Consider the following 71,774-nt stretch of genomic DNA (forward strand, 5'->3'; position numbering starts at 1 on the left):
GAGAGCGTTGCCCTGTAACCATGGCAACCGTAACGCTGCCGCCTGGATCAACAGAACGTAGCTGTCAAACAAACCCAAACAGTCCTGACCCGCGACAAAATGAAACAGGAAAGTACCGCAGTGTAATCCATTTATTTCAACAAAGTAACTGTATTCTGAATACCACCTTTTTAAACGGTAACTGTAACGGAATACAGTTACTCATATTTTCTATTTTAAATACGTAACGGCGGTACATGTATTCCGTTACTCCCCAACACTGTGTAAATGAGACATTGAGTCTCAATGAGCCAACCTGTATAAATAAAGCTTCAATTACAAAGTCCTTTGTTTCAAAGTTCCTTCAGCTGCCAGTGGGACGTGCTGTGGCACTATCGGTTTCTGAGCCTTTATATTGTTAGTTAGAAACTACAAATATAATGGCTCACTGTATTTCAGAATCAGCAAACTTTATTAATCCAGGAGGGAAACTGAGTTGTCATAGCAGCAAATATACAGGAAACAACAAGCACTCAAAGTGAGTGTAGAAACAGAGTTATGATAGATAAATATTCAGATAAATAGAGAAATACAGAAATATAGGTATAAATATACATACCAGTATAAAAGGATAAGTATGTGTGCAAATATATTGTGGTGTACAAAGTGACAGGCTGCACTGAGGTGTGATTATTTCTGTTCCACATGTGTGGATCTGACCCAAGTGGACGAATTGAAGAGTCTGAAGGCAGCAGAAGGAACGATCTCCTGTAACGTTCCCTCAGACAGCGGGGTTGAAGGAACCTGTTGTTGAAACTGCTGTGCAGATTGTCCAGTGTATCATGGAGGGGTGAGAGTCATTGTCCATGATTGACAGCAGTGTGTCACAGATCACCTCCTCCAGGCGGTCCATTTACCATCTGAGCCTTTGTAGAAAGTTAAGCTGGCTCAGACCCTTTTTGTAGGCAGCGTCCATGTTGGCAGACCACTCCAACTTGTGATCCAGATGAACTCCCAGATACTTAAAGGATTCAATTCAATTTTATTTATATAGCGCCAAATCACAACAAAAGTTACCTCAAGGCGCTTCATAGATACAGAGAGAAACCCAACAATCATATGACCCCCTATGAACAAGCACTTTGGCGACAGTGGGAAGGAAAAACTCCCTTTTAACAGGAAGAAACCTCCGGCAGAACCAGGCTCAGGGAGGGGCGGGGCCATCTGCTGTGATTGGTTGGGGTGAGAGAAGGAAGACAGGATAAAGACATGCTGTGGAAGAGAGACAGAGGTTAATAACAGATATGATTCAATGCAGAGAGGTCTGTTAACACATAGTGAGTGAGAAAGGTGACTGGAAAGGAAAAACTCAATGCATCATGGGAATCCACCAGCAGCCTACGTCTATTGCAGCATAACTAAGGGAGGATTCAGGGTCACCTGGTCCAGCCCTAACTATATGCTTTAGCAAAAAGGAAAGTTTGAAGCCTAATCTTGAAAGTAGAGATAGTGTCTGTCTCCTGAATCCAAACTGGAAGCTGGTTCCACAGAAGAGGGGCCTGAAAACTGAAGACTCTCCCTCCCATTCTACTTTTAAATACTCTAGGAACAACAAGTAGGCCTGCAGAGCAAGAGCGAAGTGCTCTAATAGGGTGATATGGTACTACAAGGTCATTAAGATAAGATGGGCAATGTTCCCTCTAAGCTGCGCGCGTGCGCAATTGTGCACTGCTGGCACAGTCTCTGCGCACAGAAAATCTGCGTTGCGCACAAAAAAATCTAACCTGAATTGACATTAAAATTAATACTTTAACAATTCTGTTTTGCAGTGTTAGTCAGTGAGTGACTGGCTGTGTCACGACCTGCGGGATCGGCAAGGCGCTGATCAGCATCTCTTCACTCCTAGCCCCCCTTCTCTTCTCTTTTTCCTCTCTCTCTCCCTCTCCCCTGTTTTGCCGGGGCGGAACTCATGGCGGGTTCACGCCCTCGGTCCACGCCTTCCCGGATCGTGCACACCTGGGCCTCATCAGACCAGCTGGTATATTAGAAGGAGGAGATCAGCTGTTCAACACTGGATTGTTGTGAAGGCTCTTGTCAGTAGAAACCTAGCTCAAGTTTCCCATGCCTCTGTCTCAGAGACTTAACGTGTTCCTTTGTTCCTAGATTCCCCGGACCCGTCCCCGTGTTTCCCCGTGTGGAGTGTGGAAGGAGTGACAGGTCGCTAGCGGAGTGGAGAGAGGCTGTTCTGAGCGCGTGTGTGATTTCCCCGTTTTCCCTGGAGCCCTGGACCCCTGCCCTTCACGTCTTGTATATAGCACTAACCTCGCACTGTCTGTACATACACTTGGTGAAGATCTGTAATAAACTATCTCTGTTTGAACGCTACCCAGGAGTCCTGCGAGTGGATCCTCTAAGCAACTCGTGACAGTAACAATCCAGCCATACTATGGATCCAGCGGACTCAGCTCGGCAACCCACCCCCCCTCCAGAAGCCGTGTTGGAGTGACACGAGCAGATGCTACAACACATTAACCATCAGTTGCACGCACTCACTCAGGCTCTCACTCAGCACATACCTCTGCCAGGTCCCGCTATGCCCCCCCCCATCTGCTCCCGCACAGCCGTCAGCCCCGGAACTCTCCACGCCACCAGCCCCCGCTTCCGCAGAGCCCCCGGAACGAGCTCTACCGTCACCGGAGCCGTTCGCTGGTGAGTTCCACAAGTGTGCTGGTTTCCTAACACAGATTACGTTGCAGTTTAGGCAGCTGCGGTGAACATATGAAAGTGATGGAGCCAAGATAGCCTTTTTTGTTCAGTTAATCCGCGGTCAAGCCTTAAACTGGGCTCAAGTAGCGATCGGGAAGTGGACCGCGGCGACGAGCATGAGCAACCCATGCAGATCGGACGCTCCCAAATTTCCCCGGAGGAGAGAGCACGCAGATGGAGGTCTGGTGAGTGCTTTTACTGCAGCCGCAAGGGCCATCTCGCCAAGGTCTGTCCTGCACGGCCAAAAGACCTCGCCCGCCGGTAGAAAGGAGGATACGGGTGGGCAAGGTCTCCTTTTCACATTCTCCTCCACGCTTCATGCTAGCCGCTAAAGTGACTGTCCACTCTGCCTCTCACTCCCTTCAGGCGCTGATTGACTCTGGGGCGGAGTAGAGCTTCATGGATGCTTCCCTGGCTCTTAAACTTAAGATTTACACACAAGCATTGCCCCACTCGTTGCAGGTCACCGCTTTAAATGGTCAGCGTCTCCCCGACATATCCCGCGTTACGGAACCCGTGTCCCTAACTCTGTCTGGGAATCACACTGAACTGTTGCAGTTTTATGTCTTTAAAGCTCCTCTCACGCCCCTAGTGCTAGGATTTCCGTGGTTACGCCAGCATAACCCCGTACTCGACTGGAAGGCGGAGAGGCTCTGGGGAGGGGGGAGGAGTGTCACATGACTTGTTTAAAAGCAGCTACTCCCGTAAAAGCATCTAACCCACTACCACACGTGCCCCCTGACCTTTCAGCCATCCTGTCAGAGTATCATGATCTCAAGCAAGTATTTTGTAAGGACCGAGCCCATTCTCTTCCTCGTCACCGCCCGTACGACTGCAGTATTGATTTGCTCCCAGGTGCACCTCTTCCCACTAGTCGCTTATACAGTCTCTCTCAACCTGAACGTGAATGCATGGAGAAGTATATTAATGAATCTTTGGCTGATGGACTGATTCGCCCCTCTTCATCCCCCGTGGCTGCCGGGTTCTTTTTCGTCACTAAGAAGGATAAAAGCCTTCGGCCATGTATTGATTTCCGGGGCCTCAATAACATTACCATTAAGAATAAATACCCTCTGCCACTCTTATCCTCCGCCTTTGAACTCCTGCAGGGGGCGACCATTTTCACTAAGCTCGATTTGCGGAATGCCTACCACTTAGTCAGGATGAGAGAGGGAGACGAGTGGAAAACGGCCTTCAACACACACTTGGGCCATTTTGAATACTTGGTCATGCCGTTTGGACTGACTAATGCTCCAGCTGTGTTTCAGGGTCTAGTCAAAGGTGTTCTCCGAGATTTCATCAATCGTTTTGTGTTTGTGTACCTTGACGACATCCTCATCTTCTCCCACTCTCTCTCTGATCATGTACGCCACGTCAGACAAGTCCTGCAACGTCTCCTGGAGAATCGCCTGTTTGTTAAAGGGGAGAAGTGCGAGTTTCATGTGAGTACTGTGTCATTTTTGGGCTACATCATCGAACAGGGCAATTTAAGAACCGATCCAGATAAGGTACAAGCAGTCTTGGACTGGCCCACTCCACCTAACCGTAAGCAGCTTCAACGGTTCCTTGGTTTTGCAAACTTTTATCGGAGGTTTATTCGTGACTACAGCAAGATTGCTTTGCCCTTACCCATTTAACTTCCCCTAAGGTACCTTTCTGCTGGGATGATCAGGCTCAGGAGGCTTTCTCCCGGCTAAAGAAACGCTTCGCGTCGGCGCCCATCCTCCGGCAACCGGATCTCAAGCGGCAGTTTATCGTGGAAGTGGACGCCTCAGATGTAGGGGTTGGAGCCGTTCTCTCCCAGCAACTAGAGGGTAAGCTCCACCCTTGTGCTTACTTCTCCCGTCGTCTCTCTCCTGCAGAGCAGAACTACGACATCGGGGACAGGGAGCTGTTGGCAATCAAACTCGCCCTGGAGGAGTGGCGCCACTGGCTAGAGGGCGCAACAGAACCCTTTGTGGTATGGACTGACCACAAGAACCTCGAATACATCCGGTCGGCTAAACGACTAAACGCCCGACAAGCCAGGTGGGCTCTGTTCTTTACCAGATTCTGCTTCACCATCACCTACAGGCCCGGCTCTCGGAACATGAAACCCGATGCCCTTTCCCGCCTATTCACTACCTCAGAGGACCCCACCCATGAGGCTCCCATTCTCCCTCCCACATGCGTTATCGGAGCCCTGTCGTGGGAGATCGAGTCCGCCATACGGGAGGCCCAGCGGGCAGAACCGGATCCGGGGACTGGATGTCACGACACGAGTGCTACAATGGGCCCACAGCGGAAAACTCACCTGTCATCCGGGCATTCATCGCACCGTCACCTTCATCAAGTGGTTCGCCTGGTGGCCTACACTGGCCAAGGACGTCCAAGAATTCATCGCCGCCTGTCCAACCTGTGCCCAGAATAAACCTGTCAACCAGCCCGCTGCCGGCCTACTTCATCCCTTACCTACGCCAAGCCACCCCTGGTCCCACATTGCGGTTGACTTTGTCACTGGTCTTCCGCCGTCATCAGGTAACACAGTCATCTTCACCATTGTCGACCGTTTTTCTAAAGCTGCCCACTTTGTTGCTCTCCCCAAGCTCCCCACTGCCCTGGAGACCCCCAGGCTTCTGTCAACTCATGTGTATCGCCTCCACGGGATCCCCGCTGAAGTGGTCTCGGACCGAGGCCCACAGTTCACGTTACGTGTTTGGAGGGAGTTCTGCACCTCCTTAGGGGCTCAGGTCAGTCTCTCGCAGGTTTTCATCCACAGACCAACGGTCAAGCGGAACGGGCCAACCAAGAACTCAAAGCAGCTCTCCGTTGCTTGACGTCCACTAATCAGACCACCTGGAGTGAGCAACTGACGTGGGTGGAGAACGCTCACAATAGCCTTACCTTGTCGGCCACAGGCGCCTCTCCGTTCGAGGCCTCCCTGGGGTACCAACCTCCCCTGTTCCCTGCAATCGAAGGTGAGCACTTTGTGCCCTCTGTTCAGCAGCACCTGCGGCGGTGTCGGCGCGCATGGCGGGCCACTAGAGCTGCCCTTCTTCGCACGGCGGACCGGAACAAACGGCAGGCAGATCGCCACAGGACCCCGGCCCCGGCCTACTCACCTGGACAGAAGGTTTGGCTCTCGACCCGGTATGTACCTCTCAGAACAGAATCGCAAAAGCTCTCCCCCACCTTCATTGGACCGTTCGAAGTGGACTCCGTTATTAACCCCGTTTCTGTGCGTCTCAAGCTTCCCAGGCCCATGCGTATCCACAATGTGTTTCATGTTTCCCAACTCAAACCCCACTGTTCCAGTCCTCTGTGCCCTCCTTCCGGACCCCCTCCACCCCCCCGGGTCATCGCTGGCCGTCCGGCCTTCTCCGTGACTCGGATTATGGACGTCAGAATCTTGTGAACTGGGAGGGCTATGGCATCGAGGAGCGTTCCTGGGTCCCGCGGGTGGCTCTGCTGGACCGGGCCATGGTTCGGCAGTTCCATGAGGCTCACCCTGAGAAGCCTGGGGGTCGCCGGGAGGCTCCTGTTGGGGGGGGGGGGGGGGGGGGGGTACTGTCACAACCTGCAGGATCTGCAAGGCGCTGATCAGCATCTTTCCACTCCTAGCCCCCCTTCTCTTCTCTTTTTCCTCTCTCTCTCCCTCTCCCCTGTTTTTCCGGGGCGGAACTCACAGCGGGTTCACACCCTCGGTCCATGCCTTCCCGGATCATGCACACCTGGGCCTCATCAGACCAGCTGGTATATTAGAAGGAGGAGATCAGCTGTTCAACACTGGATTGTTGTGAAGGCTCTTGTCAGTAGACACCTAGCTCAAGTTTCCCATGCCTCTGTCTCAGAGACTTAACGTGTTCCTTTGTTCCTAGATTCCCCGGACCCGTCCCCGTGTTTCCCCGTGTGGAGTGTGGAAGGAGTGACAGGTCGCTAGCGGAGTGGAGAGAGGCTGTTCTGAGCGTGTGTGTGATTTCCCCGTTTTCCCTGGAGCCCTGGACCCCTGCCCCTCACATCTTGTATATAGCACTAACCTCACACTGTCTGTACATACACTTGGTGAAGATCTGTAATAAACTATCTCTGTTTGAACGCTACCCAGGAGTCCTGCGAGTGGATCCTCTAAGCAACTCGTGACAGGCTGCTCCCGTATGGGATTAGAACGATGCCACCTTATCCCATAGTCCACCCAATAATGCGATTCACATTCGTATATACGCAGCTAATCAATGTGGTTGACAGGCAATGACCAATCAAAAAATGATATGGCAACGTGGCATTTACTGGTTTAGGAAGGGGGAAGTTTTAGGAGTGACTGCGGTGTTTTGAGATGTGAGAGATTTGTGTAGTTAGTGTGTAGTGTAGTCAATAGTTTTGTTGTGTGTGTCAGAACAATGAGGCGACTGCTGAATGTTTCAGGAGTGATACATGTCCTGTTGTCAGGCCTGCAGGTATCAGGCTGTTGTTCTCCTTTATCTCATAGTGGACAGAAATTATTTTTTGCAGTGGCACAAATAATTTGTGTGGCATCAGATTTGATGCAGAACAGCTGATTGTTCTGTAAATAGTTTGAAATTTTTCTTTAAAAAAAAAACAAATGCCTTGGCTGCATTTTTAGGTAAACAGCTGCAAAAAACTTTGTTTGCATAACTTGGTTACTTTTTTGAAGAAGTAACTATATAATTCAATTGCTCAACATTGGTCATCATTATCAGTATATTACATTATATACTGTATTTTGCAGACAGAGAGTTACATTTATTTATTTTATTTTTATTTATTTTACTTCCAATAGTGTTAACATACTACACAGGTCATGAACAAGATTTTTTTAAATTTTCATTCTAAATACATGCACTGAAATACACAAATAAAATTGCCATAACTTGACCTCATGTTGCCTGCTTCTTTTCTTGTGTGTCTGTGGATGTAAAACAGTAACACACTTTCTGCTCTGTGTGTCTTTAATTGTAAATAAATGCAATATGTTTTCATTTTAAAATGCAGTGCAAAAAACTTCTGCTCTAAATCTTTTTTTTTAGAAAAAAAATCTTTTTTTTGGGCCTGTTGTGGAAGTTTTCCATTTAAATAAAGCCTGCAGACGAGCGGTGAGCGGTAGCTAACATTCTTTAATCAAAACACACAAAGAACAGACAAGCAAGCTTGATGAAGTCCCTGCATGACCGCGGGACAGACGGTCAGCAGTCTCCCTGAGCCTAGCATGGCTCTCAGTTAAATACCTTCTCCAGGAACAAAAGGCAGTACACAGCTGTTTCACACCTTAAGGTTCACACTCCCTTGCTACCTCCCAGAGTCCTCGAAGAGACAAAAGACTCTTCCTGTGGAGTTGCCTGCTTCCCCCAACTTCCTTACTAGACCCCCACCATTTGTCTTACTGTATGAGTGTGAGACATGTTAAAATCCAGTGGCACCAAGGTATCATAAAATAAAATAATGTGATTAATACATAAGTAAAAGAAATTCCTATACATGCCCCTTCCTGACTTCTTATGTTTTAACATGTTTGTTACACTTACATGTTTCCAATTTCAAATGTTAACACAGATGTTCAGAGTAAATACAGATTGTAGTTTTTTAAATGATGATTTCATTTAGTTTGGGGAAACAGCTCTCCAACTTTACCTCATGTAGAAAAAGTCATTTCCTTTTAAACCTAATAAGTGGTTTTGTCATCTAGCAAGAACTGCAATCAAGCATTTGCAATAACTGGTGATGAGTGTGTTACAGCGCTGTGGAGGAAATTTGGTCCACTCTTCTTTGAAGAATTGTTTTCATTCGGCCACTTTGGAGGGTTTTCCAGCATAGGCTGAGTTTTTAAGGTCATGCTAAACCATCTCAATCTGATTGCAGTCTGCACTTTGACCAGGTCCATGTTGTTTTTTGAGCCATTCAGAGATGATCTTGCTGCTGTGTTTTGCATTATTGTCCTGGTGCACTTGAGCTTCAGGGCACATTAAATGAGACAAGTGAGGCCTTCAGGTTTTCCACATTTTCTGTATTAAGGCCCTCATCGTGGCTCGATTCCCAAAGCGCTTGAAATGCCTTTGTAACCCTTTCCAGACTGATAGAGTTCAATGTTTCTTAGCTGTTTCTTTAGATGTCCACGATGTTGCTTTCTGAGATCTTTTAGTCAACTTCACATTTTTTATTTTTATTTTTTGCCTGTCCCATTTGGTTCTTTAGAACTCAGAATTGTTGTCTGAAGACCAACAAGGAGACCCAATGGATTTACTTTCCCAAATGGATCATCACGGCCTTGCCGTATTGGTCCATTTGATCGACCTTTGTTGTTATTATTTATTTTATTTTATTTTCAGTTGTTACAGACGGGACAGACATGACTGAGGGATAGGAAAGGGAGAAAGAACGATGAAGGAAAAGAAAAACAGAAGGGAAGAGGGACAGTGAGAAAGGGCACTTAAAAAGAGAAAGAAAAAAAATCTCCTGGATCACCTGTTGAGAGAAAAAGAAGAGAGCAACATACTAAACACAACTCCATCACCAGTAGCGGTTTTTGATACGGGCATCATGGGCATCGGCAAAAAAAAAAAAAAAAAAAAAATTGCTTGTACTCATGCTGCCCCGACATCAGCCAGCTCATATTGGGAATGGTACAGGCACCAATCGGTTTTCTATAAAATAAAATATAAAATAAAGAATAAAACAAACTAACAAACACGAAAACACCAGACATTATAATAAGTCTTATCATTTGCACCTGGTGAATTTCGACAACAGTTTTATGTTAACGCACAATCCTTAATATGTTTTATGTGTGTGTGTGTGTGTGTGTGTGGGGGGGGGGGGGGGGGGGGGGGGGGGGGCAGAGAGAGTGTTCGCCCGGGGCACCAAACAGGCTAGGACCGCCACTGACCGTCACGTTAATCTAGCTAAGTGTAAACAGCAGTAAATACTGAATATTGAATGTTGTTGTGTAGCAAGCAGGACCAACAGCGCACAATGTGCTTGGAAATAGCACTGTTAAGAGATATATTCTAAAACACTTCTTCAGCAGAGAATCAGAGAGGAGAAACACATAGATTTTCTTGCTAGCAAGGGCAGCCTCCAGAGCTCACACACCAAGAGTGAAGCTCCAAGATTCACAAATGAGAGACTGCCCCGGTCTTTATTCTTATTCTTTAGTCTTTATTCCTTCAGTGGGTGCTTGTTCCTTACATTGGAATGTGGAGGTGTACGTGTGTGTGTGTGTGTGCGCGCGTGTGCGTGTGTGTGTGTGTGTGCGCGCGCGCGCGCGTGTGTCTTCCCTTAACCTGCTGGTCTGGAAAATCCAACACTTCATCTATATGTAAAGAAGGCACTTAGACTAAAACTGACATAGCTACGTTAATCTTACCGTAAAACAATAACACAAGGTACAACCTTTCCCATGCTCCTAGGATGTGGGGGTGAACGCCAGAACACCCTGGAATGTTACAGACCTCCTAGGATGAGACATTCTTTCAATATGCCACCAGTTATATACTTCTAACACAAATGATTACATGCAGTATTCTACCATATGCAAACTTATATCATTAAAAGACTATACTGACTACTAAGTACAATTTTCCATTGACATGGTCTTAAACCTTTGATCAGCTGTAAAACAGCCGTTTTCAGTTTAAGCGTTGTTTTCAATAAATTGCATGCTCAACAAAATGTTTTGTCTCACTCTCATTTCTTCTTGTTGCATGTTAAAGCTCTACGTGGAACCATTTTTTGCCATTTTTCAAGTGGTTTAAACTTTTATCGGGACTGTAGTGATGGAAAAAAATCAAATGTGGTTTGTTTGTTTTTTCAATTACAAACACAAATTAATCTAAAACATCTTAACGCGGTCATGGTGATGACCCAGCTGGAATTAAGTTGTACTTGCACAGGTTTAAGATTAAATATATAAAAGGATTTTCTTTAGTACCAAAAAAGAGAGAAACAGAGCAGTTACTGACTCTGCTCTGAATATTTCTCCAGCTTTTCGTATTAATAGTTCCTCAGAACTTGCAAAAGGTTCTTGCAGTTTTTTATCAATAAGATAAACCGGCTTCGACCGGCTTGATACTGTTGGCCAAAGCATCTTGATCTCGCGATTGGAGCATTAGATTGGTTCAGGTCATACCTGCTTGACAGGACTTTCTCTGTGAGCTTCTGAGATTTTATGTTTCCCTTTAGCTCCCCTTACTTGTGGTGCTCCTCAGGGATCTATGCTGGGGCCAATTTTATTCTCTATTTATATGCTGCCTCTAGGTCTAATTTTTAGGAAATATAACATTTTTTTCCATTCATACACCGATTACACTCAGATCTACTGTCAAGTGAAGCGAGGCTGTCCTGCTCCACTAGAACCCTTACTTCAATGTCTCCGTGAAGTTAACGCCTGGATGTCTTGATGCATTCTCAATCATCCAGGTAAGTAAATCTCCAAAAGTTGATTCTGTTCATCTGGACATTTTAAGTGGGAGAAACGTTTCCCCAACTCTCTGTCAATGGTACTCATGGCCATTGATCAGGGGTCTTTGATCAGTGGTTGTTGATCAATGGTCATGAGAATAATTATGATGAAGGTGACCTCCCAGCCCATTGTTCCTTCAGTGGGCTGGTTTCAGTCATTATGCAAATGTCCTGTTTATAAGATTTGGGGAAACCTGCAGACAGCTGAGACTGAAGAAGTCACCTGGATGATGAGGAAACGTTTCTGAAAACGTCCAGATGAACAGAATAAACTTTTGGAGACTAACATCTGGATTTCCTCTAACTTCCTCAACTTTAATGAGAACAAAACTGAAATGTTTGGACCAAGTGGCAGCACTTATCATTTTAACCTGCACAGTCTTGAACCTTTTATGAAGTCGAACGTTAAATATTTGGGGGTTATAGTTGACAAAAATTAAAAAACAGATTAGCTCAGTTGTACAGCGGGTTTTTTTTTTTTTCAAACTGAGGCTTATATCTAAGGCGAGTTCATTTTTGTCTTTTAAAGTCTTTGAACGGGCAATCCAAGCTTTTATCACATCCCAGCTGAACTATTATAACTCCTTATATGTTGGAGTTAGTCGGACCTGCCTCGCAAGACTCCAATTGGTCGAAAATGCTGCAGCTCGTCTTCTGACACGAACTAAAAGACGTGAACATATTTCCCTGATGCTCGCCGTTCACTTCAGAATTGATTTTAAAATACTATTGTCAACTTACAAAGCACTAAATGGACACGCTCCAGGGTATTTGTCTGACCTCTTGCAGCCTTATGCGCCCTCTAGATCTCTTAGATCAAATGATTTGTTGCTTTTAGCCGCACCAAGGTCGAGGCTGGTTCACAGAGGCCATCAAGGGTTCGTAGCCCCTAAATGTACCCCTACACATCAGACAGGCTCCTACTGTCAGTCTTTTCAAATTTCATCTAAAAACACATTTGTATTCACTGGCTTTTCATACAGTACAAATTATTTGATACTATTTTGTATTTCTGTACAGGACTTTGGTCAGCGTTGCTGTTGTATTTAAATGTGTAAATAAGAACGATAATGATACAAAAGCAATCAATTATGATCAAATTAACAGCTGCTGTCTGTCGTGTTTTGTTTTATTCTTAAGCTGCTGTGTATAATGTTTCTGCAACATCAGTTTGTCAGGAGTGTGTGAAGCTACACAGGGTGGCAGACCTGCACCCTGTGCATTTAAGGCCTTCATAATGACACATATTGTGTTCCATATAAGAATGAAATATGAATAAAAATTCTTATTTGCCAGGTTCTAACACTGATTCTGAAGCAAACTGAGAAAACAGAGCAGCATGAACATGCATACAGTCATACATGAGGGGCATGCATTGCAAACAGTTTTATACAGTGGAAAAAAAAAACACGTTTTGAAGGATGTGACCAGGGACGTGTTGTTTCACAGAGACGCAACAGAAACACAGAAGACAAAAATAGTTTATTTAAGACAAAGAAGAAGTTGGTGTTTGTAAAAAATAAAAAGGAAACACACAGCAGTCTCTGCATGCAGACGTTGGTCCCTGTGTTTGTAAGCAGAGAATAGTTGGTTGTGCCATGAACTGTGTGGTAGAGCTGGAAAATAAAACAGCTGTAGCTGTTATCTTCTTTAGAGTTCAATAATTTTACAGTTTCCGTTCATAACTGTCTTCATTACAAATCAATAAACATTACCAGCTGGAGCGTGTTCAGCAGTGCATGTGACTCGTCAGAGCAGCAGAGCCCTAAAACAACAACACATCATATAAAAATCTGCACGTAGAGCCTTAAACCACAAACTCTGAATAAGAATAACTTTTTATTTTTCATGCTTTGCATTCACATAATTAGTTTTAAGGTTGAACTGGTGCAACATCCACAGAGTGCAACAAGAAAATGAACCCAAATCACTTTATATTAACATGTTTTCTAACATGCTTTGGTTGAACAGTAGAAAAAATCCATGCTCTTGTGAAGTGCAATAAAAATAATATAAATATAGTTAACAGGACGCTTCAGTTAGGTCTAGTTTAAAACATTTTCTAAATGCTTTTTAATTTTACAAATATCTCGAGGAGTTATTTTATTTTTCTCAAATGGAAATGTTGATAAAAATATCAGTCAATTAGTATTTTGGTGTAACTTTGTTAAAACACACAAAAGCAGTCATGTGTGGCCGTCCCTGTCAGACAGCCGTGTGCAGCGGGGTTCCTGCGGTGTGTGTCGGGGAGTGGTCCGAGGAGGACGACAGGGAGTGGGATGAAGCCTCTCTTTGCAGCTCCTCCACCCTCCTCTGGAGCTCTGCTCTCAGGATCAGCAGATCCTTCAGAGTCTGGTGCACTGGTACCTGAAACACAATCACAGCGTGAGGAGCTACAGTCTTTCTCCAGCAGTCCTCAGTAGACTCAGCTCGGCACAGCTGAGACTCTTACTGTGAGCTCTGTCTGAGTGTCTGCTGTTTGTGAGTGAACTCCAACACCATCAGGAGATAAGCAGCCAGAACTGAATAGAAAAGAAGATGTTTTCTTCTCTGTATTATAAAAAATAAGCTCCTTCGTCTGGGATTATTTGATCAAAATTTTATCTTCCCTTCTCTCATCAGGTCCCGTGTCCCGGCATGACCAGGTGACTGAGAGCAGCTGTGTGGCTCAGCTTCCCCTGAACCCACTGCTCCACCCTCCCCTGCAGCTGAGCCACAAAAATAACATCCACAACTGCACCAAAGAGTAAAACAGTGAAATATAGAACTTAGACATTAGTTCTCTATCATATCGAGACTCCACTCTCCAGAGATTCTTACTCAGAGAACCAAGGTCACAATGTAACCATACGGTCTCTGTTGCTCGGTTCCTGTTAGTACATGAATCAATAATTGATCAGCCCGCGACCCTGACAAGGAGAAGCAGAAGCGGGTGGATGGATGACTAAATCCATCATGAGAGCTTTCTTGTAGATCTTGTTTCTGTTACCTGTTGTTTTCTGGTAACATTTATCTGTGGTGAACATCTCAGCCCTAACCAGACTCCTTCACCAGCTACCACCTGCGTACCTGTGGCCTCATGCGTGGGTTCCAGCGGGCATAGTAACTGGTCCAAAGCTCCAGGTGTCTGGGCGAAACCATCGGGTAGAGAACGTGGTTTTCATAGTCCACGTAGAAGGGGTTGGTGAAGTCCTCGGGCTGGCTGTCAGGTAACAGCATCAACCAGTCAAAACCTTTCAGTAATCTTGTCCACTCACGCTTAACATAACCAGCGAGGTCATTAACGTACCTGTTGATGTACGACCAGAGAGACACAGTCTTGGCTGGAACCTCCTGCACAAAACAAAGTTAGACTTTCAGCTGAAACAGCTTCTATGACCCTGTTGCATCAGGACACGAACATACCTGGTTGGCCCGCTCCTGTTCACTGCTGTAGAGGAATGTACCAAACAGACAGCTGTACAGATGGTCCAGCACGGTGATCAGGAAGAGCTCATTGAACTCAAAGGCTGCTGGGAACTGCGTTCAGAACGAGTCAGAGAAATGATGTAAATACGTACACACAAAGACATACATGCCAACTCCTGGAATCAAGAAACGAACACGATGTGCTGTTGAAGCTGGAGTCCAGGACCGACCTGTCGAGTCATCTGCCAGACGCAGTCGATAAACTGGACGAACAGAGGCGAGCGCTCTGAGTTAGCATGGTTCTCATCACCGTGGCCCACGCGCTTTAACACAGGGGAAAAGTAGTTATAAGCATTTGTTCAGCCTGCCTGACGTCGTTTCAAATCTTCATATTTCTTACATCTGATATGTTTAATATGAAACTAGACTCCTGCATCATTTCTGAGCTTTTACACAGAAATATACAACCAGTCAAAAGTATGGATGTTGTTCCTTTATTTTCATGAGTGTTTACACTGTAGATTCTCACTGAAGGCATCAGAACTATGAATGAACACATGTGGAATTCTGTAATAACAGAAAAGTGTGAAATAACTCAGAACATGTTTGATATTTCAGATTCTTCCAAACAGCCTTTGCTTTGATTCCTGCTTTGCTCCCTCTTGGCGTTCTCGCCATGAGCTTCATGAGGTCGTCTCCTGAAACGGTTTCCAACAGTCTTGAAGGAGTTCCCAGAGATGCTGAGCACTTGTTGGTCCTTTGCCTTCACTCTGAGCTCCATCTCATCCCAAACCATCCACACTGGGTTTAGGTCAGGTGACTGTGGAGGCCTTCATTTCTGCATCGCACAAAGACTCGGCAGGTGGAACCAAAGATCTCAGATTTGGACCCATCAGACCAAAGCACAGATGTCCTCTGGTCTAATGTCCACTCCTTGTGTTTCTCAGCAGCTGTTTGACCATAAAAGCCTGATTCACACAGTCTCCTCTGAACATGTAGAGATGTGTCTGCTACTGGAGCTCTGTGTGGCATCTATCTGGGCTCTGATCTGAGCTGCTGTTAACTTGTGATTTCTGAGGCTGGTGACTCGGATGAATGTATCCTCAGCAGCAGAGGGGACTCCTGCTCTTCCTTTCCTGGGGCGTCCTCATGTGAGACAGTTTCATCGTGGTCTTGATGGTTTTTGTGACAGCACTTGGGGACACATTCAAAGTTTTAGCAGTTTTACAGCCTGACTGACCTTCAGTTCTTAAAGTAATGATGGGCTGTTGTTTCTCTCAGCTGATTGGTTCTCACCATAATATGAATTCTGACAGTTGTCAAATATGGCTGTCAGCTGTGCACCAACCTGACTGCTGCACAACACACCTGATGGTCCCAACCTCATTAAGAAGGCAAGAAATTCCACAAATGAGCCCTGACAGGCTCACCTGTGAGGGGAAACACGTCAGGTGACGACAGCATGAAGCTCACTGAGAGAAGGCCGAGGGTTTGCAGCGCTGCCAACAAAGCAAAGGATGGAATCTAAAATATAAAACATATCAATTTTTCCTTTGCTCTGCATTTGCCGTTCAGTTTCCTGCCCTATTTTCAAATTATTAATTAGTATTATTAATTAATTTTGCAAACTATCTGACAGACTTCTAACTGTGGAGCTGGCGAGGTAAAGAATGCCTGATGTTGAGTCGTATCATTTGCTTTCTCATATACAACTAAAAGCTTCCTTAATAACAAGGCATGCATATTTAATATGGTGCAGATTTTTATGACAGATCTTCTCGTAAGTATTTCTCCTCCTGGACTCGGAATCTCTGCATGTGAAGCAAATGCATTACAGCACCTCTAACTTGTTTACATATGCAGCGACACTTGAGCGTGTACATGAAAAGCAAAGGCTCGTGAATGTACTTCATTCCAGGTAACTATGTAAATGACTGCATGTTGATGCCAGATTGTTATGTTGTTATGTAAAAAATAGGGATATAAAGCAAAGCAACAAATATTATATGTAGCAGACTCTTACAGCAGCAAACTTGTGTCCAAAACTAATCCACTCCTTCTCCACTAAAACCTGCAAACACAAGCATATATATGTTTAGTACGTTACTACATGCAAAGATGAGGTTTGGAGTGTGTACTTGGTGTGTGTAACCTGGAAGCCTCTCAGTGTGCGATAGTAACTGTCCAGCATCAGCATGGCCAGAGAGGTAAGCTGGGCTGTCCTGTCCCAGCCGTCGCTGCAGTGAACCACCACCGACGTCTTCCCAGACTCCAGCTTATCAGCTACCTTTGCTGCTCCTGCTAATAACAGCTAAACACAGCAGGGCCGTGTGGTTAAGATCTATTCTTTGCATAAGGAAACAGCTTGTTCCTTCTTTTATGTGGCTGGCGTGCGTTTGTGTAGTTTACCCGTATGTACTCCAGCCAGTGCGTCTGGTCGATAAAGGAGTGCCAGTGGGCTTCGTCTATGGTAGGATAAACGACATCCTTCATCTTCCTGAGAGACTCCCTCATCACATGAATGTTTGGAATTTCCAGGAAGTTTAGCTCTACATTGGGGTAGAAACTCTCGCTTTCATACCCTCCATCCTTTCCCTGCATGTGATGGAGGCAGCGGAGGAGTCCAAAAGAAAAAGAGAGATTTCCGTGTTAATAAGTGATGTAAGGGTGAGCAGTGATGAAGAAGCATGTCTCTATAGCAGCGTGGTTAAAACGCTCTGTGTTGCACCTTGTTGGTGATGGCCACGCTGCTCTGTCGGGCATCAAAGATGGTGAGCTTGTGGGACTGAGCGTTGGCGTCCATGATGATTTGGAGAAAGCGTTCGTCTTCTTTACAGCGACGGTCTGACGGCCCAACTAGCGGCTGGCTACAGCGTACGATGGTGGCCTGAGACTCCGGGTGGATCCAGGACAAGACCTGCAAGCAGGAAGAGCAAGACCAGTTCAAGCGAGCCAAACACACTGAGCACAGCATGAGGAAACAGCTCGGACACAATCTAAACTAACATTCATTTTGTGTGTTCCCATAAATACTAAAGTTACAAAGCAAGATGTATGGCTAACTGACAAGTCATCAGCCAATGAACCTGCAAACATCGCGGGAAGCTTGCAGCAGCCTATTGCAGCGTAACATTAGGGAGGTTTAGGGTCAGCTAATCCAGCCCTAACTATATCTTTAATCTTAAAAGTAGAGACGCTGTCTGTCCCTCGAATCCAAACTGGGAGCTGCTCCCGTTCTACTCTGAGATAAAGAGCAAAGCCTCAGATCTGTGCTCAGACTGACCGGTATACGGTGCTTGGCTCTGAACACAGCCACTCGTTTGATGTCTTCATCTGTGATGTTGGTGGGGATGACCAGGATGGAAGGATACGTGTCACATAGCTCGTAGGTGCTGTTTATCTTACTGATGGTCCAGCTCTCATTAGGAAGCCCCTGACAAAAGACATGCAAGCAGAGGAAAGAAACAAAGTCTGGATAATGTAGAAAACAAATCTGATACACACGTAACTTGTTCACACATAAAATGTTCAGGATGCTGGAAAAGTGCTATTAAAAAAGAAACAGAGAAACATTTTGCAACAAATGAGGTTAACTGGCAACATGTCAGTCGTAGAGTAACGGCGCCCGTGGAGTTACCTGACGTCTGTATTCTGCTGCTGGGTCATACACCTTCCAGCCGTCCACAGGAAACTGCTCTTTGTACAGGAAGGCAAACAAGGGCTGCCCGAGGAAGTCACAGTTACAGAATTAGTCATGCAGATGTGACAAACAGTAGTTTTTACTATAACCGCCCTCACTCACGACCAGTTTGCCTTATGGGACTAACCAAAAGCCTTCTACAGCTAACTGTCAAACTCCTCACTATCCTCCAACCTTTGCTCCTCTTTATCATTTTGTATGTTGGTGCTTGCGTCTGCTATCTGTCACTGGATGTTGTGAGGCAGATCTGAGTGACACGTCAGTTAAAAGCAGTAAATACAGGACAAGAGAATTAAACTGACCAGACTGTGGGACAGAGGAAAGGCATGTTTGGTCAGCACCTCCACCACGTCCGGCTGGCTCTCCTCCATCTTATAGGCAAACCTGGGACTCCTCATGTCCTGAAGCATGAAGCAGGAAACTGCTCAATCAGCAGACTCGCCAAAATAAGACATTTGCACATTTTCTGGGTTTTTCTTTTATTGCTGTTAACTAAAAATGCCTATAAGATGTTAGATGACGTGTTTTAACACATATAATCATGCATTTGTGTGACTGCTTGTGTATTAAAGCGGTACCTTGCAGACCAGCTCCAGTCCCTTGTTGTTCTCTCCTTGGTTGGGAACACTGATAGATTCGATCCTGCTGATGACTCCCAGGTTCACATCCAGAATGAAGGGAGAGTCCTGAATGGACACACTAACATGAACACACTGGTACAGATGGAGCGCGCTACAGCACTTCTAATAATCTAGCAGACCTTTTCCACACTGATGAAGTACAGCTTGTAGTCTGTGATGGTCAAAGTCCCAGTAACCAGACCGCTGAATGGACAAATGTACATCACATCCTTGACTGTAGGAAAAGAAAAGCGCTGATTACACAGGTGTATTTGTATGACTGGACAATACACATAGAGACTAGGAAGAATGAAGGTACCTGTAGTTTGGATGGTCTCTCCAGGGAGCAGAGGAACCTGGTTCTGGAACATTTTGACCTGTGCTCCGTATCTCAGACCTGGGAGGGTCTGCAAAGATCACAGATCACTCAGTGGGACCACTACACACCTGTTTTATGCTAGCTAGTACTTGCAGACACATCGTTATCAAGCCTGTAATGGAGAGGTATTTTGCTACTGTTGCAAAATAAACTCATCAGTGTTAGAACAATAATCCTTTTCTGCCGGATGTTTTTCCTTCCCACTGTCGCCAAAGTGCTGCTCATAGGGGGTCATATGATTGTTCAACAATACTGGTTTTAATGTTTTGTCTGATTCTTAATCAGGACCTGGCTACCACACACATTCTACATTTCCAAGAATACAAATCAGTAACATCTTTTATAAGACCCTCCCTGACTGTTGTACATGTCATTTTGCCAGGATAGCACAGCAGCACTAAGGGAAAGAAGAGTGAACGGAAAGGATGAAGCAGGCAGACCAACAGAGCGAGGAGCAAGAAAACTGAAGAAAAGTAAGAGACAGACTTGCCAAAGCACTGGAAGGATGCTCAGAGTCAATGTCTCCATGGTAACAAAGCCCTTCATCCTGTGAATCCTGCTGCAGGGAAAAGCCAGCATGAAGACAGTGAGACAAAGAGACAGAGAGAGATTATATAGTAAAAGGACACGCTTATAGACTGAAAGATGTTATGTGTTTGAAGATGTGACGACACAAGTGCATCACTCCCTTTGAGAGGGCAGTACAAAACAAAGTCTAGCTCGTGTGAAACAGATGAGCACAGAATTATTGGGCCGTCTATGAAAAATGTTTAAAGTAGGTTTGTCAAGTTTCCCAAGTGTTGTTAAACAGCAGGGAGTTTTTAACAGGGTTCCCAAACATCTGAGGTTTATATGATGGATGTGTACACTATGTCCCCTTTCACACAGAAACAAATTAATTTCACAAAACCTACCAGAGTCAAAAATATTAGCTCCCCTGATGCTAATGTGGACTCTACGTGAGCACTCAAAGCATCCCTCGTTCACCAATCACGTTTTACCTCTGACAGATGCAATAAAGAGCAAGTTGGGGTTTAATAACATCGATCATGTTAAGCCGGCCGCCTTTAATCATTTTGCTGTTTCAGCTGTAAAAGTGTCATAAAATCATCTGAGAGTTTTTGTCCCCTTTGTCAGGACGACTATTTCTTTCAACATCTGGTAGTTGTGTTGCTCTCCTGTAAACTATAAGAGTGTTATCAGGGATAATAAGAGAAAAACACAAATATTTTAAGGATGAACTGTTAAACACTGAAAAACAACAAGTATGTGACCTTTGACCCTGTGGAGTGTATTTGGGCATCTCTTTTTTTTCTAAATAATTCCAGGCATTTTGCGCCCTGGTAGAGCTCCAAGAAGCACTTCCTGTCAAGCTTGAACCCCAGGCCTAACGACCCCACTCTGCTCCGCCTGTGTGGTGGATGCACTTGGATGCACTTCCACCAGAACTTCCTGACCACAAACCACTTTTAAATCACACCTCAAAACTCATCTATTCAGAATTGCATACACCTGCTCTGTCTTAGTCCATTTTTACTTGCTCAGCTTTTATACTGTCATGCTTGGTTTTTCTTATTTACCTTATGTCTAAATGTTATTTTGCCATGTTTTTTATATTGTTGCGATTGTTCTTGTGCTATTGTAAGGTGACCTTGAGCCTCTTAAAGGCACCTATAGATAAAATGTATTATTATTGTTATTATAACAATCCAGACCTAGGTTTGCTCAGAAGCTTCACAGATCCATTCAGGATTCCTTCCACCCACTGGCATGATTCCCAGTTCCAGAAACACTGAATTATTCCCACAGCTTGATGCTCCCACCACTGTGATGGCCTTCACATGCAAACACTGTTTGGTAACTTTAATGTCCCCAATGGGAAATTGATTTGCAGCCACTCCACTCATCAAACAACATCGAGTTACAAAAAAAACCCCACTTTAATTAGATTTTCTTATTGAGGCGCTACAGTTTGTCTGGTTGGTTTCTTTCTCTGTTGCAGTGGAGTCAGTTTCATACTTAATTAAGAATGAAAAAAGAAAGATGAAGAAAAGCAGAGAGGGATAAAACAGGAAGTAGAGTGAGCAGAGAGCAGCAGCAGCTCTGGTCTGTCTGCAGCAGGAGGCTGATTTGGTTACACACTGTCACACAGTAACAAACTGCTCAAATTTGCATCACATGCAATATTTATTCAGAGCCGTTACAGGTATTCGTCTAATTTGAACATTTGCTGTATCACAAGAATCACAGTCAAGAGGCAGCTGTTGCTTTATCCCAGGCTACAAAACTCCTGTGTGTGTGCAGTACACTTGTGTTGTAAATGTGTTGAAAGGACAACAACTCTTACCCTGCGATTCAGCCTCTTGGACACCTGGAGGTTAAACACACCACATGGACATGAAATGGAAAGCACTAATGTGACACTCTGGTTCAACCCAAAGGTTATCTTTAATGTGTGGCACATCAGTCTGTGTTTATAACAGAAGGATGCAAATAGACAAGCGCGCAGAAGCAACCTCCAGACAATGAGCTTCAAAATTCAAGCAAAGACAACAAGTGACAAACAGCCGATACAAGTTCAGACAAGCTGCAGGAAAGCTGCGCTTCTAACTTTGTTCTAATGAAGTGAGCCTTAAATCGGAGGGTTTGATCTGACACAGTGGAGGTGAATTCACTACACACATTTCATTAGATGTGCACAGAGTGGTGTCTTTTTACATTCAGGAGCTATTTGTCATTTCACAGACAGTGTACATACCACAGTGGTGACAGTGAAGTCTGTGCTACTCTGGTTACATTTCTCAAGACTGTGATAAGTTCCTGGAAATGCAACTTTTCAAAGAAATAACACAACTAACACTGTTCAGCTCACAGTTCTCAGCAGCTATAAGCAGAGTTTGGTTCCGATCTGGATTTCGGGAAGGAAAACTCCAGTTCTCTGAATATTGGTCAGCCTTATTGCTCAGGTGCAACGTAATAGCTGTAGAAGATGTAGTGAGGTGTTATCATATTTTATCGTCAGCGTTTGCAAAGATCTAATGTTATACAACCAGGGGCCACAGTTTGGTCTCTCTCTGCAGGTCTAGTGTGATGTGTTAGACTTGCAAACAATACAGCTAAACCCTGCTAAATAACAGATCTATATGAGCAGCATCGTCTAGTTAATAAAGCACATTGCATATAATGTGCAATACATAGAACATTACACCTCTGCCTGATCTGAGGTCTAACAGACAAAACTCAATATGAATGAGCCAAAATGCGCCTCGCTACAGAGCGGTGGTTGCAGAGAGCAGGCCGCTGACAGACAGAAGCAGTCGATAACTTGCTCAGTAGTGTCCCTAAACAATGACAGCAGACTTTATCATTCATATGGACTTAACAGACAAAACTAGGCGCCCACACTCAAAGCAGCTCACATGGAGACGTCTCCGAGACTTACCATGAAGTCTGGTCTTCTCCCAGCCTATTAGTTACAGAATACACATGGATGAGAATCACTGCCAGCAGTGTGTGTGTCTGTGTGTGCTGTGTGTTATCTACCTTGATGTCCCTGCTCCCAATGTCTGGTTGGACTGATCCTGAGATCTGACTGGAGATTGTGGCTGCTATTAGCTGTTTACACCATTCTACGTGAGAACCTGTTGGACTGAACACAGAGTGAAACAGTGAACTGACGTATATTCGGCTATATTCACGTTTAACATCATCACTGTAAGATGCATGTGTTAAACAGATAAACATCCTCTGTCAGTGAGGACAATGTTCAGCTGACCACATGTTACAGATGAGAACGTTCCCCCAGCTCAAAGAGCAGAACCCCTGTGTAGTAACAATGTTATTAATGCATAACTAATATTATTTCAACTGCAAACGATGATTGCTAAGAAAACCAACACTGCCACTAAAAGCTGCCAGAAATGTTGCTGGACTGAGTCGGCCATCAGACTGACACCAGCCTGCAACTACACAGGGTGAAGTTGCCAATTATATGCAATCTGTCTCTGATATAAACTGCATTGTGACTTCAGTCAGTCTGAGTCAGACTTTTGTAGTATTCACAGAGTCTTTTCATTTATTTAATAAAATGTTGATTTTTGGATGCAAAATTTGATGATACTTTGCTGTATGGATTTTTCTCCCACTCCTGAGCCAGACAGTACAACGTCCTGTCCCTGAGCTTTGACAGCGGTTGTCTGAGTGATGGAGACATACGGTCGGTCTCCATGACAGTCCTGAATATCAAGCCGAGAACAATATATCAGCTCATATGAAGCTTGTCGGTGACAGAAGATAAGCCAGTGCCTCTGACAGACTCAGTCTGGATTGGAGCAGCTTTGTGGTGTGAATGTCTTGGAATGTTGAGGGGGAGGAGTTACGACTGTGTGACGCTTCCTCCAGTTTTAGTACTATAATGGGGGGATGATAAGCAGGCATCAGCATAAAGACTACATAAAGAACATGGTTCCTACCCAGCACAACACAACCCCACGTTTCAGTGTCGGCATTGTTTTAACAGGAGCAACATTGTAACATTTCTGTCACCACGTCATCTCTTCCTCAGGTGGCTGCGCTGCACGTCGCTTCCTCTGAGCGGCAGATACGGATGCGTAACTCGGCGTCTGCAGGCTGGGTGGCCATATTCCGCCTCATTCCTGTGCATTTCCTATATGCTGTGTTAATCACGTGACCGTATTATTTTGTCAGCTACTGTGTTGTATGTTGTGGTTCCAAATAACACTGAGATGAAATGCTAACACACTACATCCGTGATGAGTGTTTTGTCACGTTGGAAAGTTTGACCCAAGCACTGGTCTGTGGATCGATGCCGAGATGAAGGTGTGATCTACTACTAATATTTCATGTTGCTGGTGTTCAGTGGGAAAGCGAGACGAGCATAAGTAACAAGCTGGGCATCGACGTCACGTTTTCTCGTTAGCGAGCCTGCTTACCTGTCCAGGGTATCACCGGCTGCCGCGCCGCAAGTCGGCGAGCCCCACGGCTTTCTGTTCGCCCCTGCACCGTCCCCAGCGCCGGCACCTCCGGCCTGTTTCTCCATCTGTCACACGACTGCTTCGTTTCTGGGTCACCGGGGGGCGCAGATGATGGTTTCCTCTGATACAGACAAGGGATGCGGATGAAACTAAAGCTCGGTGTAATTCCAGTGTCCGCTCCCAGCGGCTGTAATGGATCTTTAAGGACTCCGAACGGTGTAAAGAAACTAATCAGAGGCTCGACAGCGGATCTCACATGCAGTGGTTTCCTCTGCTTTGGTTGTTTGCACTTCCTCTTAGTCGCATCTATACCCGCAGCATTGTTGTTCGCAAACAGTGACGTCGCCACGGCTTCTACCAGTGCTAAGGATGCTGTTGCACGGTCTGACCGACAGGCGTCGCCATTTAGACAAAACTGCCACATCAGCGCAAGAAGAAGAAGAAGAAGTCAACACGGAACGAAGAAAAATGCCACGAGAGGATGTGGGTGTCAAACATGTTCATCAAATAATAACACAATACAAAAAACACACGAATAAATAAATAACCACATATTCTATCTTAAATTAACCTGTCTGAATTCACCACATTTAGGACTGCTGGTAGAAACGGGGGTAACTGCTTAAAGGATGTTTCATATAATCTTTAAATGCAGAAAAGTTGGAGCAACCGCAAAAAATCTACATCATTAATTAAAATATTACAACAAAATTCTGTCACAGGTATTCTTCAAGACCAATAATAAACATAGGATGCACTGATATAGCATGTATACAGCATATATATATAAAGAAAATATCTTCGAGTTAAATTTTTTTTTTTTTTTTTTTTTTTTTTTTTACAAAAACTCCAAGCTTTCCTAACATCAACCTGAAAAATTCATCACCCTGATAATTATCAGTAAATGTCTTAAATTAACTTTCTTTATGGGTAATAAATTAAATGACAATTAATTGGTTTTCACTTTTTCTCCACACTTGAAAAATCTATGAAATGATATTTTTTCCTTTTTTTACAGGAAGAGGAAAACATGCTTTTGTAACTGGTAAACTCGCGATTTTTTTTTCTTTTTTTTTTTTTCTTTTTTTTTAAAAAACACCTGTGCAGAGGAACAGGAACATAAGCAATCATAAATCAAAATCAATCATCAGCCTGGGCTGTCCTGGTGCCACGTGCACTTATGGACACCTCTATGTTCAAACATGGTGGTTGTTGCGTTTTACACAGAAGTCTGCTCAACAGAACACTGCTCCGGTTCACATCTGGCAGGCTGTTCACATCACTTCCCTCCAGGTGTCATTGCTGTTGTCCACATGAGTGTTGAAGTCTTCCATTAGGATGAAAGAGTCCCCAGGTGGAGCACTTTCCAGCACCCCACTCAGTGACTCCAAGAAGGCCGGGTACTCTGAACTGTTGTTCGGCACATAGGCGCAGACGACAGTTAGGACCTGTTTCCCGACCCGGAGGCGCAGGGAACAAACAGTTTTGTCCACCAGGAAAAACTCCAATGTACAGGCAGCAAGTCGAGGGGATACTAAACTATCCAGCTGAGCCCGCCACCTCTTACCAAGAGCAAGTCCAGCCCCTCTCCAGGAGACTGGTTCTGGAGCCCAAGGTATACGTTGAGGTAGACCGACTATATATAACCAGTACCTCTCAACCTCACGCACTAACTCAGGCTCCTTTCTCACCAGAGAGGTGACACTCCAATGTTTTACAGAGTATCTGTAGACAATGTAGAGTCTTTATAGACTCCTACAAAGACTTTTTTTTTTTTTTTTTTTTTTTTTTTTTTTTAAATCCATCAGCCATCATCAAGCTGCTAAATACATTATATTTGGAGTGGCTGTAGAGCAGTAGATAGAGCTAGTAGGTGACCTGCTCTATCTACTGCTCTACAGCCACTCCAAATATAATGTATTTAGCAGCTTGATGATGGCTGATGGATTTGAAAAAAAAAAAAAAAAAAATCAGAGTGAAGGTTGGTGGTTCAATCTCTGGCAGATTTAATATGCATGCCAAAATCTCCTTGAGCGAGACACTAAGCCCAAGTTGCTCTCTGATGCATCCATCAAAGTGTGAACATTAGATGAAGTTGTGTTTGAGTGCTCAGGTTAGAGAAGCGCTATAAAACAGACCACTGACCTTCCCTCAGTACGCAGTTAGTCAGAGAGCCTGCTGTGTTGTTGTTCTGACTGACGGTCGTGCAGGGGGCAGTGTTTCCTCCAGTAGGCTACATTCTTTTTGAAATATTCAAGTTACATTAACATTGTGTGACGCTTTGCTGAATTGTTATTTCTTTTTGACACCAATTTGTACAGTCAAGCACATAATTATTCATAGCCCTGGTAAATTTTGACTTAAAGTTATTTTAATTCAACCAGCAAAATGTTGTTTTGTTTTTTGACTGGAAATGACACAGGTGTCTCCCAAAAGATAAGACTATGTACAAGAGGCATCATTGTGGAAAAAAATCTCAGCTTTTACTTACATTTGAACAAAAAGTATCAAGTCCAGAATTATTCATACCCTTCTCAATAATCAATAGAAAAGCCTTTATTGGGTATTACTGCAATCAAGCGCTTCCTATAAGTACAGAGCAGTGTTTTGCACGTCTCCACAGCTATTTTTGCTCATGCACCTTTAGCAACGAGCTCCACATCTTTCAGATTGGAGGGTCTTTTTACCATCACCCTGATCTTTCGCTCCCTCCACAGATTCTCAGTTGGATTGAAGTCAGGACTCTGGCTGGGTCACTGCAAAACATTAATGTTGTCTGCTAACCGTTTCTCAAGGCTGTCTGCCTTGAGTAATTGCCACTAGCAGAGCCCAGATTCACCAGAATGGCCTCGGTGGTGATCCTTGGATTCTTTTCACCTCTCTCACTGTCCTCCTGGCCAGCACAGGTGTCACTTTGGGCTTCCGACCTCGTCCTCTGAGATTTTCCAGTGTGGAACATTTTGTACTTTTTAATAATACTTTGCACTAGTGATGTGGCGTTCTGTATCGAGGCTTCGAAGCGTGTGTCGAGTAATGGAGGGGGCGTTTCCGCGAAGCGCGTATCGAGGCTTGCTTCATTTATGGGAGGAGCTGAAAATGATGACGTCCGAAGCCTCGCTGCCCGGCTGTACCACGTGACTGGTTCAGGAAGCGGTTTGAACTTTGCCGCAAATAATCATTTTCCATACTGCCAGTATAAATATACACAGTATACTGCCATCACTACAATATAGATGTTTTACACACTCCTTTTGTTGTTGACATTTACAGGCTGTGTGCAAAATGCCACACTCTTCAAATTCATGCCAACTAATATTTTTACGTCCAGTAGGTGTCCTGCTAGAGCAAATGAAGCTTCAAGAAGCTTCGCGTTGGGGTGAACCAATTGGATGAAAAGCTTCAGTGCTTCATGAGGCTTCATCTGCCCATCACTACTTTGCACTGTAGCCGCTGGTCCTTTAAAACATTGAGATATAATGCTTTGTAGCCCTTTCCTGACTTGTGAGCAGCCACAATGTGCAGCCGCAGGTCCTCACTGAGCTCCTTCTCTTAACCATGACTGTCCACAAACCCACTGCAGAGAGCTGATGTTTTTCACCTGGTGAGTCAAAACAGCTGTTCCCAGGTAATCAGGGTAATTAGGATGCTTTAGAACAGCTTGGACTATTTGGACTGGTCCACAACTTTGGGTTTTCCCAGAGAAGGACAGTTTAATAATTCTGGACGTGACACTTTTTGCTCAAATGTCAATAAAAGCGGAGAAATGTTTTTTTTTTCCCACAATAATGCCTTTTGTACATCATCTTATTATCTTTTGGGAGACACCTGTGTCATTTCCAGTCAAAGAAGAACTTGCTGGTTAAATAATAGTAACTTTAAGTCAAAATTTGAATAATTATGGGCTTGACTGTGCATCCAAACTTAGCACAGCAAGCTGGAAGAACTTCACAGCATGTCTTTGGTTCAAACTGTAGAAAAAGCCCGTCTGTGATTGTCCAGCTCAGCTGAAACAAACAACCCTACATTTCTTTATTTCTACTCGTAATGCTTTTCTATGCTAGACTGTCACTCACTGTAAACACTGCAGAACAGCCTGAAGGATCTGGATGGCTACAAATCTTTTTCTGTTATAGATAATATTTAGTATTTGTTGATGTAAACTGAACACACTGCAGTCACTGAATGAACACACAGAACTCAGCCAGAACACTTTAAATTAATTTAATCAGAATTATTTACAGAAAATGAGCCTTTCAACAAACCAATTAAAAGAAACACGTGAAATGTTTTCAGATTTCACCTTTTGTTTAGTACACATTTTGTGTGTATTCATTACAAAGCTGGCTATAATATGACACAAGCCCCTCAAACTACAATCCCCTACATAAATGAAAGCGTCTAACTGAAATGAACAATGGCAGAGGACGTCTCACAGACCAGAGTCAAGGATCCACACGGAGCTGGTGGCCTGACGCCGCCGCTCCTCCTCCTCCTCCTCCTCCTCCTCCTGGGTTCGCACGTACAAAGCAAAAAATGCCCTCAGAGATAAAACCAAACACTTTGAACCGATGGAGCAGAAATCCAAAATTTATACCAACAATTTCTGAACCAATATTACTTTCCTTTTTATAAAACTGTAAGGTTTTACACTACATAAAATATTTGTATTTTACAACAATAGAACTTTAGACAGTAAAATAGGTTTTGATTGAGGTAATTACATTACATCATGGTGCTTATACAAAGTAAAAAAAAAAATAGATTCTCATTTGTTTTTCCCAAAATACAACCAAGAGCCCAACACACACACTTCTGTCTCTTTCTGCCTCCGTGGTCACCAAATACTTCGGGTCACGTTGCACCTCTCTTTGCACACAGCAATCAGCTTGCACTGCCTCGCTTTTCCAGAAAAGGTTCAACTTTGGAATTTGTCACACATGCAGGTAGTTTATTCTCTTTTATCCTGACAGTTGCTGTATGATCTCCCTTCTTACGTTAGAGCTACTTTTAGAAAAACAGTAAAACCACAAGACAAGTTCTCCAAGCTTATTACAGGAAACTGATGTGAGAACTCGCCGTGTCCTACAGCTGTTACACAATGTGCATTTACAGGCTGGACACTCTAAAGGTTTATCACCGATTCGCTCCAGGTGCTTTCAGTAACTCTGATTTTTTTGCCATATTTTGGACACGCTGGGGAAACAGAGGGGCTAAATAAAGCTGATGCAGGAAAGTGCTTTGCACTGACAAGCTAAAGGTTGGCTATGAAGTCAAAGCACAAAAGCAGCAGGGTTAGCTGAACACAAAGAGAGTCAGTGAGGTTTGCAGACTTTAGAATAAAACTGTGTGAGTCTTTGTTGGACTGATGATCAGCCTGTTTTGTAGTAAACTGGCATAAACATGTTGTTGTATAAAGCTCAGGTAGAATAAAACAGCATCAGCCCATTTACCTTTTACATGGCTGAAAGATTCCTTAAAATCAAACAAGGAAAACATTTTACACGCTGCAACATGAGCTGGTTAAGCATGAGGGGAAGTTAACTTGGTCAGTTGAGGAAGGGTTGGGGTTAACTAGCAGAGACCCTGTTTGCCTCTAAAAGCATCTCAAATAAGATACAGCGCAGCTAAAGTCTCTCTGTAGAGGTGAAGGTGATCCAAGGCAGAATCTGGACATGAATCGACGCGCGTTAAAAATTACGATCGTAATAGAAATCTGCAGAATGGGCTCAAACTCCAGTTTTGAAGACATCAGACAATCGACTTTAGAGCGTAAAGAAACAAAAAGGAGAACATGACCTGTGCAGGGTTTGTGGGTCTGTGTGACGTGGAAGAAAACAGAGTCAGTTTTTCCATGAATCCATAATTTCATCGATGATGGATGAGCACTGTAGTGAGAATCCTGATAACAGTAACATTTATATGTTTGTGATTGTTAAATGTAACTGTTTGTAGGAAAGAACTTATAGGACTATGTTGCTAAAGGTATCGTCGCGAGGCGTCATCTACTTCTGTTTCCTGCATCACTCTCTAAGACTTCCACCAGTTTCCCCTCCCACAATGCAACACTGCCAGGCTGAGATCTGCATCCAGTGCTGAGTGAAGTGACTGGTTTCAAACCCCACAGCTGGCACTGCCAAAGTAACACAACGTGATTGACGTGTTACGTTTTCCTGGCAACAAGAATGACAGCGCTCCAGAATCGACGCGTCACCGCGGTTGGATGATTGGAATAAAGTGGAGGAGTCACTGCGATTGTAACAAACTACCATTCATCACAGTTTGTGTTAACTGTGATAAAGACGTCATATCAAATAGTTAGAATCAGTTGGTGCGAATAAGAAAAACATTGCCAACATTCCCACACGTCCGAGTTGGACGCTGACAGCACCTGAACATGCTGCTTGGACAGTTTTCATACGTATCCCAGGTAGAAATTTTAAACCCGCCTGAAACAACGAAAAACGATCATGATGAGCAAAGTAACCTTTTTTTAATCATTCGATGTAATTGGAATGAGTTGATCTTTGTTGGAGAAAAGAAACCAAAACAAAAAATTACAAAACGGTGAAACAGGCGTCCAAAGGCACAGGTGATCACTCACCCTGCTCTCGAGTTGGTGACCAGCATGTTAGCACGCTGAGACCACGATGGGCCAGGACTGTACTCTGTGTGTTTAGTGAAAACATTTAAATACAGGAAGTGATCGGGATCAGAGGCCAGCACCACGTGACTTTCCTTTACTCTCTCGAGCACCTGAAATATATCCTGTATCATGCTAATTAATTCCAACCAAAGTCATTGGCTAGAACTACATTTGCTTTCAGTGATGTAGCATATAGCAGTGGCAAACATACGTGGCTCCAGATTTCCTCCTTAGCTATTAAAAAACCCCAAATGCCCCAAAACGAGACGCAATATTTACATGTAGCTGGAAACTAAACCGTCGTCCACTTGAGAACTCTACGTCTGCTGCGCTTCGGATCACCGTACGCCTTCAGGATAGAGAACTCAGCAGCAGGAAGTGTAAAAAGTGTTGTTGTTTGTTGGTACAGGACACAAACAGCTGTGACGCAGGCAGGAGCCAGCTGACAGACAGCAGCTTTCTCTCTGTCAAATGCACATCAGTTTATTTCTGACGCTAAACCCGAATCGAACAAACAGGAAGTCTCCTGATTTTGCTCAACCGACCTTGACTCGTGACAGCTTAGTCTTTGGCTACGCCTGCAACCTGCAACCTGTCTTTACCTTGATTCATTTATTTTGCCCTGCATGCTGACCTCTGTAAACTGGGTGTGGCTGGAGCTCATTAAACTCTCCTAAGAAGACCTGAGGTAAAATTTCTTGTGTAATCACAACAGGATAAAACTGAACTTCAGCTCTGCTCATCTGCCTGAATGAACACAACGGTGTGTGTCGTGTGTGTGTGTGTGTGTGTGTGTGTGTGTGTGTGTGTGTGTGTGTGTGTGTGTGTGTGTTCGAGCCCTTGGACTGAAAGCTGCTCAGTGTGTTTAAGGCTTCACTGTCTGAAAAGTGTGTTTAGAAAAGTCTCGAGACAAGGCTGTACTGTGACATATTGCATAAATCACCATCACGCGGTATTAGAGTTAGACAACACTAGCGCCATCAAATCTAAAACCTATTCGCAATTTTCTGTTGTTCAACAGTTAGGGCTGCACAAAACTAATTAATTCCCTGCATGTGCAAGACACAAATCAAACTGAAGAAGGTGTAAGTGCAAGTTAGCAAGTATTTCTGATATCTGTGCATGCGCGAGTGCGTCACCAGCCCTCAGAGAGGAGTCTGTAGGTGTGTGTATTGCTGTGATGGGGTGGAGGTGGAGGAGGAGGTGGTGTTGGGGGTGGGGCTGTTAGCCAGATGAGAGGAAGTGGACGAGTCGGACAGCTGCAGCTGCTCCAGCTTCTTCAAGTATTCGTCTCTGAGGGCCAGCAGCTCCTTGTAGCGCTGCTCCACTGGACTCTGCTGCTGGAACACACACACAGACACACACATGCACGCACACGCACAAACGCACGCACATGCATGCAAAGTCACAGGTTGTACACGGGAAACTCCATATTGCAGCATTTGCTTTGAATATTGATTCTCAGAACAGGAGAGTTTCTATAAAGTCAGTTACAGAGTTACTATAATGAACCACATTTATAAAAGAATCATTCGTCAGGTCTTTCTGTCTGTAAATGTAAACGATGCCTTCTGATGATGCTGTAAACAGAAGTGGTCCTAGCACTGAACCCTGTGGAACTCCATAATTAACCTCAGTGTGTGAAGGAGACTGCGCTGAGGTCTAACACAGAGAGGAGTCCACCGTCAGAGGCCATAAGACAATCATTTGTAACTAAAGCTGTTTCTGTGCTGCGATCTCAGAGTTCTGAGGTTGAGATATCCAGATACCCATTATCTGGTAAGTGAATCCAGATAACAGATATACAGTATTTGGAGTCCTGTGCAGCCAGCCACATGTTTATCCAGGCAAGCTTACAGCATATTATAGGAAACACAAGAGCAGTCCTACCTGCTGTCGTATGCGTGGGTTCCAGCGGATGTAGTACGCTACCCAGAGCTCTAGGTGGCGCATGCTGGCAACAGGGTAGAGAACCCTGCCAGATTCTGGGGTGTAGAAGGGGTTTAAATACATATCCACCTTGCTGTTGACCAGAGACCACAGAGACACCGTCTTGGACCTCACCTCCTGCACCACAGAAGAGTTTCAGTGTCAAACACTTGCAGCTGAAGCACACGACATAAGTATGTGGACAGTGACACAGTTTTGATCATTTTGTCTGTGTAATTTTAACTTTCTTAGGGATTTTGTTTTGTAACACTGTATTTATTTTGTTGCATTGATTTCCATGCTTTGTAATACACTAACTTCCCAACTTTGAGTATAAATAAAGTATTTCTTATCACATTAACTGCAGGAACTGCAGACATTTTTATACGTAGTTCCTTGATTTCAACTTAACCTTCCAGACAGACAGCAAAACCTCGAGGAGTTGCCAAATCCATGACCTGGACATGGACTACTACTAAATGAACTGCACTGTATATCCTGGAAGACCATGGATGACAGTGAAAGACTGCAGGACCTCTCTATTTCACAACATCTAGCCAGGTCAAGAACACTTCTGAGCTGACACGTGTATCACTGACAGTGTCTACAGTTAAGAGGCACCTTTATAAATATAAACACAGTACAATGTAACAAGAAGACCGGATTAGGCCAGAAAACAACTAAAAGAGTCAGTTGTGGGAAAACATCTTTGAATGAAATGAAACCAAAATAAAGTTGCAGTAGGACGAATGAAAGAGGAAAACAGGAAAAGGAAAGTTCTTGATTTTAAATGCAAACATGGTGATGGCTGGGAAGGTACGGCTGCCAGGAGAACCAAGTCACTGCTGTTAACGGCTGACATGGATGCTGACAGAAGCAACGATGGATTCAGCCAAATACTGAAAACCTGATTGGTGATGCTTCACCATGGAAACGGATAATGAGCCAAAGCATTCTTCAAAGGACACCCGAGAGTTTCACAAGGCAAAGAAATTCTGTATTTTACAACAGCCAAGTCAGTCACCTGACCCGAACACAACGAAACATGTGATTCAGCTGCTGAAGACAAAACTGACGGCAGCATCCAGTCAGCCTTAAAGTCTGAGAGGCAGTAAAAACTCTCATTGGGCCAAACTCTGTATTACGAGGACACAATTTTCGCATTTTTGCATGTATGTACATGTTATATGTGCAGGTGTTCTTACATGCTGGTCTCGTACGCTCTCGCAGTTGTACAGGAAGGTCCCGAAGCGACAGCTGTAGAGGTGATCCAGGATCGTCAGCAGGAGATGCTCGTTAAACTCGAAGGCCGTAGGGAACTAAGAGGTGAGAGTGACAATTCAAAGACTGAGTCAGTAATCTGAGACTGTGTCATCCTAACGTTAGTGAACATACAAACATTTAGCAGTGTTCCTGTCTTTTTGTTGGGATGTTTCCTTCTCTCTTTTGTCAAATGCATGAAGTCAAACAGCATTTTGAGTATTTTTGAGCCTAACCAGAGCAGCTCAGAGTGGGGGAGTGTGTGCCTGAACCAGCAGGCGGCTGGTTGGTCTGTGCAGCTGGACTGAGAAGAGTTCACAGTGTGCTGAAATAAAGTGAAATCCAGAGCGTAGCAGCCAAACAGCCGAGGAGGTGAACGTGGGGTTTCACAGTGCTGTTTACCACCTTTGTTGGTTTGATCTATACAGACAGTCCCACTGAGACGTGAGAGGCAGACAAACATTCAACTTACAACAGGAACGAGCTCTCAGTGACGATCGATGATGATTTTAGCTCAACGAAGCCAAAATTCATTTTGAATCTTCTTCTTCTGTAACGAGCTGTTATGTTGTTTGTTGCACTCTTTGTTTATTCTCATTCATATTTGAACTATACAACAATCTGTAATGAAATTCATCCGAAATATTTGTTTTGTCCAAACGTCTTCAGGAAATGCTGCCTCTGCTGCTGATGCAGACGAGCCTCCTGGGGCTCCGGTTTCAAACTAAGCATGAACAGAGTTAACTGACACGCTCTGTTCTCAAGTTATCGGCCCTTCACGAGGTGTCGGGTTCAGGGGTCTGCTCTATATTATTGGAAATATGGTGCCGCTAGCTTCATCGGGTGACAGCTCCAGCTCCAGTATGCAGACTGGGAGTTGGAAATGAGTGGCGTGCCCACGTGAGGAAGGGAATGCATGCCGGCCTAAATGGACGCATTAAAGTATTTGTGGGTCTTGTTCATTAGTGACAAAAGTAGATGAGTGATAGAAGTAGGGAGTGGTAGCTTAACAAAGTGTCTGCTGGGTCTGCAGTAATGGTGACACTCGATACCAGTCTGCAGTGGTGGAAAGAGAAGAGGTCCATTTAGTGAATTTACTCTCCCGTTCTTGTCAGTGGCCACAGACGATGGGTAGGGGCTGAGATGAGAAGGAGAATGATGAATGAGGCAGATAAGAGTGCCTGAAATGCCCGTCGGAGGGCATCTGGGATCTCTCTCAGCGATATGTTTAGGAGCTCAGTCGGGCTCTGGGTAGAGCCAGGATTCTAAATAAAAAGGCAGAAGATTAGACCGACTCCTGGCTCCTCCTAACTGAGCTATTTTTGGCATGTCCAACTGGGAGGAGGCCCCAAGTTAAACCCCGGTCACACTTGATTATTGACTAGCTTGGAAGACCTGTTATGCCAAAAGAAGAGCTGGAAGAGGAAGCTGTGGCATCTCTGTTCAAGCCCTTCTGCTTTTCCATGAGTACCTACCTACTTTAGTCTATGTTGATTCAGGAGCCTGCTCCTGTGCACGTGTTGACAAACTCAGTGTTGCTACGACTGTCACAGGAAACCAGCCACGGAGGGTGTCAGGTCGAGGGGTTATCTACAAACTGCTAGCTGCTGTTTAACTACAAAGTGCAACATTGTTACGTTCCTACATTCACGCAGTGAGACGACTGAAGCGCTGCACGTACCTGTTTAGTCATCTGCCACACACAGTCGATGAACTGAACAAAGATGGGTGATCGGTCCTGATCGGCATGGTTTTTGTCACCATGTCCTATCCTCTGAACACACACACACACAGATCAGAAACGTTTCCTCCTGATCAGTCGTCTTAACTCATGCGATTGAATATATTTCAGAAACTAGATGGTGAAAAACTTACTGAGGCAAATTTGTGGCCGAAGCTGATCCATTCCTTTTCAATCAAAACCTAAAAAAGACACAGATGAAAAAAATCACAACTTTTAAATATCAAACAGACATCGTGATGAAATTAAAGCCCGCTGTGCTCCTCATATCCTCTGTGAATGTCTAAGCTCATGTTCACGAGGGTGAAACGACTGACCTGGAATCCTCTGAGAGTGCGATAGTGGCTGTCCAGCATCAGCATAGCCAGAGAGGTGAGCTGTGCAGTTCGGTCCCAGCCGTCACTACAGTGAACTACTACTGAGTTCCCACTGGACACTTTGTCTGCAACTTGGATGGCTCCTGACAACACCAGCTGAGTACAAGGATTGGCACAATGCAATAAAAATACATTATTATAACAAGGTAATGTAAATGGACTGTTTCTTATGAAGCGCTTTTCTACTCTTCTGAGCGCAGTTATCAAATGCATGTAGAAACCTCTCACCTTGACATGTTCCAACCAGTGTGTAGACTCTAGGCTGGACAGCCAGTGGGATTCCTCCACGTTGGGGTAGACGATATCTTTGAGTTTCTTCTGGGATTCCCTCATGACGTGGATATTCTGGATGTCCAAGAAGATGAGCTCTGCGTTTTGGTACTCATCACCCTCGTAGCCTCCTCCGGTGGCCTGAGGAGGAGGCACAAACAGTGGGCATGCATCTCTACACAGATGTGTATAATAGTATCAGTGGAATTAACTGGGTAAGAGACTTTTGTTAATGTTTGGGACTAATGATGACAGAGCTCTTTAACTCTTTTAGGGATCATCCTCCAACATAATAAATATTTATTATCCCAATAACCTGTCGCTGGTTATATTAGACTCATTAGCATTGTGTCGCAGCAGGTTCAGGTAGACAAAGGTTAAGAGAGAGTGTGATGGAAGTATCCACAAAAATGGCGTTTTATAGGACGTTTGGTTGTTTTTTAAATGTTTTATTGTTGTTTCATTTTGGCTGAGTGTTTTTTTTTGCCCCACTATATCACAGATCACCCAGCATCATACATACAGGGGCTCATCCCTCTTCTAATACCTGAGCAGGTGGGACTCACAGATATGAGCAGAGCAGAGCTGGTGTGCCATAATAGCATAAAAGTGAGCGTGTCAGCAGTGCAGTGTAGGCCTTCGCTACAACCTCCTCTGTGCAGATCCAGCTGCAGGTTCAAGAGTATTTGAGAGTTTTCTGACTGAATGGCTTACTGGTGTTGGGGCCCTTGGACCTAGGACGCTGGGAGGCAGACACACCCAGGACCAGAAGGCTGGACTAGAGGTGAGGTGGTGGTGTGGGGTCCTCCTCCCTGCAGCTCTGCACTGGCCCAGGTCTCCTGGGTCCACCTGTGGCAGTCTGTTGTTGCAGACCTCTGTTTAATCTTGTAACTGATGTTTGTTTTGTGAGTCTTTTGTTACAGATGCAGCAGATGGAGATTTCTCCACTTTTATCCCCCCAGCCCACCTTTCTCTATTCCTCCACCACTGCTCCACCTTCACAGCGTCTGCTCCAGCATCCACAATAACGGGAATAATAACAGTCTACAGTGCTCAAAGCAAGTATCTTTGGCACAACAAAGCATCCGCCCATCATCACCACCAGACCCTGATTCTGTTGCTAAAACTGTCAGAAAGAACAAGTTAGAAAATCCTACATGTGACTGTGATGACTCAACGAGGAAAACCTGAGTGTCTGCGCCTGCAGCCAGGCTAACGACACCATTAGTAGTTGTCTGTTTTATGTTGTGGTTTGAATCTTATTTGTACTGTGTCACTTTTTAAATATATCACCTTACTGCCATAGACAACCAGTCAAACTGTATGACACACATCTAATGGTTCCTCTTTATTTTCATGAGTGTTTACACTGTAGATTCTCACTGAAGGCATCAGAACTATGAATGAACACATGAAATTATGTAGTAAACAACTCAGAACATGTTTGATATTTCAGGTTCTTCCAAACAGCCTTTGCTTTGAGTCCTGCTTTGCTCACTCTTGGCGTTCTCTCCATGAGCTTCATGAGGTCGTCTCCTGAAACGGTTTCCAACAGTCTTGAAGGAGTTCCCAGAGATGCTGAGCACTTGTTGGTCCTTTGCCTTCACTCTGAGCTCCATCTCATCCCAAACCATCCACACTGGGTTTAGGTCAGGTGACTGTGGAGGCCAGGACCCATCAGACCAAAGCACAGATGTCCTCTGGTCTAATGTCCACTCCTTGTGTTTCTCAGCAGCTGTTTGACCATAAAGGCCTGATCCACACAGTCTCCTCTGAACATGTAGAGATGTGTCTGCTACTGGAGCTCTGTGTGGCATCTATCTGGGCTCTGATCTGAGCTGCTGTTAACTTGTGATTTCTGAGGCTGGTGACTCGGATGAATCCTCAGCAGCAGAGGGGACTCCTGCTCTTCCTTTCCTGGGGCGTCCTCATGTGAGACAGTTTCATCGTGGTCTTGATGGTTTTTGTGACTGCACTTGGGGACACATTCAAAGCACAACACACCTGATGGTCCCAACCTCATTAAGAAGGCAAGAAATTCAACAAATGAGCCCTGACAGGCTCACCTGTGAGGGGAAACACGTCAGGTGACGACAGCATGAAGCTCACTGAGAGAAGGCCGAGGGTTTGCAGCGCTGCCAACAAAGCAAAGGCTGGAATCTAAATTATAAGACATGTTTATCACTTTTGTCTTTACTACATAATCCCATATATCTTGCTCCATATAGGTGATGTCTTCAGTTTGTATCTACAATGTAGAAAGTAGTAAAAAATAAAGAAAAACCATTAAATGAGAAGGTGTGTCCAAACCTTTGACTGGCAGTGTATATATGGTGTACACAGGTGAAGTGCTATGAATAGTTTTTGGATGTACCGTCTTAAATTTGATTAAATTAGTAGTTCACAGATAAATGTTGCAAATGATGCCCGTGGATTGCGCTGATGTTTTCTTTTCCTTCTGACCTTGTTGGCAACTGCGTTGACATTGGGACGAGCGTCGTATATGGTGAGCTTGGTGGTATCATTTGCCTCCCTAATCAGCTCCAGGTAGCGTTCATCGTCCTTGTTCCTTTTACCAGACATGCCAACGAGAGGCTGACTGCAGCGGACGATCACTGCTTGGTTCTCTCTGTGGATCCATGACAGGACCTAAGACAGAACAACAGTAACAAGGATTTACACAACACTTTATGATACAGCGTCAATGTTAAGAACATCTGTCTGTGAAGGTTCTCAGTCATCCAGGTCATTGAAGTCTAAGGAGCTTGGGAAGAAAAGCATCTGGACTGTCTGCCATCTATAATCCAGTTCTGAGACGCCTTAACGTCCACTCACATCCTGGGCCCTTTGACCTCAATAAGTCACATGATAGGGTGGGGCCAGGTTTCACGATGGGTTCACCTGAAACCTTGGCTGATTGTGACCTACACCTTGGCTCGTTTGATTAGGCAGAGGATCAATAGGGGGTCCATGACCCTCTTGGGGACACACCCACAGGGCTTAAAATCTGGGACTCTCCACCATTTGACCCTAGAACTGAAGAAGCTTCTCAGATGAAACGTCTTCAAGAAACTTCAAGAAATCCAGAAGCTTTTCTCCTCAAACATCTGAATATCCACAAACTATGTCAACAAGTCAAACCCATTATGTTCAGTCTGAAACAATCCCTTTGTTTTTTCAAGCTCTAGTTGTGTTTAGAATCTGCAGCATGTCACAAAATACCCGTCTGGACTTCCACTGCACATCTGGATGTTTTTAGCCTGCAAGCTTCCAGTACAAAAACACACAAACAGGTCGTTTCTGTATTGGCTGTCTTGGGTTCTGCTTCCTGCATCAAACTGTAACTGAACCAAATCTGGAGCTAACGTGTGGAAACCAGGGGAAACCTTTAAATGTTATTGGATGGTCAGTCAATGGAAGTTCTCAAACAGGTCAGTAATGACAACCAAGAAAATGCAGAAATCACAGTACAGCGGTCCCTCGTTTATCGCCGGAGTTACGTTCTAAAAACAACCCGCGATAGGTGAAATCTGCAAAGTAGTGAACTTTATTTTTTTACAATTATTATAAATGTTTTAGGCTGTAAAACCCCATTTTACACACTTTATAGACTTTTCTCAGACAGGCATGAACATTTGTTTAAACACTCTCAAAGTTCAAACCTTGGTAGAAACATAAGTCCAGTATTAAAGAATGAAACTAAAGATCAAACCCTGTTTTCAGGTCCAGAACAAGTGAATAGAGCAGCTGCCAGAGAACTCAACATTAATGAATCATTAATGAATCACTGGTACGGAAGCAGAGGAAGCAAGACGAATGAGTTGAGTAAAGTTTGACTGTTTTGTTTCGCTTAATGCGCCTTACAATCCGGGAAATACAGTAAGCATGTCCAGAAGTCCAACTTTCTGTGTGATGGTTAGCATCGTTCTCTGCCTTCTGGATGCTACATGATGGTCTACAGCCAATCAGGATGCAGAACACAGTACGCAGTAAAAAAAAAAAAAAAGTATGCAAAACTGCCCCAAAAAAATCTGCAAAAAGTGAACCGTGTTATAGCCAGGGCCCACTGAATATAGTCAGGCCCATCAGCTAACACGCATCACTTAAGCAATGCTGTGGTGGGTATCTATAGCTGCCAGTGTAATCTGGCCACCAGTGATTACTGATAATGTGACTGCTAACAAGAGTAGCAGGATGAATTCTGGGATGTACACAGCTATACTTTCTGCTCAGATTGAGCCAAATGCTGCAAAAATGATAGGAAAGTACTTCACGGTGCAAATTTATAATGAGTAAAAGCAGACTGCTAAAGCCAGAGAAGTGGGTTATTCTTCAGTGACATGATACGCCCCTTAATCTCAACCCAATAGAGCAGCAGCTGCAGGAGGCTACAGTAACAGCCAAGCTGGAAACACAGCATCAGGGTCTGCAAAGTATTTTTGCAAAGTATTGAACAACAATAGTGATGTGCAGAGCTTTGGTAATAGACGGGGTGACAGATGAGGCGGGAGGTTCCACACACTGTGATATTTACAGACCACAGTGTGACTTGTAGTGGGAGCAGGGAGGTGTGACAGTGAAGCTGCAAGAAAAAGAGCTAGTGAAGGTCGACAAGTTTAAATACCAGAGGTCAACCATCAATGAACTGTGCAGGCAAATTCAATTTACTGTATATAGCACCAACTACAGCAGCTGTTGTTGGGATTTTCTTGCACCTCAAGGTCAAAAAAGCTTTTAGCATGCAGTCAGAGTGAAGTGAAAGATGGCAGCGTAACTGAAAGTGAAGATTTAAGATGGTAGTGAGACCTGCTGTGACATAAAAGAGAAAAAAGACAGGAGGACAAGCTGGAGTTACAGATGCCTTTGGAGTGACCACAATGGACAGGATTAGGAATGAGTATATTAGAAGGACAGCTCAGGTTGAGGTTCGGTGGTCTGGAAACAAAGTTCAAGAGGGAAGATTAAGAAGCTTCAGACACTGCAGAAAAGAAGTAAAACAGAAGGACCACAAAAAAGGAGGACGTGGACAGGACAGACTGTGAAAGCATAGGAATAACTAATAATTAAATGCAGAGTGAGGGAAAAAGAAACACTGCATGCATCATGGGAGTCCCCGGCAGCCTACACCTACTGCAGCATAACTAAGGGAGGATTCAGGGTCACCTGGTCCAGCCCTAACTATATGCTTTAGCAAAAAGGAAAGTTTGAAGCCTAATCTTGAAAGTAGAGATAGTGTCTGTCTCCTGATTCCAAACTGGAAGCTGGTTCCACAGAAGAGGGGCCTGAAAACTGAAGGCTCTGCCTCCCATTCTACTTTTAAATACTCTAGGAACAACAAGTAGGCCTGCAGAGCGAGAGCGAAGTGCTCTAATAGGGTGATATGGTACTACAAGGTCATTAAGATAAGATGGGGCCTGATTATTTAAGACCTTGTATGTGAGGAGCAGGATTTTGAATTCTGGATTTAACAGGAAGCCAATGAAGGGAAGCCAAAACAGGAGAAACACACATGAATACATGTCTTCTGCCTGCTTCATTATTACTGAATGTCAGATAGCAGCCCTGTCACGGTGAAGAACCAAGTCCAGTTTGACTCCTAACACTAGCTTTGGTAATTTTACACACCAACTGACAATGCAAATGTTTTTAAAATGCAAACTTAAACTAATCAGCTCATCCTGTTCAGAAACACAGTACAAGTGTGTAACAGTATCTACAGCACCATGAGGAAGTACAGCACGGTATGCGTTCAAAGATCTGGTCTAACTCAAAAAGTCTTTCCTATACTTGACAGCTTAGTCTTGCCCTCACCGGTATTCGTCCTCTTGACCGGAAGGCAGCCACTTTTCGGAGGTCCTCCTCTTTACTCTTGTAGGGTACGGCCAGCACAGTGGGGTAGGTGTCACACAGATCATAGCTCTTATTGATGAATGATATACGCCACTTGTTGTTGGGTAAACCCTGGAAGAGATAATGATCATTACTGACTCATTTCTTTGAAACTCAAACTCAGCTCTGACTGTTCAGAAGCATCAGACCTCACAGGTCATCAGGTTTTTAACATCAAGGCTTCTGAGGGTGCGTTCGCTTACTGTGGTTCAATAAAAACAGATTATCAGCCCTTATAGAAAACACTGCCATTCCTATTGTCCTGAGCATTTGTCCTGGGACCCCGATAATGCGCACGTTGTCTTTCTTACCTGCCGTCTGAACTCCTCTACGGGTTTGTAGATGGTCCAGCCAGTCTCAGTATACTTCTCTTGACTCAAATACGCAAAAAGAGGCTGGACAGAAGCAAAAGAGAGAAACGTGTCAGACGTTACTGTATACAGCGGTCTTATAGAAACAGCAGCACATCCGTTAGAACAGCCATTGTAACAGTAAAGCACACGAGCAGGGAGCGTTTTTCAATATTAAGCCCCATCGATGTTATAATACTCTTGGTTTGGACAGCAGGCAGTTAGCAGAACGAATGAAGGGGCTTTATTGGTCTAGTTTTTACCAGAAACATGAAAGGTCAGTTCAAAGTTGAATGAAAATTCTGCTTTCTTTTTCACGTTCAAGCTTTAATATCCGTGAAAATAAATATTACAGGCTTGTATAAAAGCTATCAGACGCCTAACAAACTGTGGTTTCCAACGGCCTCCAAATCAGCTCAGACCTAAAGCCGTCATCACTGTAAGTGTTTGTGCCAAAGAAGAACCTGCTGTAGTTTTACTAGATGATGCAATTTGAAAATAGAGCCTCAGAAATGCTGGAACAACATTTTTAAAAACAGCACCAAATCACAACAACAGTCACCTCAAGGTGCTTTATACTGTAAGGTAGACCAACAATCACATGACCCCCTATGAGCAAGACTTTGGTGACAGTGGGAAGGAAAAACTCCCTTTTAACAGGAAGAAACCTCCGACAGGCTCAGGGAGGGGCGGGGCCATCTGCTATGATTGGTTGGGGTGAGCAGAAGCCATATGCTCTATTTAAACCCCATAATGTTTATTAGGCTCTGTCAAAATAAGGTGTTCTTCTTTTTCCACACACCAAGTAAAGCAGCAGCAGACGTTAGAAGGTTTCTTACCAGACCGTGTGACAGAGGAAAGGCGTATCTGAAGAGAACCTCAAAAATATCTCTTCTGCTGTGGCCTTCCTGCTTCAGGGCAAACCTCAAATTCCTCATGTCCTGGTGACAGAACAGATCAAACACTTCACTGTCAACACACAACATGTAAGACCTGCAAAACAGACACAACTAAAAGAAAGTGTTGCTGTGACACTTTAAGCTACCAGCACATGTATGCGATGGCAGAGATGAGACTTTGTGTTCTTTTTAAATAAAAATCCAGTAACTGTAAAAAAGCAAATGACTTCTGAACATTAAACACACACCTTGCAAGTAATATCCAGGCCGTAGGAGTTTTCTCCCCTGCTTGACGCCCCACCCATCTTCTCCACTCGACTGATGGCACCCAATGGAACGTCCAGCGTCACCGTCACATCCTGCAACACAAAGTATGACAAATATAGTCATGTGACCTCAGCAACAGGAAGCTGTTCTGTTACGCGAGGTCCAGCGTGTATTAAAAACAATGCACGACACACACACAGCTCTTATTTAAGAGCATGCAGTGGAATAAACTTTATGCCAAACTTTAGGACCCTCCCAGCTCGTCCCTGTGACCTGACAGGCAGAGAAACACTGGCACCCACTCAAACTGATGAACATTTTAGGATCCTGAAAACAAGCTCCAGGTACGAGCCTTTAGCAGAGGTAAAAAAATGCTCCGCCTCAGGTATGACCACGGAAATGCAAATGTAACGATCCCACTTGTCCCGTACACGTCACCCACTCGGCTGATTTATTGTATCAAGTACTTTGAGCTTATTAATGCCTCGCAGTTTTTCCCAGTCTTACCATAAAAGACAAAACGACAGCAGAAACGTTAATGAAAATTTGAGTGATCGTGTCACCAAACATGATACCTGCCCTGACGGCCTGCTCTGCTAAATTAATGGTGAATAATGCATGCTGTGCCAACAGCTCATTTATTATAAATGACTTGTTCTGTAAAACTGGACTTTATAATAATCTGAGATGTGACGGCGTGAGCAGGAAGTCATACATCGTTTAACGGTGTCGTAGGAATTGTTCAGTTTTCTGTCCACCACAGAACGGTTCCTGGTACTAATGCTGTGAGTTTCATATGATCTCTGTAAGCGTAAAGACTTTATCTTCTCCAAGGATAAAGTAGTTTTTCACAGTGTTGATTACTAACATTCATGCTGATGATTAGCAGACAGTGTTGCTGCCTCACCACCTCCGCCTGCCACACTCTCACCCATCTACTCTAAGGACACTCTCAGATCATGGGCCAGTCTTCACACTGATCTTCAACATTGGCTCCTTCCTGTTTCAAACATTCAACAATCACTCCAGTAACCAAGAAGCCCTCTGTGATACCTGCAGGACACCACCTGTAGGCTGTGTGCAGACAGGTCGGGGACAATGCTGTCGACACAGAACTGCGCTTCATCCCTAAAGTACTCCGCTCCCTGTTTCAGCTTCATCTGTTATATCCTCACAAACTTTTGACGGACAGAAAGTTGAAGTCTGGGGAGAATCACATCTAAATCACTAGCACCCCTCAGTCCTCGATTGTCTGCCCTTCTACACAAATAACTTCACTGTTAAAACGTAAAGTTTGCAGACGACATAACGGTCACTGGACTCACCGAGGACAGTGATGAGTCCAGTGACTCTTATTGTAAAGCTATTAACTCTCTCTCATCTTTAATATCACTCAGTTTCAATTTGGTGTTTTACTCAACAGCTGGGAGAGGCTCCAGCGTGACGCTAAACTGGCTCAGCAGGAGAAACTCACAATGATAACTGGAAAATAAACACATTTACTGTAAACACACAATTACAAAATTAGCAACGGATACTCGTGTTATAAATATAGACTCAATAACAACACACAATAATGCCTATATTTACCTGGTAACATGTCACACATTCAAATTCACCATGTAAAACTAGCAAAACGACTCACAGCGTCCACAAAAAGCATCCACACTGGTCCCAAAATCAAAACTCGTATCACGGATCACGGTTTAAGTCACGGATCAATTTTCAGATCAGCAAAAAATGAAAAAAGACAATAAAAATTTAATTTGCCATTTTTTTTATTTAAGTATTTTTGCCCATTAAATAACATTCAACTCAAGACTCATTCCAAGCATTTATATAAAAACAAATTAAGGTGCGACGTCGGGCGTATCTCACGTATCTCACGCTGTGATGTAACGAGCGGTCGCGGTCACATGGCTTCCCGTTGCCCTGGAGGTCCGCCCTCCTGTAGTCAGGGCTACAGAAGCACCCGGGACAGCTCAGCCATAACTTTAGACTTTGCTGCTCATACATGCTTGGACGATATTGTCACTGAAGTGTGCGCGCGCCAGGATATCCAATCGTGGCCTCACGTCTGCATCTTTAGCCCGGTCAGACTGGGCAGCAAAGGCTGCTTAAACGCCGCAGATATCAGCGGTTGTTGTGCAGCCTTCATCTTAGCTCCTGTCACATCAGGGTGACGTCATGAGCCGCCCGGCGTGTTGCCAGGCTCATGAGGCTTCCTCGTGCCGCACCGTCGACAGACTGTGGCGCTTTTATCCAGCCTTTATATTTTGAACGTTTTACATTTTAATAAGACAAACACAGAAGTGATGGGTTTGGTGGCATTTCTGAGTATGATGTTGGTTCCCTATCACAGTATGTCATCACAGTTAAAACGGATGCAGACGTTAAACTTGAAAGCAACGTCACAGCTGCTGCTTTTTTTTTCCATTTAAGGCGGTCCGCCAAAATAAAGCCTTTTATCAAGGCAGCTTTTTCAGGTAGTAACCCACAGCTTTGCTGCATCCAGGCTGGATTACAGTCACACACTTTATGATGGAGTTAGTGGCACGTCTGCAGGTAGTTTCCAAAAGCTGCAGCGCATCTTTTAACTGGAACAAAAAAGTCTGAGCTCATCAGCCCATTTTCATTTCACTCCACCTTTGATCCTTTTTAAACTTCTTTTATGTGTTTTTAAACCTCCTGCTGGCCCGTGACCGTGCTTCGCTGTAGCTGCTCCAAAGCTGCCTCTTCTCTTTTTGTCTTTATGCTCTTTGTATATGTGCAGCACTTTGTGAACCCTGGTTTTTTTAAGGTGCTTATAAATAAAGGTGGTAAATGCTAAACTTAGTCTGTAACAGCTGAACAAAGCAAAAGTGCAATAACAAGAAAACTCAGAAAAAACTCAGCGATGCTTCACAGCGATGGTGTTAGATACGGTGTCTAATCTAATCGAGTTGTCACACACACACACACACACACACACACACACACACACACACACACACACACACACACACACACACACACACTTACAGCATCTGAGCTCTTGAAGTAAAGTCTGAAGTTGGTGATCAACACTTTGCCTTTCACGGCTCCACTGAACGGACAGATGTAGATTATGTCTTTATCTGGAAAGACAGGAGAAGAGTCAGAATATGAGAAACTTGTGGAGCAAACAGTCTTATTCATCAGCTGCACAGGACTCACCAGTAATCCTTTCCTCTCCAGGCAGCAGGGACACGTCAGATAACAATTCCATCTTCAGAGACTCTTTGCGGGTCTGCAAACACCAATATCAACATACATGACTGGTTTGAACCTGCAACGATGTCAAATCGGCCAAAAGCAATGTTTAAAATAACAAAAGATTTTTAGCTTTTATTGCAATTTAGCCCCGCCCTCATTTATTAACATTCAGTCAGTCACCTGATGAGTTTGTAAGTTTGCTCATTGTTTATATACAAACACTGTTTGACAATATTGTGAAACGTTTTTGATTGTTTCAGATTTTTCACAGATTTTCTCGCCATGTTTGCACCATCACTCTACTTTCTGCAGTACAGCACTGTTCAGCTGATGCTGACGAGGCTTTGGTACCACAGTGTGTCCAGCACTGCTTACTGCAGACAGAGGGGGCTGGAGCTGTAGGAGCAGCAGCTTCTGCACTGCTGCAGAGCAGCTTCAAACTGTTAGCCCATGTTGTCCCTGAGAAAGACCTTTTGTATCAGTCTGTTTGTGTAAACTTACCTTTTTCTAACCTTTGTACCATCTTAAACTGTTCATGTGACTCGACTGACTTCAATTGTACCAAATAACTGGAATAATTGTTCTAAAACTTTTCAGCGGTAGTTACAGTTAAATGTGTTATTCATCTAACTGGCAGTTAGTTATCACAGTAATAGAAGATCAGAAAAAAAGAAAACAGGAACAGAGATTTGGCTTCTTCTGTGTCACACTGAACTCTACATCTTTTAAGAAGCGCCTTTGACACAATCAAATGCACAACACAGACACACAAACGCATACTTACAGGGGGCGTGTGTGACTCTAAGATGTTGTACACTGAAACAGGTGAAGCCATTGCTGAGGGAGGGAGTTTCCACAGGCTGAGGAAGAGAGACAGGACTGTGAGGGCTCTCTGTTCATGATGCCAAAAATGAGATGCTAGCAACCTTGATCGCAGCTCCAGGACCTGAACAGGACTTTCACAAATACTGCTCCTGCAGTAAAATTGATATATCCTAATAACTGTTCAATAAAATGAAATGTTGTTTTTCTAACACCAATTTACAACAACGATCGTCTCAAGACTTGTAATTGGACGGTAAAGACTCGACTTGGTGACAGTGGAAAGGACGAACGCTCCAAACACAAAGACATCTGCAGCAGAGGGTCAGCAGTCTGCCACGACCGGGCAGCAGCTGAAGTGAAGGACAAACCAAACACTGAAGGGCTGAGATGGTTCAACACAGATTCTTTGCTTTCACACAAGGCTCTGTGGCGCCACTGTTACCATGGAAACGCCAACGCGAGCGACTAGAAACAGACCGTCCAAGAAGACAGAGCACCTGTCTTTTATTTGGCTTTGAATCTACTTGAGATTATTTCTATATTTTTGCATTTATAAAAAAAATAAAATGTTTGATGAAACAAACGTTGCAATTTCTAAAATAGAAGCCAATCCCAGTTTGTTTTTAAACACCAGCCTTTACTTTGAGTATTTATTATTGCTCATTAATAAGGAAAATTTAAATAACTCATTAAAACAGTCGATAGCTGCAGCTCTACTTAGCATAATCCAAAATCTTAGCCTAACTGTATGAGGAGAGCATTCTAGATTACAGTGAACCTATTGGGTAAACACTGACTACTAAAATGTTAATGTTCAGGTGATATCCTGTATAATATGTTGTTTAAGAGACAGGCCTGTAGCTTAGGATGGAGAGCAGGTCACCTATGAACTGGAAGGTTGGTGGTTCAACCCCTATCTGCTCCATTTCCTCGGGCGAGTTTCTAACCCCCAGGTGCTCTCGGATGCATCCATCAGAGTAGGAATGTGTGAACGTTAGATGGAAAGATAGAGAGCACAGAAAACATGGTTGTGTAAAGCGCTTTGAGTGCTCAGAGTAAGAAAGCACCATATAAGAACCAGTCCATGTACCATTTACAAAGCAGTGAGCTAAAGTGCATTAGCTGTATTGCTGGGTCTTGTCACTCAGCAGCACTTCCTGTTATCAGGTCACTCACTGATGCAATCTAAATGTTAGAAAAAACATTTTGTTAAACTCTTTGCACTGCAGAGCTACGTCACTTACCTCCAACAAACAATCAGCCTGCGTCAAAAACATGTTTCCACAAAGGCAGGAAGACATGACGCCAGAAAGCACAGTAAAAATGTCAGATTTAAGCAGCTGATTAAAGTAACTGAGCCTCTCTACCAACATTTCTCTCAGTGCCGTGTTCAGTCGCATTGGACTGGTAGCTACACAAGTTGCACATTTCTGGGACGCCAAACAAAAGCGTGAGCAAAGATACCATCTATCCACTGCACTGCATGACAACACACAAGGGAAGATTTTATTATTTTACTTGAAATGTAACAATAGTATGAAATTAATTAAACACAAGTAAAATACTTGTAATTACATAAGTATAAATTACTTATAGGCTGGTTCACAGGTTTGAAGTCTGTCAGTTTCCCAAATCAGAACTAGAATCATATAAATGCATCACATGCAGCATTTAAAATGTGAGCATTATTTATCACCTCTGTTAAAGAAATCTATTTCAAGTTTCCCCTAAAGTAAAACTTCAGTTGTTAAATGAGTCAAATCCGACTGATCGTCTGCAAACACAGAAACAAAGAAAGTCAACTCTAAAGTCGCTGCTTCTACATCCTCCTCTGACACTGTGGACCACCGGGTCCTTCTACCTCAGCTCTACATGAAACTGGATTAGAGGCACAGTTCTGACCTGGTTTGAATCAGACCTGACAAACACAAGTTGTTTTGTACAGGTGGGAGCATCGCTCACTTGTGGAGTACCTCAAGGGTCCATTCGGGGCCCACTTCTCTTTTCATTGTACGTGTTGCCTCTAATTTCTATCTTTAGAAAAGATCGGCTTTCTTTGCCGTGACATCCAGGTGTTTATGCCCATTCAGCTGAAATTGTCTTAGTGACTTTAAGTCCTGGATGAGGATAAATTTCCTACATTTTAATGAAAGAAGGACCGATTTCATACGCTTTGGTAAATATGACTCTTGTGAGTCTTTTGGCTCCTTACAGTCATGTTGCTGTAAAAAAATCTGGGCATGACTTTTAACAGGTTTCTTAAAATGGACCAACAAATAACAGTCATCACGACAGTTTGTTTTTATCAACTCAGAGTCACTGAAGAAGTAAAGCTTCACCTCTTACAGAAGGAACTGAAAATAAAGTTCTTCATGCTTCTAGCACTTGCCGCCTGGGCTACTTTAACTTTGGTGTTGAACAGTTATCTTTATCTTTAGTCCAGAATGTGGCAGCTCGCCTCTTAACAGGCGTTAGAAAGCATGCACACATCACCGCGGTCTGAGGTCATCTAACCAGATGCTCTTAAGTAATCCTGAAACCAGATTAAAACAGAGAGGTGATCGAGCTCCTGCATCTACAGCACCAGAGCTACAGAATCAATACCACGCCACAACTGCACAGCTCAGACACTGCACACATGTAAATCTTTATTAAAACACTTATTCTCTCGCTGTGACATCATCATAGACGGTTGCATTTTGTCCAAAAATAAAATTTTAAATTGTTTTTTTCTACTTTTTTATGTTAATGTTAAGTATTGTGTTACATTTTTCTGAAATTTTTTGTGCAGACTTTTTAGAACTACATCATTTCAGTGTACAGCAACTTTGTTGTTTTAAATGTGCTACATATATAAATTTGACCTCGAGTACATCAAAACCACCTTTTTGCTGTCAGGCGTCATCGAATGGTTTCAAGCGGCAGACCTGCAAGACTCAAGGATGCTGCATCCAAGGATGCAACAACGTGCATTAATGGAGGTGGAAACAGTGACATCGCACCGCTGTGAGGCTTAGTTTAACACCCAGACTGATAATATGCAGTACAGCCATTAAAACTATGTGCAAGACTTATGATATAAATAACGATTACAGCAAACTAGCATAAGATATAAATAACTGGTGTCGTCTAGTTGAGGAGCTCAGGTCTTAGCATGATTACGACCTCACAGACTGTTTCCTCTTGTACACGCTGCCTCCTCTGGCTCTTTCCTTTATCTTGAGTCTGACATATGTGTTTTATGTGTTTGAGTCACATACAAATGATGTAATGGCACCTTAACAGCAGGTATAAATACAACTGACTGTGAGTCTGCATCTGCAGGCAAAGAGACTGATGCAGTGGGCATACTGGGACCATAAGTGTCTCTTTTGTCCCAGCTCCCTGCCCTCAACCCTCACTGGTCGCAGACTGGTCCTGCTGGAGGTTCCTTCCTGTGCTCACAGGGGGTCATTTAATTGTTGGAATTGTCTCTATTATTGTCTTTACTCTACAATATAAAGTGCCTTGAGCACATTGTTGTTGTGATTTGGTGCCAGATAATTACAACTGAACTGAATTAAACTGAGTGACGAACAGTCTTAATTTGATAACGAGCGTGTGTCGTGAGCAGGGTTATTATCCTTACTACAACTGAAACTAAAGAAAAAACTCAAACTAGATACAATCATGCCCGAAAGACTAAAACTAGCACTGAGACTTCTTTCTTTTCTTTTTTTAGATAAAAACTGAACTGAAAATCGACTCAGGAAACCAACTGAGACCAAATTCAACTCAAAACCAAAAGTCAAAATGAAAAATGTAATAACACTGATTGTGAATCAAGATAGTAAAGAAACTCTCCCTTCTTAATCCTGCGACTTCAAAAATCAATCATGTGAATAAGTTTCAACAAATGCGTTCAAAGAAAACAACAAGACTTGAAGTTAAAATCTTAAACCCCACTATTAGAGACATGCCACCTTCTCTGTTACACTGAGTCACTGACAGCTGTGTTACAGAGACAGAATGTAACTAAACTCTACTGAAAATCATCACATTACATCTGACATATGACGTGAGAAAACACAACAAATGAAGAACGTCTTCAACTAACACTTCAGAGCAGAGTGTCACAAAGATTGAGTTTGCTTCTTGGTATAAAATACTGAATTACGTGTCGTCTCTATCTCCTGTAAGGGGGATTGAGATGACATCATCTGTGTGTCCAGGGTTGTTTGTTTGTTTTGTAAAACTATCAGTTTGGGGCACTTTAGCACAGACAGAGACTTGTCCTCAGGACTCAGTGTCGCTGTTTTATTTGACGAAATGAAATCGTGCCGCGGACTCGAGTCTCAGCACTACTGAGCTATTCTTCCTCTCTGTGTGTTTGTGGATGCTCTTCCTCCTTTCTGCGGTGTGCAGCCTCACAGCGTGATGATGCCACCACCAAGCCCAGCTTTGCCTGGTATTAACGAGCAGTGAGCAGGCCCAGCTCATCAAAACAATGAACAGTTTCCCTCTTGCTCTCAGACTGTGAAATGGAGTTTGATGAAAGGGCTAAACAAGGTCCTTCACTGTGCACTGCCTAAGTGCAGCAACAATACAGGAATGTCTGTGATCTCTGCCACGGCGCTCCTGGACATACCAGAACCTTTAGGACTTTTTCAGGACGTTTCACAGACGCAGCAACTGAAAAGTCATGTTTCACTTACACTTAATCTTCACTAAATAAACCACAAAGTGTTCAAACCATTCTAAACCAGGTTTTAAAGCAAAACAGTAAGTGGACTCGAAAACATTCTGACTCAAATGTACATGAAACCAGCAGCAGTGAATGCTTCCTCATTTTGTGAAACGCCAGGACAGCAGGGTGGAGTAACAAGTAAAAACCTATGAAAAAATATAGTGTGTCATCAGTAGGTTTGAGAAAATGAGAATAGCTGCTGTGGTACGATATGTTTCAAGTGTTTTATAGCAATACATGTGAAATACTCTGCATAGGACTGAAAGTGTTAACACTACTCATTCATTTCATATTAGGTTAGTCCGTCTTTGATTCGACGGCCCCTGATTTAAGTCGGTATTTTGGGTGTGAATCTTCCCAGTCACACACTAAACAGCACCATATTTAAGGTGTTAATGATTCTAATATTAAGACAATGAACAATATTTAAAGTTGTAACCACAAACACAATCCCTTTAGTTCCTAAATCACTGTGTACTGAGAGTTTTTGCAGTGTAATAATAAACTCTGCAGCGTCCTTTAGGATCAACACCTGTGTAATTGAAACACTTGTAAAGGAGACATTAAACACTAAATGCAGAGGCTAATTGACACAATGGAGCCCTGCTCTCACAGCCTGATGCAGGTATAGCACTGTTTGTTAGCTGGATTTAACAAATAACAGCTTAAAGTCTGTTTTAGAAACATGTGGAGCTCCGTCTTCACTGGGATGATTTGTTATAACCACATATATGCTGTTCACGTTCACTCTGTGTCTCTTTAGCAGTGATTCGCTTGTCGTTGTTCGGCTGGCTGCACTGACAGGAGGAAATCCACCTGTTGGCTGTTTGGTTGAATAAATGAGAACAGAGAGGAGCCTGTTTGACTCAGGTGACAGGTGGATGACCGCTGCATCCGGCCTATCATGGAAAAACTCGAGTGTCAGACTGCAGCTTGTGGGTCTGGTGACTCAGACAGCATCTTCTCCTCCACACTGTCCTCATTTATAAACCTGAACATTACAGCTAACAGCGTGTCAGTGCAGCTAGCCAAACAACGAGGAACCCCTACTCAAGAGACAGAGAGTAAAAGTGGACAGTGTAGCCTTGGTTTTAACATAAAACTCGTTGTTGCTGCCCGGGGAAGAACAAAAGCTCTCCTTGAACTGATTTTTAGTTTCAGGCTTCTTAAATCCCCTGAGCTATTGGGTCTATTACAAGTTAGCTAACATAAGCTAATGTAAGTCTAGATCTAAGTGCACGCTCAGTCACCAAGGTAAGTAAATCTGTTCATCTGGACGTTAGCACTGGGAGAAATGTTTGATCAGTGGTTGTTGATCAATGGTTGTGACAATTTGCATATTCAATGAACAGCCCATTGTTCCTTCAGTGGGCTGGTTTCAGTCATTGTGCAAATGTCCTGTTTATAAGGTTGGAAACCTGCAGTCAGCTGAGACTGAAGAAGGACGAGTGACGAAACGTTTCTCCCGCTGAAAACATCCAGATGAACAGATGCAACCTTTTGGTCTGCTGATGGAAACCAACCAACCGGTGACTTAAGGGTCCGCACTGACAGAAGATGGCGCTAAATATGCTTTTAAAACTTGAAGCACTTACTTCTTAAATCCAGCTACACTGATGGTTATATCTGTGTCAGTTTTTGAGAGCAGAGCTCAAGGGTGTAAACTTATGCATTTAGTGTTTCATATCCCTTTAAAGAACAAAAGAAATGACACTTTATAAAACAAAACATGACGATATTGTTGTTTTTAAGATTTTAATAACCTAAACCACTCGCTGATGTGGGCAGTGATCCCTCTAAACAGAGGCCGGCGCAGTAGGTCGAGCCCACAGCCATAACAGCAAAGTTTCTATGTCTAAATATGGCTGCTCGTTTAGATCTACAGCCATGTTTCTCCTCCAATGATTTCTGTGCACAAAGCTGTTAATTCCACGCGTGACGTGCCTGAACGTGGTCAACACTGAAGCTGCTTCTGACTTTTAAGAAACTCGGCAACTAGAATAGAATAGCCTTTATTGTCATTGTACAGAGTACAACGAAATTGGAGTGCCACTCGGCAACTAATGATGATTAACATAACCAACAGAAACATTTTACTTAGTAAAAGCAGTCTGCATCTGCAAGTGTTTTGTTTTATGTGGGAGCAGGGCGACATGAAGCAGCATTGTCGCGTAATAACGGGTTAATAAACCTGCTTTCACTCCTGCCTTGGTCAGCTGCTGTGAAACAGAACAACACACAAGGAGCCGCTTTCGGTGCCCGAAACCAGCTCAAATATTCCCAGCACAGGCAAAGTGTGGCTTCCAGTCTTTTTACAATTCAGCGTCAAAGCTGGGAAGCGTCCATGGAAAAATCTGAGCACAGCAGGAAGCGGAGTGAGAAACAGACAAAGCTACGCCGAAACGCCTTAAATGAACTTTTTTAACTCAGCCATTCCAACAGACACAGATGTGCACCAGGAAATAGAGCAGGCCTACACGGGAAGACAGCTCGTTCCCCCCGAGATTCACGCGTTCCTGATTAACAGAGCGCGGAAACCTGCGACAACGCCCTCCGAATAACACTTCATATATACTCAGGTGACCTCGTTCCGGCCAGATGTCTCAACTTACCCGCAAATTGCGATTCTCCCGTGGCTGAAAGTCGGCCTGTTTCCCTCAAGCTACAACAGGAACTCACTCTAGGTCACGTGCCGGCCTGTCATGGCACGGATTGGCTGGTTGTCAAAGGCTCGCAAAGTCTCAAGGGAAATGTAGTTTTCGGACGGCTTGGCCTACACGCCTCATTCGGAGCAGGTGTGCCTGTTTTTTATGTTGACATGTACATACATGTTTTATACTAACGTAGATATGGTTCCTCCAGCTGAAATCAGTTAGTTTTAAACGTTATAAGCTAAATATTGTGCTGATGTCTAATTCTTTGCTTTGTTTTCTTGGACTCTACTAGATTAGCTCTATTTCACATTATCGCTTATTTATTTTACCAATTTTTCCGGTATGAATCAGCCATTTCAGCTCCCATCTCCTCCCTTTAATAGAGACATAGTGGTTCTTAACGTTGAGCAATTGTCCCTGAGTTAAATAAGCTGTTAAGAAAATGGTTCAGTTCTTGTAAATTATCACAGTGTATATACAATTAATTAGATGTGTTAATTCATTTTGGCAATAGTACGCACGTGATTAGCAGTCTCCTTGTATATGCCAGTTTAGTAAAACATGTATTAATTACTCCTGTCTCAGAGAAGCCACACACCGGACTTGGATCCTGCAAGGTGAGTACTAGTCATGAGCAGCAACGGTCACATTGCTGCTTCAGTCGGGCTGGGCACGCCTCCAACCTGCTTCTCCAGCTTAGCCAGCCAATCCTGTATATGCAGAAAAAGAAACGACAGGATTCCCTGTTTACTTTCAAAAACTCAAACACTCCACAGTCCATGGTAACTGCCACACGGGATCTTATCTTAAGCTTTTTAACCATAAATCATCCCTGAAATTTTAGCTATGACTTAAAAAGAGCTAAAAGTTCTATTGACTATAATTAAAGTTAAAGAAAAGTTACTTTTATTTACTGGGATTTAAGAAAATGTGAGGCAAACTTGCACACTATGAGTGAATATAAATGATGGAAAACCATCTTGGTCCTGGGTTTTTGGCCCAGTTTTTGAGGTTATTGTGGTTTTGTGGTTCAGTCTTTTGGAATTCAGGTCTCAGTGTGTGTTGTTTCCTGTTTTATTTTGATAGTCTCCTCTCTCCTGTGTATCATGCTGAGTTTGATTCCTTTGTCTCACTAGTTTGGATTAGTGTCAGGAGTGTGTGGTGCGAACTTTAGAAGTATTTGGAATTGGAGTATTTGATTAACTATAGCAAGTGGACTTGATCTGCATAACAGATACTGTATTTGATAAACTGTGTAGAAGGATAAGAGGAGTGGTGTGCAGGTTTCAGCCTGTACAGGCCCAGTAAGTTGAAAACTTGCAGGCTACCTCTGGGCTTCTGTATTCCCCAAGAGAAAAACCATAAAAAGCAGCCACTGCCAGCATCATGTTAGGCTGGTTAATCACAAACTTCTGGGTGTACTATTGGAGCCAGACCCATCCGTGCAGGTGGAGAGTGTGATGGGGGAGGGTGGAATACAGCAGCGATGGGAATAATGGCGTTACAAGTAATGGCGTTACTAACGGTGTCACGTAAAACCAGAGTCATGATAAATAATATATACGCGTGTTTTTCCTCAATCGTTTCGTCACGTTTACTGTCTAAGGACAGCGCAACGAGCACTCTCTGCTTACAAGCAAACAAAATTCAGCCCTTTCGTGTTGGTGGAAAAATGCACCGTGTCGACCAATAAAAAATGATATGGCAACATGACATTTGGTTCTTTAGGAAGAGGGGGAAGTTTTAGGAGTGACGGTGAGTGACGGCGAGAGAGAGTGAGAGAGAGAGAGAGAGAGAGAGAGTTTTGAGATGTGAGAGATTTGTGACGTTTAGCGTGTTTGGAGTGTGTAGTTATTGTGTTGTCTTGTGTAGTTAGTGTGTGGTGTTGTGGATGGTTTTGTGTTGTGTGTCAGAACAATGAGGCGACTGCTGTCTCCAGGTAGAAACAGCAGTGACACACCTGCTGCTGTCAGACCTGCAGGTATCAGGCTGTGATGTTTCCTATATAGTGGACAGAAATATTTGTGTGGCATCGTATTGAAGAACAGCTGATTGTTCTGTAAATAGTTTGAAATGGTTATTTAAAAAATCAAGGTAAAAGGTAAATGGATGCAAATAACTTTGTTGTTTGCAAAACTTGTGCATAGGATTTTAAAATTGACAATTTATTTTTGCATTTAAAGTTCTGAAATATGATCATTAAACATGTTTGTGGTTACAATAAAAAATGTAACTTTTTCTACTCGGATTTTATGTTTTCTGCCTGATTTTAGATCAATTGTGTTAATACAGTCTGTCAAAATGAAAACATGACTGTAAATTCAGACACGTGAGGTTGTGCTGAAAAGGATGAGACCAAACAAGACAAAGGAAATAGTTTTTAACGGCGAAATGTGGAGGAAAATCAGAAGTAGTCAAAAATGGCCAATTATACCCTGGACCCCAGAGGGTTAAACGTTTTCTTCAAAGTAACACAATAGTTACTTTTCAAGTAATTAATTACTTTTAGAGTCTTGTAACTTAGTTACTAACTCAGTTACTTTTTTGAAGAACTAACTAGTAACTATAATTAATTACGTTTTCAAAGTAACTTGCCCAACACTGGAATACAGCCGGCAAAAGTAAAAGCAAAAGGAAAACTCATCCATGTCCTGAGATGGTGACATGGATGAGCTTTCCTTTTGGGACAGGACCAAAATAGAGAGGAGGGGTTTAACATGTTTGTTAAAGCACTGAAGATTAATAATTTGTTGGGTAAGAGTGTAAAAGTGTCCACACCAGTTAGTGGTTAAAGGAGTAAATTAAAAGGAGTAATATATAATGCATCACTTCCCGTGATGCATTGAGTTTTTCCTTTCCAGTCACCTTTCTCACTCACTATGTATTAACAGACCTCTCTGCATTGAATCATATCTGTTATTAACCTCTGTCTCTCTTCCACAGCATGTCTTTATCCTGTCTTCCTTCTCTCACCCCAACCGGTCGCAGCAGATGGCCCCGCCCCTCCCTGAGCCTGGTTCTGCCGGAGGTTTCTTCCTGTTAAAAGGGAGTTTTTCCTTCCCACTGTCGCCAAAGTGCTTGCTCATAGGGGGTCATATGATTGTTGGGTTTTTCTCTGTATCTATGAAGCGCCTTGAGGCGACTTATGTTGTGATTTGGTGCTATATAAATAAAATTGAATTGAATTGAATTGAATCGAGTTATCAGAGTTATCAAACCCGTGGACAATGTGAATGGAGCCAGACAAGTTTATGCTGAACATATAAACATATAAACTGCTAGTGATGATTCAGTGGTGGTAAGTGGAAAGTAACTAATGGTGTTTATGGTTGAAGCAATGTGGAAATCAAAAATGGCCGCAAAAAATCAAATACCGGTAATAATAATTCAGATGTGGCAGGAAATCGCTTCTGCTGCAGAAAGGCTGCAAGGATGCAAGGAGATCAATCACAAAGGTTTGAATGAAAGTCACCATTTAGAATGAGACGACACAGACACAGAGGACTCGTTCTACAGAGGTTCTAATGATGACAACTAGCACTGTTTGCATAATGCTGTTTGTCAGAAATGGCCCTAACCAATCTGGCGCCCTAGGCAAGATTTTAGGTGGCGCCCCCCTACATCAGCAGTGTAGTGTAATGTTGTAACAAATAATATTTCTATTAAATAAGCTTTACTTTGCATTTTAATTAACGTGGGATTATTTTTTGTATTTAGAAATAATAGTACCAACTTTTTTTTTTTTCAACATTTGTGGCACTGGCGTGGCGCCCCCCGATGGACAGCACCCTTAGCATTTGCCTATACGGCCTATGCCACGGGCCGGCCCTGCTGTTTGTTATGCAATGAATGCAGTAGCTGAGTGCCAGAAGGAGGACAGAAACAGTAGAGTTCTAGAGGAATCTATAGACTAACACAACTTGGTTGTTTTAAATGATGACCCATGCCCTCATGGTTCTGGACAAATCAAACAGTCTCATCATCTACTGACGTGACATTTGCATCAGCAGAACTGTTGATAAATGGGATGTACTGCATCAAAATACAAGATTCTGTTAAAAAATGTCAGCATGGTCAGCTGCAGCTCAGGTTATACCACAGAAGAAACCCGTCCAAACAACTATTACGATCCCGCAGTAGGATCTGAAATGTAATCTCGCTGTGAAAGCACGAAACATGGAACCTGGTGCCTTAGTTTAGCAGTTTCACAAGGTACACAGTAAAGAAAGGTAAGTGCAGAGAAAAGGAGGAGAGACTAGAGCAACAACAAGGAAACTCAGGTGCTATCAATGTGATCTTAATGTTAGATAAATAGAGCCATAACGAAAGGAAAAGACACATCTCCAGGCAGGGGTGGAAAAGGATTCCAGCTATTTAAACAGTCAGGAAAGCTACTCTTTAAAAAGCTGTTAGCTGTTTTTAATAATGTGTGGGGGAATGGGGGTCTTCCAAAAGAATGGAAACGTGCAATGATTATTCCTGTTGTAAAACCTGGAAAGGAGCCTAAGTCTAGCTTGTACAGGCCTATGGCCCTCACCTCTTTAATATGCAAGACAATAGAGTGAATGTTAACGGATTAGTAAAGAATTTGGAAAAGTGGGTTTTTGTACTGCACCAGAGCGGTTTGAGGTGGGGTCACTCAGCTATGGGTGCAAGTAGAAGTCTTCTTAGATACTGAAAAAGCAAATGACCGGCTGTGGAAGGAGGGCTTGCTAACAACATGTCATGATGCTGGAGGAGAAAGAATGCTACATGGGATCCAGAATTTCTTATGTAACCGGGCAACACAAATGAGAGCTGGCAGTGAACTGTGTGAGGAGCTGGAGGTGGAAAATGGTACTGCTCAAGGAAGTGCCATTAGTCCTTCTCTGTTCAACGTTCTGCTGAATGACATGTTGAATCGGCTGGGAAAAGAGTTTGGTGTCTCTCTGCTTGCAGATGATGGTGCCGTCTGGAAACAGGGAAGAAACCTTCCGTTTATTCTCTCTCAGATTCAGAGCATCCGAGCTTTGGAGGATGTGGTTACACGGGCTAATGATTCAGGCTTTAAAATATCTGTTGATAAAACTAAGTATGTGATATTTGGACATAAAAGGAAAGTAGCAACTAAATATCTGCAAGTATCAGGAAAGTACCTTGAGAGTCAAGCAGTTAAATTTTTGGAATGTGGTTGGATGAGAGAATGACTCGGAAAATATCTGCATAAGGTGTGAAAAGATCATTAATGTGTTTAAAGATAAAAAGTTTACTTTTCAATAAAGTACTGTTACATTACTCACGCAGTACTAACCTGTGTAAGAGAGCATAGAGGCCTGAGACTGACAGTGCTTGTGTCTGGCCTGTTTATTCTGAAGAAGACTTGTAAGTAACAAACAGCAGATGGCAGCATAGAGCATCGTTGCATCTAGCCTCCCAAACCCGAAGAAGAAGCTGTGTCCCACCTGTGGCCTGTGCCTTCACTTTCCCCTGTGTGTGTACACATGTCGCCAGAGTCTTGCTCTGTTCCTTATCAGGTTAGCCCTCCTTGTGCTTCCATCTAACTTACTGCACTTTTCTGCTCAACTTGAGAACTCAAAGCACTTTATACAACATGCCTCATTCACCCATTCATAAAATCCTTTTTTTCAATGCTTTTTCTACCTAAGTGCTTTCTCGGTTAATCTCACTCTCTTATGAACACTTCAGAGAGTAACTTGAAGTTCACTCTGTTGCCTAAAGATACTCTGGCAGACTGGAGCAGCCAAGGATTGAAACAGGGATCAAAATCATGTAAATCTAGTTGAAATTTAGTGACATAAAATAATATACCACTCATATAAAAAGTCCAAGTATTGTTGCAAAATTAGTAACAGGGTTTACAATTTTTAAAAAAGAGTACTGTTAATTTTTTCAAATCAAATGGGTTGTTTTACATGTAACTTTTGTGTACATTTCTTATACATTACTGATTTTATACTGATTATACTGATTTTCTAACACTGGAAAATAACAACATGTTAGAAATATTCCAGTGTTAGAAGATCAGCACTGCCCAGTGTTAGCCATTGTTAATCTTCAAAACTGACTAGGTTACTTTTAAACATATAACACTGTCAAAAGTGTTAATTTAACACTCAACAGTGTTGTATTTAACACTCAGAGGAGTGGCCCCATATAGACACGCTGTAGTGTTAATTTAACACTGGAGATCTTGCTGTGTAGAGAGGTTTTGGAAGTAGGCTGTTACTCTGACACTAGCAGACACACGACTGGGAGCCTTCACAGGAATGGGGCCTCGGTCATAAATCTGCTCTTATGGAATGCACCCTTTATGCAGGTCCCAGGAGGGTCAGAGGTGGTTGCCATAGTGAAGTGGCCAGAAAGCTGGAGAAGAAGAAACCTGAGCTGACATCAGACTTGAGGTCACTCTAAACTGTTTTTGTGTTTATCGCACATAATATAAAGCACTTATTGTCTGGGTGTGGGCTTTCTGTTTGTTTGGGTTTCCTCCGTGAGCAGAGACACGGCAGCCTTTTTTTTTTTTAACTTGAACCTTCAACTGCTTAATACATGTAAGAAAATGCACTTTGAGCATATTTGTCTTTCCTCTCTCATAAAATGAACCCAACATTATCCTCAGTTACTTTAACACAAAGGCATCTGCTGTGATGCTCACACCTCTGATGTTTGCTGATTGTTTTTATGCACAGATATAAAAATATGGATATGTACTGAGAATGATCATAATAATAATGATTCTGACTGACTGAGTAAAAACTGAATTGAACCGGGACCTTTTGAATCAGAAATGGAATCAAATTGATTATAGAAACTGAAATCAGTACCCAGCGCTAGTTGTTTAGCTCTGTATGCCAGCTTGATGCTTGAATAGAGCTGATCCGGTGTGTTAGCTCCTCTGTTAGCGTACTTGGTGTGCTGGTGAAGTTTAGGAGACGCTGCTTTTAATTCTTGCGTCAGTAAAGTCACCTGCAATGATGAGCACAGCGTCAGGATAGTGGTTCTGCTGGTTGCTAATGCTACTGCACAGGTGTCTAAGGCCCGAGTTAGCATTAGAGGAACGTAAACAACAGTGATCATCACTACAGTGGACTCCAAGTGTTGTTCAAGAAATGCACTTCATTATCTGAACATCTGCAAGTGGTGCGAGACCACATCTATAAAAATAGGTTGTGGCAGTTTGTTGAATTATTCTATTGTGTGTTGGCACAATGCCCCAGTCAATTAGACTCAGAAAAAAGACTCCCAAGAGTTAATTTCAGACATTACAGGCCACATGAAGCAAATTAATTGTGAAAAATAATGACAGTACAATTAGAAAACGGCTGAAAAAGTATGGCTTGTTTAAAAGGGCTATCAAAGAAAGCCTTTTCTCTCCAAGAAGAGCGTGTTCACATGGCTTAGTCACACCTGAACAACCCACCAGCACGTGAACAAGGCAAACGTGGCTCTATTACACAGAAATGTCTATAAACATGCTCATTTACTCCAAATATCGATGCAGTTACTTCCGACCCTCCCGTCTTTGGACAGTCAACAATGAACCAGCTAAAGAACAACAACAGATAGATATAACATGATGTCAGCTAATGTTAGGCTAGAGTGTCCTAAAAACAGTTTCCTGCTGACAGTTTGTTTACATTCTCACATAATATGACAGCTTATCTGCAATTCAACAATTTTACATTTATTTAGGTATTTATTTTATTTATTGTCATTGTCAAAGAACAATGAAATTGCGTTTGGGGCTTCCGTACAACCCGTAAAAAAAACAAAAAAAAAACAAATACCCCTTAAAACCCAAGTGTAAATATTTAACCCAGTGTGACTTCAGTGCAATGAGACAATCCTTAGCAACAACATGAGAACAAGACAGGTAATGTTCATAGGACATTCAGACAAAGACCTGAGAAACATGACAAAATGCAACAATGCAACCCGTTCAATATTATTGTACTGTGAGATATGATGGTTGTCTATTTAAGAAAGAGGGGGGGGGGGGGGGGGGGGGGGGGGGGGCAGGGGGGGAAGAGAATAAAGATATAATGCACCAATGCAAACCAGTTCAGTGCTATTAAGAAGTTGGATATGGTTATTGTCCGTGAGAGGGGGGCAGAGAGGGGAGGGGGGCAGAATTCAGGAGCCTCACAGCCTGTGGCTGTTGGCCAGTCTGGATGTTCTGGCCTGTATAGACCTGTACCTGAAATCCCCTTCAAAGAAAGTCGTACTAATGCTCGCTAAGTTTGAGAGCCTGATCCAGAGTAAATACTGACAGCTGAGCCTTCACTCATCACAGATGAATGACGATCCGAGTTTCTGAGGTGACTCAGGGGTAAAAATTTAATTGCAACACATTTAATTTACACTTTTGATTGCTAAACTGATTGTTAAATGTTGATATCATTAAAACATTTTAAAATAAAGTGTGTACAAAATGGTTTTATACATAAACAGTGCTAGAACACACCATCCATAGCAGGGCCGCAGTCTTTGATGCATCTTGGTTGACTAAACTATGCGATCGTGGCTCAAGAGTTGGGAGTTCGCCTTGTAATCGGAAGGTTGCCGGTTCGAGCCCCGGCTTGGACAGTCTCTGTCGTTGTGTCCTTGGGCAAGACACTTCACCCGTTGCCTACTGGTGGTGGTCAGAGGGCCTGGTGGCGCCTCGCCTCTGTCAGTGCGCCCCAGGGCAGCCGTGGCTACAATGTAGCTGCCATCACCAGTGTGTGAATGTGTGAATGACTGAATGTGTAAAGCGCTTTGGGGTCCTTAGGAACTAGTAAAGCGCTGTACAAATACAGGCCATTTACCATAAGCTTGTCCTACAGCAGCAATGTTATAAACTAGGAGGAGTAAGAAAACAGAATTCAGTTAACTGCAGTCTGCAATACAAATACCAAGTCTCCCTCTGACTGGCTGCACTTTCATGAACTTAGATTTAAATAATAACTGGACTTTGATTTTCTGACACCTGCAATGCTCATTTTAAGATTTGGAAGTCAGTTAGAAGGCTACAAAATCCATCTGCTTCCAGTCTTCCTCACAAGTTGAAATATGGTAACACTTTTATTGTTGATATAAAGGATATGTCAACTCTACTTAATGTCTAAGGAGCTTGGTAAGAAAAGTTTCTGGACTACTTTAAGTTTCCTTAAAGAAGCTGTTTCAGCTCTAGGATCAACTGTTGGAGAGTCCCAGATTAAAGCCCTGTGGGAGTGTCCCCTCAAGAGGGTCATGGACCCCCTGTTGATCCTCTACCTAATCACATGAGCCTAGGTGTGAAAACAGGTGTGGGTCCCAATCAGCAAAGCATTTGGGTGAGCTCATTGTGAGACCTAGCCCCACCCACCCACTTGGTCATTTGTTGCTGAGAACAAATGACCAAGCATGTGAGTGGGCGCTAAGGCGTCTGGGAAGTGTCTCACAACATGGATTATAGACATTTGGTGTCGTAGGCTCTGTTCAAAGATGGTCGCTCACAGTGGACATAGATGCTTCTTTCACTCCTCTGTCCTCTCTGTCCAAAATGTGAACATTGGCATCCTCAAAGAGTGACCTTTGACCTTTAGATGCAGATGAACAGCTGAGTCTTGTCCCGTGGAGGTGGCTCTTCCATGTTGTGCGTTTATGAAGTGGCTGTTTGGTCTGAGCATTCCTCTACACTGTGCAGCAAACACCACATTGTTAAGTTTGTGTTCAGGAGTTTTGTCTTTGTGATGAACCAGTTTGTGTGTGAGTGTGTTGCTGGGATGTTTCTCTGATAAACCTGCTACATGGTGATAACAGTGTTGTTCTGTTTGTCCTTCTGATTCTCTGTAACACTTGAAAATAAACATTTTTGCTTGGCTGTTTATTGACCTAACAAGGTGTTTGGATCAATGTTATATTATCAGTATTATACAAAAGCTTGGTTTTAGTACAGATCAGATTAGTTGGATTAAAAGCTACTTAACTAACCACACCCAGTTTGTTTGGTTTGATTCTGTGCTGCTTCTCATCAGAACATCCATGTAAAAGACATTTTATAATCTCAATGGATATTTTATTCCTGGTTAAATAAAGATTAAAATAATTGAAATAACAAAAATAAAAATCTACTCAAAGTGATCTAATGTCATGGTCTGAGTGAGCAGACGGGCATTTCCATCAGTGCCGGAGCACCCTTGGCTCCGCCCGTGGGCAGGACTTCCTCAGCTTCACGCATCTGGAGCTAACTGGGACCATCAGGCCAAAGGGGATTTAAGCTCTGCGCTGCCATCTCCTCTCTGCCAGTTCGTCAGCTACCTGATGGTGGTAACCGGCTCTCACGGTCATGCTGCTATTCTCAAGTAGATTGACTCACGCTGTTTCTTGTGCTTCAGGACCTTTTCTCCAGTGTCGACTGCTGCTCACCACTTGGATCTCGGCTCCTTTCCACCTCACTGGGAAATATTTCCAAACCTGACCTGCCTGTCCTCCTGCTCACTCACCACTTTGGATCCAACAAACCCCAGGTCAGCCGTTTCACCTTTTTCAAATTCCGAGGAAGTGCCTCACCTCCCCCTCATTACCACACCTCCACCTCCTGCAAGTAAGCTGGAAAAACTGTTATACTTACCCTCTCTGGTTATCCACTTTAACCCAGCTCTAACCCTGCTCTCCCCATGTGATTTAACCAGTCAAGGACAAACGTACAGAAAATGCTGCATCAAGCCTTGTAATCATAGCTTTCCTAGTTTTGTTAAGCCTGGATTGACAGCTTGGTGTGATGGTTAGTGCTGTTGCCTCACAGCAAGAAGGGTCTGGGTTCAAATCCACAACCTGGCTGGTTTGCAGTGTGTAATTGTGTGGATGCCCTCAAAGGCATCCACACTATTGAGTTCCTGTTTCTCTTTATTATTCTTCATCTGCAAGTTGCTTCCGTACGTTTTTCGGCGCTTAACTACTCCCTCAGTTTTTGTGCTATTTTCACCATTCAAATCTTAAGAAATTCTGCTCTTTCCTGCTATGACTTTGGTGCTCATAACTTCTATGCTTTTTGAGATATTGAATTTTTTATGCAATATTTTTTGCCCATTTCTTCCACATTATCATTCTGGTCACTGGTTTTCCTTGCCCGGTTGAGCTGTGTTTTAGCTCAGTGAGATGAGCAGCCGTTCTCAGACTGGGAGGCCTGGGTTGAAATCCCGCTTATGGCAACATTTCTTTCAGTTAACAGTTAAACTTTTTTAACTCTTTTCAGCAAAATTTTCAGTTTTTTCTGCTGTTTTCAGAAAAAAAAAACTCTTTTCAGCAGAAATTCTGCTTATTCACCTCATTTCTGCAAAAATTTTCAGCCTTTTCACCTCTTATCAGCACACTTCTCAGCTGTTTTTAGAAAAACTCTTTTCTGCAGAATTTTCAGCCTGATTCACCTCATTTCTGTAGAATATTGAGCCATTTCACCTCTCATCAGCACACTTCTCAGCAGCTGTTGTGGATAGGCGTAGCTTTGGGTCACGTGTTGTCGGTAATAGTGATTGTTATATCACCTGTTCACGGCCCGAGGGGAATTTTTGTGAATGAGTGGGTGATGGGGGAAGTCGACTTTTGCTGACCGCTCAAGCTTAGGTTGTGTTTGATCACTGTTTTTCTACGGATTTTAAGGATTTGATAACAAATAAAGGAGTTTTAACCTGGAACTTTGACTTACGTTTTAAACAGCGGGCGCGTCAACATTATTCCCCTATTCAGCTGCTCGGCAACTCAAAGGCTTGACAGTCGCCAATAGCAGCTTCTGCTCATTTGAGCAGAATTGTCAGTCTCTCCACTTCTTTGTAAGAATGAGTTTGGCTCAGTGGAGGGCCAGGTTTGAATCTTGCTCAGGGCAACATTTTTTTCACCTGTTTTCAGCAGAAATGTAAGTTTCTTCACCGCCATACAACTTTTTGCAAGTTTTCAACTTTTTCAGCTTATTCAGCTTTTTCAGCAGACAGCTTCAGCTTTAAAGCGTCCACACTGCATTTTCGCAGGAAATGCAATTTTTTTTCTAGTTAGAGTTAAGTTGGTCATTCTAAATTACCCATGAATATAAGTGCAAATGGTTGTTTGTCTCTATGAAATCATCAACCCCCATATTGGTTCATTAAGGAAGACCAGCAGTAATTGCCTTGATTAACAAAGTAGTTGTTCAAACAACAAGATTTCATTGTGTTTTCCTAAAGTTGTTAACTTGTGTAGAATGAATTAAAACAAATTTCACTCTGCATATTTAAATAAATCACTTCAAGTCAATGTATGTATACTACGTTGAGCCAACGTGATCTGATTACATCAAACCACCAAATGTGTTGGTTTTACATGGTCAGAAATCAGTTACTGTACTTGGTTAAAACACGTGGAAAAAGGTGCCATGATTAAATTGTGTTTATCCAACAACGGATGTAAATCGAAATGTGGTTTTCATTAAACTTTACCATCATTACAATCATTAGTTCTCAAATCAAATTAGTAGTTTGAACTCAGCTAATCTCATGTTAAGTGGTCATAACTGGCTATTTAAGATTCAGTAAGGAAGGAGCCGTTTATTTAACATTTTGCCAAGAAACAAGTTTGAAGTGGTTTGAGTTCAAACATGGGCTCATTTATGTGTCTGCTTCTTCTGGCTGTCTCCCCAAAAGCTGTCAGAAAGAAGCTTTATGCCAAGAGTAAAGGTAAGTGAAGGAAACGGTTTCCAGGGCCTAATCCATGGATCGACTTCCTCCGAGGCGTGGACGTCTATCAGCAGAGAATGTACCTTCACCTATCAGCAGAGAATGTCCCTTAGTCTGTAACACAGTCAAATATATTCTCAAGTAACATTCAAGCATGCCATTCAGCGTGTTAGTACGAGCTCGGGAGCAGCTTGGGAGAACAAGAAAACAGAGACTGCTTCAGGTTGTCTTCCCAAATTGACTCAACTTTATTCACAAGTACAACAGTTTATATAGAGGGTAAAATTCATGAGACAGCAGATTTATCAGTTTAAACCAGTACAGACCAAGATAAGGGAGCGTCTTCCTGCCCTTGGGTGAAGAAGCATCCTTTGTGTAGTTTATTAGTTCAGCTACAATTGTGATTATCTCAGCGACATATTTTCAAGGCACAAAACAAAGAGTTCTTTCATTAGTGAAATCTGAAACAAACCATTTGGCCTTCAACAGGCGTCTAAAAGATTAAGAAACTAATGTAGCTGAGGGAGTGATCTCTGTGGTATTTCAACCTTGTACCAGCCTGTGATTCTCACACATCAATTCTTGGGTCAAAGAGAAAAATAACTAAAACAAAGGGGCCTTATTGAATGACAGAGTTTTCCTGCATAATGTCACTATAAAACAATATCCAGTAAATGCTACCATGGTACTAAAATACCTAACAGTAAGTGTGGTGTCTTTTTGGGAAAACGTATTACAACACACAAAGTGAGTTAAATAGTGGCTGTGCTTGTGATGCTAACACACTCTTATAACTGTTGGAAGACGTTAACTTAGAGATCAAAACTGTGTTTTTAAGGTCACACATGAGGGATTTGTTGCTTTTACAGCAGTAACTCGGTAAACTTTATAAAAGATGAGGTCGGTGGTCTTTAGCTGAGACTTCAGCCTCCTCTGATAGGACTGAGGCACAGAAGCTGCTGCTTTTTGTTTTCTTTTTCTCATTCAGAGTTTTAAAGAGAATACTGAGAAGTAAAAGCTGCACAACTGATCTACAGAAACACTTGAATCTCCAATCAGTCATATTATGGTACACAGCACAGATGCTGCTTCTAGGGTTAGGGCGAGGCAACGGGAATCACATTTTTATGAGTCGTTTGTATTTAGGTTGTTTCTGATAGTATCACTTCTATATATTGCATGTGTAAAAGAAAGCAACACCTTATCTTATAGTGAAGAACCATCATTAAACACTGGAATTCAAAGTTAAATCGAATAAATATTCTATAAATATTATTTTAAGAATTACTGTCATGTAGATGAAAAAAAGAGACAGCTCCATTCATTCATATCAGCACAGAGAGAGAGAGGTGCACTGTGCTGCATTAAAATTCAAACTGAGGGCAGATTTTTCAGCTCTGACACGGTTTGCTCTTCAGTTGAGTTGAGTTTTCTATTTTTAAAAGAAAACGTTATTTGCTGCACAAAGTGACTTCGTCCTTATTCATCCATCCACAGCTCTGACGTATAGAATATATTTATACTGCCAAAATAAAAGCTAGAAAAATACATCCAGTAATTACAAACAATATGATTCTTAACAAGTTTTTTAACATGTTTTTTCCTTTACGTTACCTTTTTTTTTCTTTTTTTTGTTATTTCCTCAGAAATAAACCTGAACCTGTATCTGTGAGTGTTGTGACTGTCCTGCTAATCGGACCTTTTGTGTGTAGATCTTTCCTAAATCCTGGTTACGGACTACGAGAGGAGCTGGAGTTGTACAGAAAGTATGGAGCACCTCTTACCGACCCCTGTTCCCCCATGGACCTTGGAGACCCGGACCCCTTTCCCCTGCACATTGCATATATCCACTTGGTGTTTGTTGTTCACTGTAAATAAACGCACTGTCTTTCGCCTAAGCAAAGTCCCTTTAACAAACCTTATGAACAGTGTTCTTCATTTTCTTTCAATTTCACAATTATGCACCACTTTGTGTTGCATTGTGTTTGTATCACATAAAATCCTGTTGAAATACATATAATTTATGGTCTGATAGTTATGCTAATGTTGCTGTCACTATTATTACAGAGATTCAAAGAGTGAAGAACTCACATATGCACAGTCCTCAGCTGGTACAGGACTGCACTCAAAGGACTTATGATGCTTGAAGACAGAATAATAATAATACACAGAATAAAAATAAATATCAAACATAAAGAAAGAAAATCTTGGCTGCTTGTAAGTTATTTCATTCATACTGTTTGTGCATTCTTCTTCATAGCATGCAGGTAAACGCACACAGGACTGATTATTCAGTGACTTTGTCCTCAAACTGTGGAACCCGGTTTTATTCTAATCCAGTATTAATGTTCTCAAGGATATAATTTCTGGTTTTGTTGTTTTTCAATAACACATTTCGATGATACACTGAATGTTCTGTTAGAAATAAAAAATATTCTTTTAGTTTTGATATAGTGTTTTTAACACAGTCATTACTCAAAATTACAAAAAAATGCTAAAAATACTAATTAGTAAAAAAAAGAAGTATAATTAAGTGTTAAATAACCACAATGATTTTTTTTATATAATGAATGAAACTCCAGAAAATAAAAACTCAAAATAAATCAGCAAGTTATAAAAACTGAAACGGAAAATCGAACTGATTTGTTAACATGTGTGTGACTTTAATGATCCTTTGATGTCGCCTGTTTTCATGAATTGAATGAATGGCGGTGTTTTATTCCACGCTACAGGAGGCGAACATGACTGGATGTCCTGTCCGAGAAACTAAACAGTTCTTATGGCCGCCAACCGGATCCTTCCGGGTCACTGTCCTTAGTGAGGACCCTTCAGACCGGGAAAGGTCTGAAACACTAACAGACTCAAACATTTAAGGGGATCTGTAGTGATACACTGTTACAAAAGTCCTCTAATTGTCGCACACTGGGGAATGCGAACATTTCTGCAGCGTGAGAAGAGAAATCACAGCTCGCACCTGATTATCTGCAGCGCATCTTGACCTGAGTTCATTTTTGAGCCAGCAAAGGACGAACATGTCCGCTACACTGATGCAAAATGGCTCACTGCTGCTCCTGCTTGGAATTCTCTGCACGTCCCTGATGGTGTCAAACTCACGCAAACGGACACACAGAAATAGCGGAGGGGGAGGGGGATGCTGAGCCGCTCCAGTGAACCCAGTATGGATGCTGACGTAGGAAACTGGGATGGGCGGAGCTTGGGGTTCGTATTGAATCTCCGGGGACACCGGCTGGTCTGTGTCGTTCATTCATCGGTGGAATTATTCTGCTCCGAAATTAGCCGTTCCACCATCAGCCATCCTGACTCCTCCGAACACCGACTCTAAGGACGCTACTCCTGGCCATCCTCTGTGGTAAGACCCGAACAGCGTAGGGCTGGAGGCTCGGCAGCAGATGCCGGCTCAGCGCTGTCCTATATGTTGTCTAAAGGAAAATTACCAGCTTATACTACCATCCTATACGGGCTGCGGGGCGCGCGGTGCTCAGCAGGCCGGCTCGCTTCGTGATGACGTTTTGATGGATGCGAGTTATTTTAATGGGCAGTATTGCAGTATTCTATTTTTGGTAGTATTGTTGCAAAACAGACAACTGCATCGTGTTCTGCGTTATTATTCTTATTCTTATTGTTATTGTTGTCCCTCCACGCATATGTCCTCCCGTTAATCGGTAATACCACTGTTATTACTGTGATTACGTTTTTCTCTTTTGGAATTTCGTAATAATTTGTC

The 71,774-nt window shown here is 43.1% G+C and overlaps 2 protein-coding genes across 4 annotated transcripts; both read right to left on the reverse strand.

Moving 5' to 3' along the window:
* Positions 1-13,291: 13,291 nt before the first annotated feature.
* LOC146634568 (phosphatidylinositol-3,5-bisphosphate 3-phosphatase MTMR2-like) lies at positions 13,292-24,587 on the reverse strand. The gene is made up of 19 exons (XM_085350441.1): positions 24,256-24,587; positions 22,847-22,952; positions 22,746-22,769; positions 21,651-21,674; positions 19,244-19,331; positions 19,065-19,159; positions 18,883-18,990; positions 18,607-18,705; positions 18,242-18,325; positions 17,888-18,037; positions 17,333-17,521; positions 17,014-17,199; positions 16,757-16,915; positions 16,628-16,675; positions 14,835-14,927; positions 14,602-14,715; positions 14,486-14,529; positions 14,266-14,398; positions 13,292-13,563 (listed from the first exon to the last, which is right to left on the reverse strand). Exons 1-19 carry the CDS (start codon positions 24,360-24,362, stop codon positions 13,402-13,404), a joined length of 2,013 nt encoding a protein of 670 aa, XP_085206567.1. The 5' UTR covers positions 24,363-24,587; the 3' UTR covers positions 13,292-13,401.
* Positions 24,588-28,551: 3,964 nt separating this feature from the next.
* Positions 28,552-55,390, reverse strand: mtm1 (myotubularin 1). Of its 3 annotated transcripts, none has more exons than XM_085377241.1 (16): positions 55,320-55,390; positions 47,941-48,016; positions 47,118-47,190; positions 46,944-47,038; positions 43,904-44,014; positions 43,596-43,697; positions 42,718-42,801; positions 42,329-42,478; positions 38,981-39,166; positions 36,476-36,658; positions 36,188-36,343; positions 36,005-36,052; positions 35,811-35,903; positions 34,075-34,188; positions 32,831-33,007; positions 28,552-32,277 (listed from the first exon to the last, which is right to left on the reverse strand). In XM_085377241.1, the coding sequence occupies exons 2-16, from the start codon at positions 47,989-47,991 to the stop codon at positions 32,086-32,088; spliced, it is 1,815 nt and encodes a 604-aa protein (XP_085233367.1). In that variant the 5' UTR covers positions 47,992-48,016; positions 55,320-55,390; the 3' UTR covers positions 28,552-32,085. The 3 variants fall into 3 exon arrangements, with proteins under 3 accessions (XP_085233367.1, XP_085233357.1, XP_085233377.1); XM_085377231.1 differs by having other exon boundaries at positions 28,552-32,280; XM_085377251.1 differs by lacking the exon at positions 47,941-48,016 and having other exon boundaries at positions 28,552-32,280.
* Between the last annotated feature and the right edge of the window lie 16,384 nt (positions 55,391-71,774).

This window comes from Diplotaxodon limnothrissa, linkage group LG3 (genome assembly GCF_057381915.1).
Source record: "Diplotaxodon limnothrissa isolate DT_005_m linkage group LG3, D_limnothrissa_male_GT1.1, whole genome shotgun sequence".
Taxonomy (NCBI): domain Eukaryota; kingdom Metazoa; phylum Chordata; class Actinopteri; order Cichliformes; family Cichlidae; genus Diplotaxodon; species Diplotaxodon limnothrissa.

Coding starts and splice junctions, on each gene's coding strand:
- LOC146634568 (XM_085350441.1), bottom strand. CDS start 24,362: ATGGAGAAACAGGCCGGAGGTGCCGGCGCTGGGGACGGTGCAGGGGCG. Junction 22,770..22,846: donor TTGGGAGCAGGGACATCAAG/GTAGATAACACA, acceptor TGTAACTAATAG/GCTGGGAGAAGACCAGACTT. Junction 18,038..18,241: donor CAGCAGAATACAGACGTCAG/GTAACTCCACGG, acceptor GTCTTTTGTCAG/GGGCTTCCTAATGAGAGCTG.
- mtm1 (XM_085377231.1), bottom strand. CDS start 47,991: ATGGCTTCACCTGTTTCAGTGTACAACATCTTAGAGTCACACACGCCC. Junction 47,039..47,117: donor TGGAGAGGAAAGGATTACTG/GTGAGTCCTGTG, acceptor CTGTCTTTCCAG/ATAAAGACATAATCTACATC. Junction 33,008..34,074: donor AGAGCGTACGAGACCAGCAT/GTAAGAACACCT, acceptor TCTGTGGTGCAG/GAGGTGAGGTCCAAGACGGT.